At 55.6% G+C, this 70,157-nt stretch overlaps 1 protein-coding gene across 1 annotated transcript; it reads right to left on the bottom strand.

Moving 5' to 3' along the window:
• Positions 1–18,449: 18,449 nt before the first annotated feature.
• IGSF9B (immunoglobulin superfamily member 9B) lies at positions 18,450–61,346 on the bottom strand. The gene is made up of 20 exons (XM_069565012.1): positions 61,235–61,346; positions 52,162–52,359; positions 50,567–50,713; positions 45,220–45,371; positions 44,870–44,987; positions 43,713–43,854; positions 43,311–43,456; positions 41,082–41,224; positions 40,660–40,800; positions 40,461–40,577; positions 39,164–39,314; positions 38,355–38,466; positions 36,128–36,303; positions 34,943–35,169; positions 34,215–34,299; positions 31,931–32,092; positions 31,631–31,676; positions 29,428–31,077; positions 22,444–22,565; positions 18,450–19,131 (listed from the first exon to the last, which is right to left on the bottom strand). The coding sequence occupies exons 1-20, from the start codon at positions 61,296–61,298 to the stop codon at positions 18,923–18,925; spliced, it is 4,308 nt and encodes a 1,435-aa protein (XP_069421113.1). The 5' UTR covers positions 61,299–61,346; the 3' UTR covers positions 18,450–18,922.
• Between the last annotated feature and the right edge of the window lie 8,811 nt (positions 61,347–70,157).

Here is a 70,157-nt window from a genome sequence, read left to right as displayed (position 1 = left end):
CTCCAGGAGATCTCCCCAACCCAGAGATCAAACCCACATCTCCTACGCTGGCAGGAGGATTCTTCCCCTCTGAGCCACCAGGGAAGGCCAGGCTTATCTGTAGGTAGTTGTTATTTTAGTGCTACTTTCAACTGTATTTCTTTTTATTTATTTATTTGCGGCTGTGCTGGGTTTTTGTTGCTGCACAGGCTTTCTCTTGTTGCGGCAAGCAGAGGCTACTCTGGCTGCAGTGTGTAGGCTTCTCACTGCAGAACGCAGGCTCCAGAGTGTGCAGGCTTCAGTAGGAGCAGCACATGGCCTCAGTAGCTGTGGCTCCTGGGCTCTAAAGCACAGGCTCAATAGTGTGGCACAGGGGCTTAGCTGTCCCACAGCATGTGGGGTCTTCCCAGACCAGGGATCAAACCCAAGTCTCCTGCATTGACAGGTGGATTCTTCATCACTGAGCCACCAAGGAAGACCTCAACTGTATTTCTTATTTCAGTTCCATTCTATTTCAACTGCTCAGTCAGTAATAAACAAATGTTTTGTATTGTCCATGTATCCAGTAAGCTTTGAAATTTACTTATAATGATTATTTCTAAATTCTTTTGGATTTTCTACATATGCAATCACATCACAGGTGAATAATGATCATTTTTTCCCTTGCAATTATTAGAGTGTTTCTTATTCTTGCTCTTTTGTTCTAGATAGTATCTTCAGTTAAATGTTGAGTAGAAATGGTATAAACAATCTTTGCTTTGTTTCTAAACTTAGAGGAAGAGTGTTCAGTATTTCACTGTTAAATAAGTGCTAGATTTTGAGTAGCTTCCCTTAAATATAGTTTGTTCTATTTCTAGTTTGCTGGGAATTTTTGTCCAAAAAAGGTGTTGAATTTTACCACTTTTCCTCTGCATCTATTGAGATGATTGAAGGGCTTTCTTCTAGTCTGTTATTATAGTGAATTATATTGACTGGTTTTCACATATTAAGTGAAAGAAGTGAAAGTTGTTCAGTTGTGTCTGACTCTAGCCAGCCAGGCTCCTCTGTCTATGGAATTCTCCAGGCAAGAATACTGGAGTGGGTAGCTGTTCCCTTCTCCAAGGGGATCTTCCCAACCCAGGGATCGATCCCAGGTCTCCCACATTGCAGGCAGATTCTTCCCCATCTGAGCCACCAGGGAAGCCCAAGAATACCGGAGTAGGTAGCTGTTTCCTTCTCCAGGGGATCTTCCCAACCCAGGAATCGAACCAGGGTCTCCTGCATTGCTGGCGGATTCTTTATCAGCTGAGCTACCAGAGAAACCACTGAAATTATGTGACAAACCCACCTGTTCAGTGTTTATATAAATATATACACATTCATATAATATATATACATATATATATACACACACTCATATATATGTAGTCTCATTAGCTCTTTTGCATCTTTGATAATAAGGGATATTGGCTTGCAATTTTTTTTATTTCCTTGTCAGATGTTAGGCTGAACACATAAAATAATTTAGAAGTGTTGACTGTTTCTATCCTCTGAAAGAATAAATTTAAGATTTATATTATTTCTTCCTTATGTGTTTTGAGAAATTCATCTGTGAATCCATTTAGTTTTCTTTATTGGATATTTTTAAAGTAGAGCTAACTTCTTAAAATGCATAGAGAATTATTCAGATTTGAATTCTTCTGTGCAAGTTTAAATATTCTATTTATCAAGGAATGTACCCATTTTACTGAAGTAGTCAAAATTATTGGCATAGTGTTCACACCTTTTGATACCTTTCTAATGTTTGTAGAATTTGATGTGATTCTACTTATTTATTCCTGAGAATGCTAATATATGACTTTCATGGTTTTATCTTCATTCGTTTTTCTGGAAGTTTGTCAACATTATTCATCTTTTCACGTAACTATCCTTTGTCGATTGTCATGTGTGTGTCATACTCATGACACACACGTGACATTATCATTACCTTGATAACGTCTACCGTCATTCTTTCCTTCTATGTTCTTTGGATGTAGTTTGTTTTAATTTTTTCAGATGACATTATCACTGATTGTCAACTCTTTTCCTTTGCTCATATATACATTCAGAACTAAAAATTGTCCTCAGAACTTTGCTTTAGTTGACAGTAATGATAGTTTCAGTATCATCCAACCCAAAGCATTTTCTTACATCGCAGTTTCTTCTTTGACCTTACGTAGAACTGTATTTCTTAACTGAAAACCTTTTGGAGATATTCTAATTATTAATTTATAATTCAATTCTACTGTAGTCAGTAGAAAACTACTTGGGCTTTCTCTTTTGAAATGAACTGAGGTTGGTGTTCTCGCCCAGTGTCTAGTCTGTTTTGGCAGCATTTGAAAGAATAAGCACACAGCAGATGGTGGGTACAGAGGTCTACATATGTCAGTCAGGTCAAGTTGATTGAGCATGTTGTTCCCTGTAGGAATTTAGTAATACCTTTAGTAATTTTTCCTTATTTGTTACTGAAGAAAAAATGCTAAAACCCGAAACTATGATTGTGTATTTCTCTATTTTTCTTTTAGTTCTGTCAATTTCCCCTTCATAAATTTTGGAAAGTATGCTATTAAGTACATACAAATTTAACATTGGTGTGTTGTTGTTGTTCAGTCGCTAAGTTGCCTTTGCAACCCCATGGATTGTGGCATGCCAGGCTTCCCTGTCCCTCACCAACTCCTGGAGTTTGCCCAAGTTCATGTCCATTGAATTGGTGATGTCATCCAGCTATCTCATCTTCTGTTGCCCTCTTCTCCTTCTGCCTTCAATCTTTCCCAGCATCAAGGTCGTTTCAAATAAGTCACCTGTTCACATCAGGTGGGCAAAGTCAGCTGTTATTGATCAACATTAAATAGCCCTACTGAACAAAAACAATATTTCTTACCTTAAAATTGACTCCAATTTAATATGACTATAGCAGCTCTCTTTTTTGTTAGGACTTAACGTGGTATATATTTTTAAATTTTATTATTTCCCATCTCTTTATTTGTATAATATGCTCCTCTAAAGCATATACATCAAGGCTGTATATTGTCACCCTGCTTATTTAACTTATATGCAGAGTACATCATGAGAAACTCTGGGCTGGAAGAAGCACAAGCTGGAATCAAGATTGCCGGGAGAAATATCAATAACCTCAGATATGCAGATGACACTACCCTTATGGCAGAAAGTGAAGAGGAACTACAGAGCCCCTTGATGAAAGTGAAAGAGGAGAGTGAAAAAGTTGGCCTAAAGCTCAACATTCAGAAAACTAAGATCATGGTATCTAGTCCCATCACTTCATGGGAAATAGATGGGGAAACAGTGAAAACAGTGTCAGACTTTATTTTTTTGAGCTCCAAAGTCACTGCAGATGGTGATTGCAGCTATGAAATTAAAAGATGCTTACTCCTTGGAAGGAAAGTTATGACCAACCTAGATAGTATATTCAAAAGCAGAGATATTATTTTGCCAACAAAGGTCTGTCTAGTCAAGGCTATGGTTTTTCCAGTAGTCATGTATGGATGTGAGAGTTGGACTGTGAAGAAGGCTGAATGCCAAAGAATTGATGCTTTTGAACTGTGGTGTTGGAGAAGACTCTTGAGAGTCCCTTGGACTGCAAGGAAATCCAACCAGTCCATCCTAAAGGAGATCAGTCCTGGGTATGCATTGGAAGGACTGATGCTAAAGCTGAAACTCCAATACTTTGGCCACCTCATGTGAAGAGTTGACTCATTGGAAAAGGCCCTGATGCTGGGAGGGACTGAGGGCAGGAGGTGAAGGGGTCGACAGAGGATGAGATGGCTGGATGGCATCACCGACTCAATGGACATGAGTTTGAGTGAACTCTGGGAGTTGGTGATGGACAGGGAGGCCTGGCGTGCTGTGATTCATAGGGTTGCAAAGAGTCGGACACGACTGAGCGACTGAACTGAACTGAAACGGTATACAGTTCTGGGTTTTTATCCAGTCTGACAATGTTTGTCTATTAACTGGATTATTTGGTCCATTTTAAATCAATGTAATTACTAATATATTTTAGATAGTTAGATTAACATTTTTTTATTTACATAATCTGTTCTTTCCTATCCTGTCCTTGTTTTATGTTAGGTCACATACTTAAATTATTTCATTGTTCACTTAGAAGTTGACTGTTCCTTTCAGCGCTTTAAAGATATCTCCACTATCTTCTGTCTTCCATCGTCATGTGGGAAAGATTGTCATAAATCTTATTGTTGCTTCTTTGAAGATAATGATTTTTTTCCCCTGAACTTTTTAAGACTTTTCTCTGTATCTTTAGTTTTCAAGAAGCTACTGTGTGCCTGGTGTATTTTGCTTTGTATTTATCGTCCTGTGATTAACTGAGCATCTCGAATCTGTGTTCTGATGCTTTGACATCTGGAGCCTGGCTGACCCTGGAGGGACTGCCCCCCCCGAGGATCAACCACTTCCCAGAGAGAGCAGATAACTTGCCCACAAGTGCACTTTTCAAACTCAGGCCAACCGATCCAGGGTCTACACCCCACCACCTCCTTTATCAGGCTGTCACACTCGAGGCCATTATTCTCCACCCTAATCACCCAAGGGCCAGGCCCCAAACAGTTAGGCACCATCTGTTGGCCTTATTATTCACAAATGTCCTACAATTTAGGACACTAGGCTTCTCGAAAGTGTTGCCTATAGACTGTGTCTCTGATTGCTCACTCCCCCTGCCTCACCGTACTCCAGCCTGGAGTCTGTTCCATTGTTCCGTTGATGCTGCTCATACCAAGGTTACCAATAACCTCCTCGTCTGACGATGCCAAACAGGACAGGTGTTTTCTGAGTAGTCATTCATTCTTTCATTAAGTTTTTAGTAAGTTGCACTTTTGTGACAGGCACTCGGGTTCTGACAGTGAATAGGACAGACGGGGCCCAGACCCCGAGGAGTTTACACACTAGTGAGGCAGACACAACGTGAGCAAGTGAAACAGAGTGCTAAGTGCACATAACAGGTGATATTCCTGCTGCCTTCAGGTTGGCAACTCAGGCCGCAAACTGAGGACAAACAGGAGCTGCGTGCCTCTTCTTCTCAAGAGGACTGGCTACCGCCAGCACACCCTCCCAAGGGGCACCATGTCAGCCTGAGCACCACCGCCCAGGCCTCTGCAGCTGGGGAGGGTCCTGTGCAGAAGGCCTGCCCCAAGTCAGTGCCCAGGCACATCCTGCTCCTCTTTGTGCTGCTGCTGCAGCTGCTAAGTCGCGTCAGTTGTGTCCAACTCTGTGCGACCCCATAGACAGAAGCCCACCAGACCCCTCCATCCCTGGGATTCTCCAGGCAAGAACACTGGAGTGGGTTGCCATTTCCTTCTCCAACGCGTGAAAGTGAAGTTGCTCAGTCACGTCCGAATCTTTGAGACCCCATGGACTGTAGCCTACCATGCTCCTCCATCCATGGGATTTTTCCAGGCAAGAGTACCAAAGTAGGTTGCCATTGCCTTCTCCCCTCTCTGTGCAGGCGGGAGGAAAGGGCTGCCCCGCAGAGCAAGGGCTCCGAGATACCTGTCTTGGCAGGAGAGAGCGTCATCTCTCTTCCTGGAGTGGCCAGTAGCTGAACTTCAGAGCCTGTGACTCAACCTATACCCAAGAGGGGTCTCGGGGACCACGCAGCCCCTCTGACTCCTGACGTTTGAACCTGTGTGCCTCCCCCCACCCCCAACACCCACATTTCTGAAGGAGGGAACCTGGCAGGACCAGCTCCCTCAGGAAGGTTGAACAGTTTGCTGATATCCATCAGCTACTAATGGAGAGTAAACATTGTAAATGCTGGTGGTTTATGGGCTGGGGCTGCGATGTCAAGGAGAAAAATACAATGATAGTGATCTAGGATTTCAAAGCCCTAGAGAAAGGATCCTGCCCACCGTCCCCAGCTGACAAGAGACCAAACCATCTTGAAATCCTTCCTTGACACCATTTTTGTAGACCAAGGGTCCAAGGCCCCCCGACCAGAGGGACAGATATCCTGGGACAGGGTCATGGTCCATCTGAAAGGTAGACTGAGGGAAAAGTACCAGACAAGAACTCAAGACTGAGGCATCTTCTTTAAGGTCATTTCTTGCTGCCTTAAACCTTTGGGGGGAAAAGAGGGGTATGGAAAGAAGGGAGGGAGGGACTGAGGGATAGGAGAGGCAGTGGGCAGGGGGAGAGGGAAAGTGGGGAGGAAAGAAGGGACATTGGTTGATTCTACCAGGTCTCACAGCCCATTTCCGTCTGTAAAAAAGAGAAAACAAGCACCTTACTTAATCCCTAAGGTCACCATGGGTACCAAATGAAATGCACATGGAAGAATGTTCTAAAGTATGGAGCACTGGGTTAGCGTGAAGTTAGGGATAATTTTTAAATAGATGAAGGGCCTTTAAATAACAGTGTAATACAGAGAGGAGGCTCCTGACTGAAACTATTTATTTCTCCTCACTTTAATTTTTTTTAAACTCAGCTTTGCCACAGAGCTGACAGATCTAGCCAGAAAGGTTCATTTATGTCCATATCCTCAGCCACACAAAATCCAGGGGTCCCAGTTTACAGCCTGTTGTTGGGGAGTCTGAAGGGTTGGCACTCTTATTTGTGTGAAAACAGGAGACTACAAAACACTCCAAGGACCTGCTTTTAAGAATTAAGACCAGAGTGCATGAAACATCAAAAAATATATATGTATTTTCATTAGACTCAAAAAGGATCAAGGGAACAGGAAATGGAAACTAGGAGAATGGTGAGAGTTCACTGAGGCAAAGCAAGCCAGACAGATGCTGGGAGGCATGCTGCTGGCACAACAGCCCCACTACCTGGCTCTTAGGGCATTTTATATGGAGACTTTTATCATAGAAGATGTGTTTAAATTTATAGCGGGCCCTGTTTCTGTTTTTGTTGAGCTGGTGGTGCAGCTGCTTTCTCCACTTCAAGCCATGAGCGTACACAGAAATGCATGTTGGTATTTACACTCCGCCTGAAGACTAAAGGAAACTAAAAGCAAGCGTAGTCTGAGCTGGTACATGAGCAGAGTATTGCTGAGGCAGACCACAAGGAGGCAAGGCTGCACAGAAGCAGGGTGCAGTGCGGCACGACCAGGGAGGAAGGTGTGCTGGTCTCAGCAGTCAGGTCCCTTGGGTCCACCCGGACAACAGCCCCTTTGGGGTTCAGCACTGAGCTGCTGCTGCACCACTGACCCGTGTGTATGAAATGTCGCCACGGGCCTGCTTGTGAGGGCTAGGACCCACTTGGACAGATGGAGCCAAGCCCGAGAACTTGCCTTCATCACCTAACCAAAGAGTCAGCGTATCTTCTCCCAGCTCTAAGATTTCAGGTGCTGTGAAAAGTCCACAAGTTAAAGAATTTTGTAAGTGGCCCACTCACCTTTTGCTCAGGGGCTGACTTCTCTTCGTGAGGCCCCCAGCAGTGACTGAAATTGCAGCCAACACTGCCTCCTCACTCCACCTGCCCCCCACCCTGCCTAAGTTTCTTTCCCAAACTCCTACCATCTTATTCTATTAGGTCGGTACAAAAGTAATTGCAATTTCAGAGTGTGAATTTTACGTCATTATAACTAAGCTCAAACACATCTTCATTAATCAAAATAGGAACCATTACAATCAATACAATTGCCAACAAGAAATAAGTTTGTTTACTCCTATAGCATAAAAATCTGTGCTTTGGGATTCGACCAACTCTTAGAAAGCATTTTATGCATCCTGCTGGTTGTGGAAGCGTTTTCCCTGCAACAAGTTTTCAAGATGCTTGAAGAAGAGGTAGTCAGTTGGCGAGAGGTCAGTGAATACGGTAGATGAGGCAAAACCTCATAGCCCAATTCAACTTTTGAAGCGTTGGTTGTACGACATGTGGTCAGGCACTGTTGTGGAGAAGAACTGGGCCTTTTCTGTTAACCAATGCTGGCTGCAGGCACTGCAGTTACCGGTGCATCTCATCAATTTGCTGAGTATACTCACCAGATATAATAGATTTGTCGAGATTCAGAAAGCTACAGTGGATCAAACTGGCAACAGATCACCAAACGGTGACTGTGACCTTTTTTGGTAGAAGTTTGGCTTTGGGAAGTGCTTCGGAGCTTCCTTCGTACTACTGGTTGTCATATAAAACCCACTTTTTGGTGCATGTCACAATCCCATCGAGAAATGGTTGTTGCACAGAATAAGAGAAGAAGACACTTCAAAATGGCTATTTTTTAAAAAATTTCAGTCAGCTCATAAGGCACCCACTAATTGAGCTTTTCCACCTTTCCAATTTGCTTCAAATGCCAAACATCTGTAGAATAGTTGACGTTGAGCTCTTCAGCAACTTCTCATGCAGCTGTAAGAGGATCAGCTAAGTTGATGGCTCTCAGCTGGTTATTGTCAACTTCAGACTGCCGGCCACTACGCTCTTCATCTTTAAGGCTCTTGTCTCCTCTGAAAATGTCATAAACCACCACTATCTTTCATTAGCAGTTCCTAGGCCAAATGGGTTGTTGATGTTGCAAGTTGTTTCCACTGCCTTAAGACCCAGTGTGAACTCAAATAAGAAAATTGCTCATATTTGCTTTTTGTCTAACATCATTTCCATAGTATAAAACATGTATAAAATATAAACAGCAAGAAATAAGTCATTAGCAAAAAACATAAAGCGAGAAATGTGCATTAAAATGATGTATAATATAATCACATTTAAGAACGTATTCCAATATCAAACAGCAAATTTCAATAATGCAAAACTGCAATTACTTTTGCACCAACCTAATACATCATATTTTACAGGGTATGATTTCCTCAGCACTATCATTGCTTGCTGTCTGTCTCCTGGAAGGGCAGAGGCCTTGCCTGCTCGTTAGTGATAGATCCTGAGTGAGTGGAACGGTGATGCACATGACTGGCCCTCGGCACATCTGCTCAGTGAATAAAGAGAACTTCCTTCATCTCTAGCCTTAAATCCTTCCACAATCTTGTTCAGCCATAAGTAAAATCTGGGGTTGATCAGGGGGACCAAAAGCCAGAGGTGAGAGTAGATACCACCAGAAATGACCTCCTAAGTATAAATAAAAGTTAGAAAATGAACTAAAAAAGTTTATTTAGCAAATGTTTATTTCTATCAAAATACAAAACATTTCTGAAGCAGAGTAATGTTACATGAGAAGCAGTTAAACCCTAAACTTCTTGAATTTTCACTTGCAACACTCCCAGCATTCCTTCACCGGCTACACATCTCGTCTCCCTGTGTGCCCTCTCTTCTCCCATTGCTCGTTTGCCCATGTCTGTCTTTGCTTGTTTTGCTCTTTAACTCATGATATGAACATGCAGTGTTACTGGCGATGCATTGGTTAGTATCTGGCAAGCCTGGAAATGCCAGCAAGGGGAGCCCAGCATGGCAACCCAAGCCAAGGCTGGCCACACGTCCTCTCCTAACTGAGTCTGGGGTGACACTCAGCTTTCAACTGGCAGGAGCCTAAGGCCAAAAGTCACTGTCTGTGGTAGGCAGGGCAGGCTTTATTGCTTAGGCCACAGAGCAGGCATGGTCAAGGGGCACCTCTGGCTGGGTCTTTTGTGTGGATTGGGAAGAAGGGGTTGGGCAGCCTGAAGGTTGGCAGCTAGAACAGGCCAAGGCCCAGGACAGGTGGTCAGGGGACCCTGCAGGAGGAACCCCTTCTATAAGAAAGCAGCCAGAGCTGAGGGGAAGCAAGTTCCCGCCCCGTCCTGGCAGTCTGTGATTTGGTGGTTGGCGGTGCCTGCCTCTTGGACAGGCCCTTTATAAATGCTTAGACTTTGGAGATCTTGAGGAAAAAGCACCTGGTTGAGAGTGCAGCTATTTCCATAAACCTCCACTCCCTGACAGAGGGGATGGGGAAGGAGACAGGAAACGGGAGGAGGAAGTACCCTCCCCTCTCTTAACAACCAGCCCACTCCAGAGCCAGCCTGGGTCTCCCCTTCAGGCCCCCAGTTGGTGCATTCACTTTGGCATTGTGCACCTGAAGCACACCCACTCACAAATGTACACACACATACCCCAGTCCCCCCACACACACATACACACACACATACACACACACACACAAATGCCTGGTGTCTTCCCAGAGTCTACTCAGGATGCAGATGGTGTTCCATCTTCACCATTACCCTCGCTCCAAGGGGTCTCCTTGGCCCACAGGTTCCCAAGACCCAGCCCCAGGCTTGGCACATGCTGGCATTCCCAGGCTTTTGAGAAGAGGGTGACAGAACAGGGCACTCACCAGAGACAGGTGGTACAGAGTGTAGGATTATGTTCATATAAGGCTTTGGTACAGCACCGGTTAAATGTTCTTATCATTTGACTTCTAAGTTATCTCTTAGAAGAAAAAAAAAGCTTACTGAAAAAATAGTGTTTTTATTTACTTTTGAGTTACATACCTGAAGTTCAAAAAGTAAGCCTCTAGTTGCCATTCAGATTCACACTCAAAGGTGTTCTGTGTGCAGCTGTACAATTTGTTGATTTGTCTTTAATAGTTAACCAAAGTCAGCCAACCAGTACCATGAAGTCAGCTGCCCATGATTACGGACTTTACCCAGTGTATACATACAGGAGAGAGAAAGAACACAAAAGCCACCCCTACGTCTCCCACCCCAACCCCCTAGGGGAAAAATAGAGGACAAAATACAGCAAGATTTAAGGAACCAGTGGGACGAAGGAGGTTCAGTCCAGCTGGCCTCATCAAGAACAGCACCATAAAGCACCCTAGCGCAGTTACGTGGTAGTATCGACATTCAAGAAATGGAAACGAGGTTTGAAGGGTCTTCATGAGAAGACCTGGCATGGATGGGGGAAAACCCCCAAAGAAAGTTGAAGAAGGAAAAAGTGTGCCATGAGAGCAGGCACTCCCACCAGCACGCTGAGTCATACTCAAGATTCCTAGAAGAAATGAGGCGAGAGGCCCCTGGACATCCAGAGGTGCAGAGCAGTTGGGGTCTTGGGAGGTGGCCGTGGGACCCCTCCCAGCCCACCCTCTGTGTGTCTACAGCCCACTGGGTGAAAGAGGGGAAAGAAATCCACACACATTGCTTCCAGGTGTGCTATGGAAGAATCATACCCAGGGTGATAAAGTATCTCCTGGTGGAAGAGAAAAAGTCGGGGACGAGAGGAACCAGGCATCACTGACAGGAAGCTGCTATAGTCCCTTCAGGTCAGCGGCTGTGGAAAGAAGGAGCAACTGGTGGGAGCACCACCGCCGTCTTGTGCCCCTTCCTCTGGCCCCACAGATGGCAGTTCGAAAATGAAGTCTGAACGAGGTGTTAAGACCTTTGGAGATTGATGTATACAACTTGGCAAGGGGGGCTTTAAACTGCTGTTCTTCCCTAAACCAGCCATTCAGTCTGAAGTCCCAATGATCAAGACCACTGCACAGAGTGTCCCCCCAGGCCCTGGGCACAGAAGAGAACCCCACAGACCGACATCGGGGCCAAATCCTTAGGGACAGGCAATGTGCTGCGTGGGTTTCTCCTGCTCTCCCCGCTACTGCTTTGACGTTGCCCCAAGTAGCTCAGCACAAGCACCTGCATCAGACAGGAGATACAGGGCCAGAGGGCAGTGGGAACCCCACTTCCCCAAGCTACCGCTTGATGCCCATGGGGGAAGGATGCACCCACACTGACTTTGGGTGAGGAACACCCAGTGACTCTGTCCACCCCAAACCCTGGTTCCATGATGCAGCCGGAGGTAGCAGAACTAAAACAATCCACAGACACCCTCAGCACCCACCAAATGGGAAGAGCACCAGCGTTCGGTGAGCCTCCCACCATGCGGGCACCAAGGCGCAGGCACAGCCTACGGGGTGGCCTCAAAGACCTAGTCAGCACACTCGTCCCACCAACCTGTCCTGTTAACAGAGGTTCAAAGGCAGATGCTGTTCCTCTACATATAATCAGATCTCCATCATCCACTGGCCTCACGTGCCTTTGTGAAAGGCCGGCTCCGCAGAGAAATTGCAGGTCTTGGCTGGGCTACCTACCCTTTCCCACCTTCCCGAGGCTCAGGGTAGAGATAACTTTACAACCCCTCCAAGCTCTAACGTTTCAAGGTAGGGCTATGTCACTTGTCTTCCCTTTTCTTCCTGTAACTGATTTCAGTTAGAGGTAGAGGGGTGGGATGGGAAGGCTGAGGGCAGTGACTCCTTGGTGCGAAGGACCACACCTTGGGTTTCATGTAAAAAGCAGTTTCAGAGTAACCCCAGACCTAGTGCAGTACTGTGATGCAGAATACCAGAAGTGGGACAGGGTCTGTGGAGAAAGAGAGGATCACTCTGAGAGCCAAAAGAACGGTAATGAAAGCCCTCTTGTCGTGGAGGTTTGGGCAGGCTGGACAGGAAAGAGACTGTGTTGCCTTCTTGCCCGGCCTCCCTGAAAAGTCTTACAAGGAACGCCTGGCTGCATCCTCCCCTGGTCTCCTGAGAAGACTGCAGGAACAACTGGTCACCTGCCAAGCACGGACGTGGCCGCCGGACCCCATGCTAGAGCTCCCCCAGTGCAGACTAGACAGAGACCACCGTCCTCCAGCGTCCTTGGGAAACAGAAAGCGTCTTGAGCAGGTGCGCCAGGGGCTGAAGGACAGGCCTGAGTGAATGCCAGGGCCCCTTAAAGCTACACTGAGGCACGAGATGGGTCAGGGGTCAGACTCGAGCTGCACCCTCACCACCTCTTCTCATGGTACTCCAAAAAAAGCAAAAAAGCCCCACCCATGGCTGAGGCATGCGAGCTCCTCTAATGACCAAGTTCCATAAGAGAAAACCTCTTGGCCTATGCGACACCCTGCTTGGGGAGGAGGGGTCAGTATCGGCTCTTCAGTGGACGAGCGGGATGCGAGCAGAGAGTGCACCCACAGGTGTCTCCTGGCTGCCTGCACTATGCGGCCCTGCACCAGCTTCAAACACATGACCCTTGGCAAGCCAGAGAAAGCGCTAGCACCCAGGGACAACTGTTGAGCTGCGAGGTGTGAGATCCTTGCAGCATATGTGAGGTCTCGAGTTCTCAGAGAGGTATTCTTCAGGGCACACACTTTCCTGCTCAAATGCTAGTGAGTACCTGTTCCCCCAGAAGCTTCAGCTCTGGGTCAGACTCTACGATACTCTGCTCTGTTCTAGAAGTCCCTGGCCAGGTGCCAGAAGGAGGCTTTGTTCAAATTAAATTTTCATATGTACACATTTCCATCAGAAAGACCCAAGCGACTCTGAACAGATAATGTCTCAAAAAACAGATGAGGCATGGAGGAAGGATGGGGGGCGTGGAGAGAGGGCACCAAGGCATGAGCTAGAACCCAGGCCACCCCAGGTGGTCGTGCTCCAAACATGTCTAAGCACGAGTACAAAAATAAAGCAAACTATGACTGCATATAGATATATAGATATATAGACAAGCTAGCTAGCTAGACTTCATATATATGTGTGTGCCGAAGGCACAACCCCGCTCCTCTCCCCGGCTGCGGTCCGCTGCCCTCCCATCTCCCACTCCCCAAAGGCCCCAGCTCCCAACCACGACTATTGCATTTGGTCCCTGCACCCACCCACCCCCTTACATAAGCTCCCCTCTCTCCTTAAAATAGAACAAATCATATATATTTATATAATTTTATATACAATCTCCATAAAAAATACACTAAAGATGGCATATTACTAATTTCACCCTCCTACCAAATTAGGAGTTGCCTCGCAAAGAAAAGAATCAACCAAAAAGAGGGCCTGCTAGGCCTGAGGCTACTCAGGCAAGTTAGTGTGTCCCTACAAAGCTTTTGTACACACACACAGCACACTCAAATGCATACCACAAACATACCACACACACACACACCCCACACCACACACGCACCACACATACCACCCTCACAAATGCACACCACATACCACACACATAGGCACCATACATACAGAACATACCACCCACCCACCCACCCACACACACTCTTACTTCCTGAGCCCAGGAAAGGAACATGGACAAGATAGCCACCTGGGGCTGGAGGCCACAGAGCTAGTCCGGTGACTGCAGAGGGCCAGGTGAGACAGCCCCACCTCTCTGCTCCAGCCAGGACACTGTCTGCTCACGACAGACCCTTCAGGTTCTCAGCAGGTAACAGAGATTTCCGATGAGAGTGATAGACAGTTTCCCTTCAAAGAACTGCAAGATGGCTATAAGGACATCTGTCCCCATGCCAGAAACAAGATCTCTTAGATGCTGTAAGCCAAAAGGGGCAAAAAGCCTCTCAGCCCTCATCACCAACATGAGGAGTCAGCATCAGCCCCTTCCCTCTACACGTGTGGAAACCCCATACACCATCAGAAGCACACTCACAGGGCTTCTAAGGCGGAAAATGGAAACCACCCTCGACGAGCCCAACCCTTCTCCCATCTCAGATTCCCTTCCCTACCCAACCACCTCCCCGACGCAAACCATGCACGAGGTCAGGATCCCTGGAGCCACGAAGAAGTGGGATGGGAAGGAAACAAGGTAACTACTATGTATATGGGGAGGAAAGGAGAGCCTGATCCTAAAATAAACCCAGAGAAGCCAGGGCCAGGGAGAGACTGGTGGGACTGGTGGGGCACATTTCTTCAAGATTCAAGAGGCCCAGCAGCTGTTTGTATCACCATCAAGGCGGCTGGGACAGACAGACGGCAACGGACCAGGGCCAGGGGCTGAGAACTTGCAGCACTTCTCCCTACCACCCGGCCCAGCTCTCCCCACCAGCGATCTGCAGCAGACACTGTTTCCTCAGGCTGCTTCAGACCCACCAAGGAAGACTGGCCCTGTGATGTCATTAACGGCTGCTGTCTACCGAGGATTCAGCAGTCCAGATGCGCCTCTCGTCTGGAAGGGACAGGCGCCAGCAGGGCTGTCTGCACATCCACCTCACTCTTCCTCATCCTACACAGACACCCCCAGGGTATGGGACTGTCTAGGGATCAGACTCAACCTATTTATTCTTCCAGCTTAGAATGGGTCATGAACACACTTCTACCCTCTCAGTAACCCAACATGCAAAATAGTACATTTGCTCATAGAAGCACCGATGAGAGCCCCAGAAGTAAAGCACTGGACCAAGGTGGACTCACTGCTGGTAAGTGGGGTGGTGGTGGACACCCCAACCAAACTCCCAGTTGCTGAAAGCAACTCTTCTCAGAGGAGCAGTGCAGCCCCAGGGGGCTCCAAGCTCCAGCCTCCCTTTATTTGGAGGAGAAAGAGCTGATCAAGGATGCCCACTTCCTTGAGGGAGCCCTCAGGTGCCTACCTACCTCTGCCTCCCTGCTGCTCCCCAACAATCCCTGCCCCCCAAAGCTCCATCACATGCAAGCAAAGCAAGCCCCAGATTAGCCACTAGCTTTTCTTTCCCTATGTTTCTCTATATGGTAATAAAATGTACTTTATGTACAATTCCTCCCCAGCCCACCCCCAATCCCCTAAAAGGCTTTTTCTAACAAAACTGGAAGTAACAGCTCTAGCTGTGCACACTTGGGCCCTGAATTCTAATCCTGGAGAGTAACAAGGTCGCCCTGTTGCTCTCTGAAGTCTGCCTCCTCCCTGAAGCTATTTTGTCAAACTTAAAAAAAAAAAAAAAAAAAAAAGCCTAGGAAATTTCACATCTGATCCTACCAGGTTTCCTCTGCATGAAAAGGGCACAAAGAAACAGCTGAAATCAGTTTAACCCCAAATATTTTAGATACCAAATCAAAAAGAGATAGCACTGTAAAATAGTAATGGTGACTCCAGTCCACCCTTGCACTTGAGACACCCCCATGCACAGGATCACAGGTCATAGGCCTCCTCAAAGAGGGGGCAGACCCTGCCCACCCACCATTCCCCTTTCAGACCCATATCTCTGGGGAAAGTTGAGAGAGACAGGCTGAGGGCTTGTAGACAGAGATCACCAAGTGCTGGGCTGTGTCCATACTCAACCCCGCTGACGCCACCAGCAAATCGAGAAAAGGCCCCACCTTCTCCTTATTGCTTGCTTTCCCCCAAACAGCCTCAAGCTCCCTCTGGCTGCACTTCAGCCTTTCCCTGGTCTCCAAGTCACCTAACCTGAAATAGTGCAGCCTCCAGGCACGATGCAGGAGGAAGGGTAGGCTACTTTTAGGCAAGGTTACTGGATGGGCCGAGGGTCAGTCTGGAGGACACCTGATCTCCCACAGACTAGGGCCTGAAAGTCGGAGGAAGCTTCAGAGTCGTCCCTGCACTTGGTGACGGGCAGAGTGCAAAGGGCATCTGGTCCTTAGACATGGCTGCACCCCCATGCACATAAATTCACACCTGCACACGCCCAGCACTGGAGCGTGTGCCTGTAACAGCCCTGTCTCCACCTCATGGACAGAGTGGACTGTATTCTGCTGATTTCACAGTCCTTACAGTAAGTGCTGAACCAGCTCCCCGGGGTGCAGGAAGGCCCATGTCCACATACATTGTCACAAGAAGGAAGCCCTCTTGGGAGGAGTAATGAGTCCAAAGCTATTGAGAGATAGGTCGGCCTGGTGCCCTTCCCCAGTGCTGGGGACGCCCAGAACAGCTGACACCCAGCAGCCGGCAAAAAAGCACAACTCCAACCACTTGCTCTTCTGTGCTGAGGTACCAGGCCTGGCCGAGGGAAGGCAGGCAGGCAGGAGTCAGCACCGTTGTTACCACTGGCGACGGTACATGGCAGGGCCCTGAATACCATCCCTTCTGTCTCCTCTCCTGTTGTAATCTCAGGGCCTACAGTCCCAGCCCAGGGCTCAGATATGGCGGCCTAGCTCACCCTGAAGATACACAGCCCTGACATTGCACGCATGGCCCACCAGGACCTGCTCCACTCAAGAAACAGCCACCATGAGAGTCCAGACAAAGGCCACAACCGACCCCTGGGCCCGGTAGAGGTGCCCGCGAGCCCCCCGTCGGGCACAGCGGCAGAGGTAGTGCTGCCTCGGGGAGGAAGCAGAGTCGCTGCTTCGCTGGAGCCGCCACCTGGGTGGGGCTTGGACACGGTGCCCAGCGAAGTACATTGGCCAGAAAGGGCAGGTTCCACGGGGTCAGTGGTGGGCAGGAGACTAGGCACAGCCACGAACACTGCTCCTGACACTTCCTTCTCCATGATGGTCACGCTTGGAGGGAGCAGTTGTGTGACGTGTGAGGCAGAGCCCCAGGGGTGGACCGGGTCCCCACTCACCAGGCGTGAGAAGGAAGCACTGGGCTGAGGATTCACCCCTAGGATGGACGCTCCCACACTCAGGTTAGCCTGCCAAGGTCCCCAGAAGGAGAGCCAGAGAAGTGTCCAGTGCTGTGACGGGCCAATATCCAGGCAGGTAACTGGGGACAGGGGCTGTCCCCAAACCCACCAAGACAGCAGCACCAAGAAGGAGGTACTTGCAGGAGCCTGACTGCCACCGTGATTCTCGGGTGGCCAGAAGGGCAAACTCTGGCACAAGAGGAGGAGAAAGAGGCCAGATGCACCCTAGCCACACACAGGCCTTCTGCCAGCCGAGGGCAGTACCACACCGCACACGCGCGAGAGAGAGACCTCTCCTGTCGCCGTCAGACCACCTCGCAGAGGCTTCTGGGTGCTAAGAGTCTGAGTTAAGAAGAGAACTCAACAAAGAAAGGATGAAGCCCGGCTCCCACCTCCCACTCTTTCCACCTTCAACCCCAGGGCTCAGACAGTTCTATACATACAGCCCTGGGGGAAGGGGGGGCCCAGAGCACCCCCAGAACCCAGCATCCAGGCCCCCAGCTTTATCTGATCCCATCCTGTGGGAGTTCAGGTCTGGGGGGGGGGGGGCACATGGGGAGCATGGAGAGGAGTGTGGGCGGGCTCCCCACACGTGGCAATTAATCAATCTGGGGAATTAGCTCCCACAAAAGGAGAGGAGGAATCCAATCAGAGCTTTGGAACAGCGCTCTGGAGGGCATGGGATATAAATAGAGCCGCAGCGCTGGGTGCTCGGCACAGATGGCTCTGGAGCGGGAGGCCCCCGGCCACAGGGCTCCGGGCCCGGCTGGACCCAAGGGGCTAATGAGGAGCTCCAGTCTGGGCACAGGGCCACCTCCAGCCCCGCTGCTAAGCAGCTTCACTTCCGAGCCAGACCATGAAAGCAAGAGAGATGCCCGCCTGGCCGTCCACCAGCCACCCTTCTCCGCCCGGGACCAAGAAATAGAAGCGGTGTTTAGTTCCATGGTAACGGACTGTTGAGCCCCCGGAGCGGGCAGCGGGCAGCATGGCAAGCCCTCACTCTGCCCGGGAGGCGATGAGGTCAAGACAAACAGGGGACCCAGCTGAGAAGGCATGAATCCCATTTCAGGGGGACTCATTCCCGAGATAGACACCAGGGCCCCCGCCAGCTCCCGCTGGTCCTCCTTGCCCAGCCCACACGCCAGCTGCCCTCTCCCTCCTTCTGACCACAGAAGTGAGCATTTGCTCCCACGTACATATATATACATAGAGAAACCCACAAACTACACACATACACATTTGCATCTATAGCTATATATATGTGGAGTCTGGAAGACGGCGGAGTCCAGCCCTCTTTCAGGACTCGAGAAACAACAGAAGCAGGGCACAGTGCGAGCCACTGCTTCCTCTCTCACTCCACTGATATCTGAGGAGGTGGAGAAATCCACCTAGTGAAGCGGGGAAAGGGGGGGAGGAGGCATGTCTCCCCCTGTCCCCAGTTCACTGCCCAAACTCCACCCACAGCCACGCTGGCCAGCGAGCCCTCTCTCCTCTCTCCCGGACACGAGGCCAGCAGGTCGGGAGGCGAAGGAGAGGCCCACTCAGGCCAGAGGGAGAACAAGTGCAGCCAGGGTCTGAACAGCCCTGGAAGCCAACAGCCGGGCCACCGCTCCCCTGGCAGGGGAGGACGAAGCCCCGCACACCCATTGCCCCATGCCAGCCCTTGCCCCTCAGCCAGCAGCCTCGCTCAGGGGACACTTAAGTGGCAGCATCACAGCAGAGTGGCGTGGCCAGGGTCGTCGTGCTCCACGCTACTGAGTATTGCCTTCTGGTCTTCCGGGAGCTGGCGGTGGCACAAGTCCGACAGACGGGCGAAGGGGTCAGGCCGGGAATGTCTCTTCTTCCTCCGGAGGCAGACAGCTTCATCGGGCCACAGGACCTGAGAGTTTGGAAGGTGCTGAGCCTGGGAGGCAGAACCATCTAGGAAGGGGAGCAGGTGCACACAGGACAGGAAAGGAGGAAAGTATGGTAAGAATGAGAAGCCAGTGGTGCACCCCCACTGCCCCCTGCAGGGCATGCTGCCTGGCCCCCAGGGCCACATGCTGGAGCCACCCACCTGCCCAGAGATCAGAGCAGAAAGTGCAACATGGAAGTCAGCGCCCCGGCCACCCCAAGTGCTGCTCTAGTGAGAGCCGGAAAGCAGGGTGGGCATGGCTGCACCTCCTGCAGACCCAGATCTAGTCAAGCAACATCTCTCATCTTATATTTAATGTTGAATATATTCAGTACCTTTTATTTAATTTTTTTCTTCTATTTTTTTAAAGAAATATTTACCCATCTTTCTCAGTGCCTCCTGGGTACCAGGCCAGCATTCTAGGCACGGGGCTGGGACTCAGCACACTTTCCCCCCACCCAGTGCCGCAAGCAGGGATGGATGTCTCAAAAGATTTTACTTGTCCACATCACAGTCAGGTCTGGCCCACCCTGGACTGCCGGGCCATCCCTCTGCTGCATGGTGCTTCTGGGGACACAGAGGTGAAGCCCTCTCGTTCTAGAAGATTATACTTCAACGTGGGGATGGGGAGGAAGAGATAATAGAGATTTAAAAACTACAACCGTAAACCTTTCAGATGCTGCAAGTACTACCAAGAAAGGTAGCACAGAACCCTGAGACAGAAAATCTGGGGCGCTGCTTCTGCCCTGAAGGAGCAACACCGAGGCGAGCCTCGCATTATGAACCTTCCACAGGCCTAGGGGAGAAGTGTTCCCACAGTGTGACGGCCCCAAGCAAGGGGCGAACGCGACACGAACTGGAGCCCAAAGGAGGGCCGCCACACTAACGCAGAGGGAGCGGAGGCGGTGAGGCAGGAGGGCAGGCAGAAGCCTGTTCTGGTTGCAGGGGGACCTTCCGGAGGTTTTAGCCAGAAGTGAGTGTGTGTACGTGTGCTGCACATGTGTGCACACGGACTCTCTAAAACCACTCTGGCCACTGTGTGTTGAATACACTGTAGGAGCCGGGACGGAGGCTGGAGGACCAGATAGGAGGCTGCTGTTCTGGTCCAGGGGAGAGACAGGAATGACTCAGAACTTAACTTTAGCATCTGAGACAGAGAAAAGTGGCCAGATATAGTGTGTGTTTTAAAAGTTGAGTCAACAGGGGACTTCCCTGTTGTTAACACTTGGTCTTCCAGTGCAGGGGGGTGCAGGTTCAATCCCTGGCCGCGGAGCTAAGATCCGACATGGCTTGTGGGCAAAAAAAACCCCCAAAACATAGAAACAATGTCACAAATTCCATAAAGACTCGAAAAATGATCCATATCCAAAAAAAAAATCTTTAAAAAACAAAGTGGAGTCAACAGAGCTCACCAGATGGACCAGATGTGAGAAGAGGAGGGGAATCAAGGAGCCTGAGCGACCAGGCGAGGAGGAGAGCCTTTTATGAGACTGGGCAAGACGCAGACATGGAAGATTATCCATAACTATTTGAGACAGAACACCCAGAGGCATGGGCAGCAGGCACCCAGAAATATGAGACCAGCTCACAGACAAGGGCTGGGCTAAAGACAGAGCTTTGTGGAGTTGTGAACACGTGACAGCGGACAGGACCACTTACACAAAAAAAGAGAACATAGGCAGCTCATGGGACTTTTTTTTTTTTTTGGCCAAAAAACAGATGATAGATATATATTATAGATAGATAGATAGATAGATAGATAGATAGATAGAATGGGCTTAAATGGGTTGAAAATTCAGCTTTGGACTCTTCTCTTCCAAAACCTAAAAAAATTTGTCTTCTTTCTCTAAACTTCAGTATCCTCAGCTATAAACTAATAGGATAATTGTACCACCCAAAGGCCGAGTGAGAACTGAGAACTTGCTGCATCCCAAGCGCAAGGGCCTCAGTGTCTCATTCTCCCATATGGAAGGCTCTCTGTGGTAGATAAGACAGACCAGCAAAGAAGCCGTGCAGTGGTCTTCTCAGACAGCCTGTCACAGCACTCCAGAAACCACTGGCAGAATGAGAGCATGTGATAAATAGTAAGGAGTTTTCTAAGTCTGAAATAAGGCTGAACTATTTTTGCAGTATCTTAGAAGCTATGTACAACTGCTGGGTAAACAGCATCCATTTCAGCAGAGATGTCCTTTCTATGAAATAAGGCAGTTTCATTCTAACTCATGGAGAGAAGTCTGCCCTGCCCTCAGACACTGAGTCCATGCCACAGGGACCCCTTAACACCGAGTTCAGTTCAGTTGCTCAGTCATGTCCGACTCTTTGTGACCCCATGGACTGTAACACGCCAGGCCTCCCTGTCCATCACCAACTCCCGGAGTTTACTCAAACTTATGTTCATTGAGTAGCAGATGCTATCTAACCATCTCATCCTCTGTTGTCCCCTTCTCCTCCCGCCTTCAATCTTTCCCAGCATCAGGGTCTTTTCAAATGAGTCAGTTCTTCGCATCAGGTGGCCACAGTATTGGAGTTTAAGCTTCAGCATCAGTCCTTCCAATGAATATTCAGGACTGACTTCCTTTAAGATTAACACTGAGTAGGACCCCAGAATTCCCATGTCCATCCAGAGGCCTGATAAGGAGGAAACACATAAGGAAACAGGGATATGTCCAAGGCATATGGCAGACTGAGGGGAAAAGTACTATTTATATTGTTAAAAAAAATACACTAGGACTTCCCTGGTGGTACAGTGGATAGGAATCCACTTGCCAGTGCAAGGAACACAGGTTCGATCTCTGGCCCAGGAAGATCCCACATGCCCTGGGGCAACTGAGCCCACGTGCCACAACTACTGAGCCCGCATGCTTCAACCACTAAAGCCCGTGAGCCCAGGGCATGTGCTCCACAACAAGAGAAGCCACCACAGCGAGAAGCCCGCACACCACAACAAAGAGCAGCCCCTGCTCACCACAGCTAGAGAGCCCACGCAAAGCAACAAAACCCCAGGGCAGCCAAAAATAAACATTTTTTAAAATACACTAAAACAATGCTGTGTATTTTCTAAAGGTGTACACACAAAAGGGTTCTGAACACACATGCCCCCAGGAAGGATGGTCCCTAGGTTGGATGAAACAAGATTGGGAGGACAATCAGATTTTAACCTTATTTTTCTCCTTTTTTGACATGAAAACTCTATTTGTACATCACTTGGCAATTAGCACTAGAGAGAAGCAAAGAAGAAGACACACTAGAGGAGCTGACTCTGCAGAGAACCCAGAGCTGGGATCTGTAAAGACAGGTCGGGGTGTGAAGGGAGGGATGGCACGCCGCTCCGCATTTACCGGATCGTTTCTTTGACTTCGAGGAGCCCTTGGATGACTTTTTGGGCTTCTTTATCCGTTGGTACTTCAGAGCCTCCAGCCTCTCAGGTGCAGCAGCATTCCCGGGTGCAGGCGGATGTGTCCTGGAAGGGACAATTGGAGAGGCACAGGTAAGCTCGCAGACGAGGGAGCTTTGGAGGAGGAGCTGGAGAAAGCCAAGCAGCTGTCCCGGAGAAGACACCTGCCTCCCTGCTGCTCCTGGAAGAAAGAGTCCCAGTGGAGAGCTCCTGCAGCGGGAGGCCCATCTGCCGGGCCACCAGAGACCTGGGAGAGGGAGAGAGACAGGCTTTAATGGTGAACCCGTCATGCGGCCCTAAGCTGGGGAAGGCAGCGTGGAGAAGAAAGCAGCTTCCGTGTCTTAAGTTCTTGGACCATCACAGTCAAGACCTTTAAGTAAAAAGTACAAGGGCAGATTAAAGGGGTTGGGGGGAGAGCAACCCCACCCCTGACTGTTCCCCCCGCCCCCCAGGAAAGATAGGCCCAGCCAGACAGGGCCCTAGTGTCCCGTGAGATCAGCCGCTCCTTTGCCAAGAGTCAGGCAGAACCCTGCAGCCAGCAGCAGCCACCCACATTTCGGCAGCAGACGGGGCTCAGACTTCATGGTCACGTGAGAGAATAGACGAGCGCAGAAGTGGATTACGACAGTCAGTGCCCAATCGGGCAGTCTGGCAAAGCCCGGGATACCTGCAGTGAGTGTCTCCACAGTTTAAGATACAGAGAAACCAAGGTTGTTGGGAGAGGAGACCTGTGTCGGAGTCCCCTCCTGCCCCAGCTGAGGAGTGGAGGTAGCAGCTCACTTAACAGAGTGCCTGTGCAATTAGGTCAAAGGCAACACCCAGAGCCCGTGCCGCCAAGATGACAGAGAGCTCAAAGAGAGCCGAGAGGATGGGCTGCGACGATCTACACGCACTGGAGAGAAGAGTTCAAGAGTCAGAAGAAAATCTAGAAGACTGTTGCCATTTCTTCTCAGAGGAAGCCAAACTTGGAGCGTGAGGAGTAAAGGGGGAAAGAGAGACATGGGTCGCTCTTTCTTTCCGGCCTGTGATGCTCTCAGCACGCCATCAGGGAATCAGGGCCACCCCAAAACCCTGCGGGCTAGCAGGGAGTCACTCTTCCCATCTCCCTCCCCACACCTCTCTCTTCCATCTCCATTCCAATCAGTGCTTGGTAAATCCTGATTGAAGGAAGAAGGATAGCCAAACCTGTGAGGGGAAAAGAAGTCCCCAGTAGTGAGCAAGCAATCTAAGGTTAAAAAAAAAAAAAAAAAAGAGGGGCAGGAAGACCACAGCCACATCTCCCCAACCTCGGGGATCTTTGTAGGGACAAGGAAGAAAACACAGAGGCTAACTGTAGACGAGCCTCTGGTTCCTGGGGCTTCTTGATCCAGCTGACAGTAAAGCAACCTGCATCTTCTCTGATGGATGCCATCCTTCCATAGCCTGTCCACATTTACAGTGCGGGGAAGCTCCTCCCAAGTCCAGGCCAGAGACAGCATCTCAATTTTCATCAGCCCCCTCGAAACACAGAGCTAAGAGCCCCCCTACATGCACACACGGCCTCAGAGAGAAGTAGGCCAGCTCACCATCAGAGGTCTGGTCTTCACCCCGAGACCCAGCTGCCAGCTCCCCCTTCCTTCCTCTTTCACAGACACTGCCGTCTACCCCTGGAGGCCCTATATGGCAGCAGCTGGAAGGAATTCTGGAAGCAGACCAAGAATGGAGATGGCCAGGCCACGAGGGAGCGTGACTCCCCAGAGCCAATGCAGCAGCTTCACCCCGCTCAACCTGGACTAAGGCTTCCTGGTGCTGCCTGGAAGGAAAGAGACATGAACGCATGGCTCGGGTCATCCGCTTGCTGGTGCTGGCCGGCCTTTTCCAGGGGCAGACAAGTGAGCGGCACACCATCCGAGGAGGCATATGACAAGCCAGCAGGCCAGGGGCCAGTGTGCAAACAGCACAGTGCAGGGTGACCCACTGGGCATGAGAGAAACAGGTACAGGCTGCCCCCCAAAACTGCAAGGGATTCTCCCAGGCAGCTAAGGCTTCCAGGGTCAGTATCATTATTGCTCTCATCATACAGAACTGGTTCACCACTCACCATGCCAGGTGCTGATCTATGTCCTCTGCAGTAACTCCCCTGAACCCTGACAGCATCCCTAAGGGGCAAACATGAGACCGACCCCATTTTTCAGATGGAGAAACTGAAATTAAAGCGCTTATGCCATTTGTCTCATAATCCAGTTGTCAACGCGACACAGCCAAGACTCTCAACGTGCCGTAAGCTGTGTGCGCAGCTTCTGCCTGATGGAAACAGGCACAAGCCCCACAGGAGGAGGACACTGCTCTCACCCCGCAGCGCCCCCTGCCCTGGACGCCCACGCTGCCACCGTCTTGGACATTCACCCCGTCGGTGGCAGAGCCAGAGAAGACAGCCTGGGGAGGGAAGCTGGCTCAGGTGTGCACTCAGCAAGGATTCCCAAAAGGAAGAAATAAGCCACTGGGAGGTGGACGCAGGGGGAGCCAATTTTTCTTGTGAAGCAACCAAGCTCCAGCCCTTCCAGGACACCTGCTGTCCACCTGTTCCTGCATTTGGCTCGGTGTTCAGACTCTGATGCACACAGGAGAAGCCCCGAGGCACTGGGCTGCTTGCCAGTACGGGGGCAGAGATAAAAAGGCAGGGTCTGGAAGGACGGGGGTGTGGGGAGGAGGACACAGTGGGCCTTCATATTCAGTTAATTAGGCAGAAAAGTTACACGAAGCATCCCAGCAGGCTGGAAGCCAACTGCCCGCTTCTCTGGAAAGGGGGACCCTGTCCCCTGTCCAGGCTAAGCCCCTGGGGGACTTCTGGGCAATGCACTTTGATGCCAAGGAGCTCAGACAGGGAGGTGAAGCCAGAACTCTCTTTCCATTCAGCCCCAGTCCTTCCAGAACACACAGAGTCATCAAACTTGGACCCCTCTCTCAGAAAGTATGAGCATTACTAGAAGGTGAGGCCTCAAAGCCTGGCATCCCCAGTGAACTCCAAGTCTATGTCCCACAGTGTTTCTCTATGGTTCAGACCTTCCAAAGATGGCCTGAAATATACCTTAACACTCTTTGCCTCTTACTCATTATAAAATTCATGCAAAACCCAAATTAGTCACAGTCCCAGAGACCTCTCAGCTGCTTTCGCTGTGCCCACCTGCAGCAGTGGAGGGAAGACACAGCCCAGCTCAGAAAGGCAAGCCGCAGCGCAGGATGGCTGAAACCCTCCTGGCAACAGCAAAGCAGAAGGGAAAGAGTGTGGCCTTCCTCTCCTGAGTGCACACTCTGCCTGTATGGGACTGGGGAGGAGACCAAGCAAACCCACTCCCATCCACGGGGTGGCCAGGACGTGGGTGAACCCGCCTTCCATCGTAGCACAGCCACCAGGACTCTGCGGAGGGGCGCCCTCCTGCTACGCCCACCGACGGCCCCTCCAGTGGGCCAAGTGTGTGGCCTCCCAACTCAGGACAGGCTTTTACCAACGGGGCCGCCTTCCCCGGGTTCACCCAGTACAAGGGTCCCCAACACACTCCAATATGCCTGCCTCATGGAGGCCACGGTCAGCATGAACAGGAAAGGGAACCTGAGAGAATGGGAGGCCCAGGCAGCTGCTGGTGTTCAGACAGGGAGCTGAGAGCCCCGGCCACTAACAGGCCGAGTCCTCCCAGAAACCACTCGCCACTGCCCGCCCTGAGAAGGGAGCTGGAGGAGGAGGAAAAGGAGAGGAGGAGCGGCCCAGGACGGCTGTGGGCTGGGAGCAGGGAGGGGGGACAGAGCGAGAACGCACGTAGACGAGACGAGTCACACCTTCTCCAACAGACCCAGGGGGACACAAGCAAAGAGGGCAAGACGGCAGAGTCCATGGGGGAGCCCGGCGCCTGCGGGGGCCCCCCGGCCTCTGCCCAAGCTCCTGACAGGCAGCGCAGCGAGGGCCTGACTCTCGAGGCCGAGGAGCTGGCAGGGCCAGGCAGAAACCCAGCTCCCGCGTCACGCCCCTCGATTCTGGGTTTGTCACAACAGTGAGGGGACACTCAGCCTGCAGGTCTAGGACACCAGGGAGGGGTCACAGGGGAGAACAGGGCCCAGGCACTTTTCAAGAATGAAGGGGGAGGGCTGGACCTGGAGTCATCAACTCCTTGGGGGGGGTCAAACTGGGGTCAGGGAGGAGAGAGGGAAGGTGGAGGGCCAGCCTGTCACTGTCACTCAGCTGGCCGCTTGCAACTGCTGTCCCTGGGCTCCCAGAGCGTGGCATCAGCCAGCTTCACAGGACCCGGACCTCGGGCTGCGGACACCTTCCCAGCTGCAGACCATGAGGAGCTGGCAAACAGGCTCTGGTTTATGGGAGGCCACTCCCATGACTCGAGGAGACAGGCAGCCCCCCGCCTCCCTTGCCCCCTGCTATCTCCAGGTGGGGAGGAGACGAGGCTTCCTCCTGGAAGCCAGAAACACCCAGGGAGGCTCTGCTGCTGTCCGAGTGCCTGGTGCCCTCACTGGCTAGTCCCCAGAAGCATCCATGGCAAAAAGCAGCATCTTCTTAGCCACCATGAGAGTGATGGGGTTAAGCTGACCACAGAAGCCTCTTTAAGAGGCTCGGTACCCTTCTGCTGTCAAGTTGCTGAGATCCCCACCTGGAAGAGGAGGCACCCACAGAGGAGCAGAGGGAGGAAAAGTGGTATTTGGTCAGCCTCTTGCCAATCCCCTGCCCGGGGCTGGTTCTCTCCTCTAGGGGGCTCCTCCCAGAAGCTCCCAGAGCTATGGCCCAGAGAGGGCAGGAGTGGCTGCTGCAGGGGCCTTGAGAGCAGCGAGCCTCCGGGCGAGGTCTGCGCCTCAGTCCTGTGATGGCCAAGAACAGGCTGCCATGAGGGCTCAGGAGTGGTGACCTTCGCTGCCCAGGGCCCTCACAGGACGACACGGGGCCTGGACCAGAGAAAGACCCAGCTGGAGGAAAGGAGCAGGCCACTGCCCAGCCCCAAGCTACGGGGAGGACCGGCTATCAGTAGGATCCCCAGAGGACAGGGAGGGAACAGGGCAGGTCAAGGGGCCAGGGAGGGAGGGGGCCTCTGTGCTGGAGGCTGCTGGGAAAACCGGGCAGAAGAGAGCAAGGTGCTCACAGATACCCCAGGGCCCAGACAGGTTTCCCAAGTGCAGAGATGCAAAGCGCTCTAGGCATTCTAGGCCCTCAGGTGCATGCAGGTGCCAGGGCTTCTGTGGGAAGCTCTGGACAGCAGGATGCGGGTGTCTGGATGCAGAAACCAGGGGGGGCTCTGGGCGGGGCTCGGAAGCTGCAGCTAGGCGGTGGCCCGGCGGGCTGTGGCAACAGCATGATGTGGGGAGCCCAGGAAGCCGCAGGGAATCAGAGCGGAGGCTGCCGCCCCACAGAGGACCAGGGGGCTATGGTTTGGATTCCCCCGTAAAGGAAGCGATGGCCCTGCCGAAGCCCGTCCGCCGGTCCGCCCCCCACCGCCCGCCCAGCCGGAGCTCCCTTACCTATTGAGCTGAAGAGAGGCTTGTCTCGACAACACTGCCCAGATAGCTGAGATCAATCAGAAACAAAGCGGTTATCAACACGGGCGCCGGGACCACCCACGCACACCCAGAGGGGAGGGGAGGAGCACGGGGATCAGAGAACCGACAAGCGAGGAGGCCAGAGAATGGGGTGAGGGGCAGGAAGGAGAGAGACAGAGACCCAGACGGCACGATGGGACGAAGCAGATGAGGGCTGCACAAAGCACAGACGACAGGGCACGGCCCCCAGCATCTCCTGCAGACAGCGCACGGCTCTCCTCCACCTCCCAAGCCTCCTCCCCCACCTGAGCCGAGGGGTGGGCGGTGAGGCTTGTGCTTCCAGGTACCAGAGTCGGGAGTGAAGGGGGCAGGGCGCCGGGCTTCCTCCTCTCGACCACCTCCCGTCTGCCTACCATCAGGCCAGCCTCTGCTCTGGACTCTTCCCCTGCACAGGCGGCCACACCAAAGAAGAAGACCAAAGGACGGAACCAGAGGGGGCGGGGGCAGGAGATATGGGGTCTACAGACGGTGCAGGCTCTTCTCAGCAAGTCGGGCCAACCCAAAGAAGATGGAGGAAGAGAGACAGACAGAGAAGGACGGACTTAGGGAGGAGAAAGGGGTAGGGAGGGAGAAGGACCCGAGAGAAAGAGCACGGGCAGGCATCCAGGCTCAATGGTACCTGGCACACCAGCTGCTACCGTTTACAGTGGGCTCCCCCAGGCCGGCTGATCGCAGGGGCTTGTCTGTCTGTCTGTATGTCTGCAGTTTCCTGCGAGGCACACAGGTTGGGGTGGGGTGTGTGGCTTGGGCTCAGGGTTCACAGGCCTGAGATGTTGCTTTCAGCCTCCAGGAGGACACAGCCTCTAGAGATGCTGGGGTGGGTGGTGGGGGGTTTGGGGGAGGGGGGGCAGTGGTGCGGCGCTCACTAGGCAGCAGAGGGCAGGAAGTTGGGGACAAGAGCCTGGAGGCCCAGGGAAGCCAGGCCCCAGGGTCCTGCTTTCAAGGAGGAGGGGTCAAGGAAGAAAAGGAGGCTGGACATGAGCTCTCCGGGCAAACCCTGGAACCACCCAAAATCAGGCTCCCCGGGAAGCACTGGGTGACCACTCAAGGGACGCACATACCCTCCCCCCATCCATGTCCTCTCCCCTGGCCGCCGCCCCAGGCGGGGGTCTCCTGAGAGCTCTGGGCAGGGTGGAGAAGATCCTTCATGCTCCTGGCCAGGTACCTGGGCAGGTAAGCCGCACCCCCACCCCAGTGACCACACCCTGGCGATGCCAAGACCAGCACTCCTCTCCTGAAGGATCTGCAGCATGTCCAGACAAGCCCTGTCATTCGGTGGATGGAGGGGCAGGGGGTGGGGGGGGAGGGGCGGAAGATGATTGGGTGCAGTGGGCACGAGAGACCAGCTCACACTCACCCTGAACTCGGTAAGGGCGGAGCGGGGGGCTCCGGTCTGAGCAGCTCCTCCCCCAACCTTCGAGGGGAAGGCGTCTGTCCAAACACATCCAAGCTGTCCGCCGGCCCCGTGGGGCCCGGCGGAGGGGAGGGGTAGGCTGTGGCCAGAGTGGTGAAGCCCACGGTGGGCCGGAAGCTGGGGCTGCCACTGCGGCTGCTCTGGGACGGGGAGCCTGTGGACGGCGTGGACTTTCGCGAGAAGCTGACGGCGGCCGGTGGCTGCAGCGTGATCTCTGACATCTCGGTCTGCTGCAGGAGGCCAGGGCGGGGCCGGGCCCGCGCAGCCAGCTCAGGGGAGCCGGTGCGGGAACCGATGGGGCTTTGGGTCAGAGGCGAGAGCCGGGAGGGCTGTAGCACCACTTGATGTAAACTGGGCTCAGTGCGCCTGGCCTGCCGGGGACTGGGCCGGGGCCGGGGCTGGGGCTCGTACCACCGGGTGTCCAGGCCCAGCGCACTGGGGCCGCCGTGCGCCCCCGGCTCGGCCGGCTCGGGGTAAGGCAGCACGGGTATGCCCATGCCTTGGCTGGTGTGTCTCAGCTGCCCTTGGCTCACGAGAGGCTGCACAGGCCTGTCCTGCCACTTGGCGGTGGGGGGCACTGGGGCGGGGCCTCTGCCTGGCGATTTGCCGGCCCAGCCCTTGGGCGCCTCCAAAGACAGGATGCCTGGGTAGGCTGCAGGCACCTGCAGGGAGGCGGGTGGCAGTCCTCGGGGGAGGCCGGCCGCGGGCTGCAGGCTCTCAGCCACTTCACAAGGGTGCAGCTGGTGGGGGAACATCATGGCCGGGGTCTCCAGACCCCCGAAGGGGAACTCCGGCCGGCCCCAGGGCTCCGGGGAGCGCCCACCGGTGGGCGTCTGAGTCAAGGGCAGTGTGCTGTTGGAAGCATTCTCTCCATTCTCCTCGGGGATGGTGGGGTGGCCGAAAGGCCCCTCGGCGTGCAGGGGCGGCGAGGACATGACGGAGCTCAGGGGGCTGCCCACCTCCGGCATGTAGAAGGGAGGCGGCTCCACCTCCCCCGGGCTGCTGCTGCTGAGGTACCCGTAATACTGGCCGTGCTGGAAGGGCCGGGGGGCGGGCGGTCGGGCTTGACCGGTGGCCTGCAGCCGGCTCTCCAGGCCGCCGGGGCCCTCCAGGCCACGGGGCTGGAACCGAGGGCTGTATGCTGGTGGTGGCAGGTAGGACTCCTGGCTGGACGACAGAGGGGTCAGCTGGGACTTGAGGGCAGCCACAGACGTGGGCACCAGCGGGTCCTCATTCTCCTCGTCCGACTGGCGGAACTCGGGGTACATGTCGGTCTCCTCAGCGAAGGGGAAGCCCTCGATGCGCCGGGCCTTGGCAGAGGGCTCCACCTCAGAGGGGTCCATCACGAAGCGGCCGTCAGGGCCCCTGCTGATGAGCTCAATGGGCGTGGTGGCCTCCGCCTCGGCCTCCGCCTTGGCCACACTGTACTTCTTGCTGCTGATGGCCCTCTTGGTCTTCTTGTACAAGGACAGCTCCTTCTCGCGTGAGGGGCTCAGCATTCTCTTGGCCGCCGGCTGGCCCTGGTCATCGGAGGATTCGGACGGGGCACGGAGCGTGCGAATACTCTCAGGGCTGACCTTGCCAGAGGACAAGCTGGGGACAGGGAGAGAGCAGGCGGCATGAGGGGGGCTCAGAGGACATGACTTCTTTCTGTTCTTCCCGCCAAGTACCTGAATCACCTGGGAAGGTGACAGTGAGGAGGAATGGCAGCGGGGCCATGTGTTCTGGCATGAGATACTCTGCCTGGCTCTCAACTGCCTAGGTGGGCGCTGTCCATTTTCCAAACGGACACCCTGTTCCTACGCTTATTCCGTCTGCTCCTACTGTTTGCCACCTCTCTCTAGTTACACCTGCAACTTGACTCCTAGATTGCTCAAGAAATGCAAGCTCTTTTTACTATTAACTTAACCAAAACATATTAAGAAGATACATCTGTTACGATGGGGGGAAAAAATCAAAGAAATACATTCTAAAGCCAAAGAGAAACAGTTCATCTGCTCTCCTGAGTTGTCTGTGCTACAGCTTCCTCTGCCAGTGCGGACAACTTGAAGCTGCCATGCAGATCAATTAAGGTGACACAGCTGAGTGAGCCCTCCACCCTCCACCCCGGACAGCTATGCCCTCTCCTCCTGGGGAGGCCACTTACGGAGACTCCAGGCTCTTCCTGCAGTGTGTGATGGAGAGTGGAGGGTCTGGAGGGAGAAAGGATGGAGCTGGCTGAGGCTGATGCCACAAAGCCCACCCCAGCTGTCAGCAGGGCCCAGGGCAAAGCCCTGCAGGGAAGCGGCCCCCAGGCATCAGAGACCGCTCCATCCAGGATCCTGCACCCCCACCAGGCCCACCTCCACCCTCATTCTGGTCCCAGCCACCTCTCCCACCATCAAGGCAAGTCCCGCTGGTAGCTCTGCCCATGAGGTCCAGTTTCTGTTTTCAAGCCGACACCCACCTTTCTTGCGCTTGAGCTTCCGCTTGCGCTGCTTGTTGACGAAGCAGGCGGCCAGGGTGCTAAACAGGATGGCTGCGGCCAGGAAGCAGATGGTGGCCACAATGCCAGCCAGTACCGGTCGGGCCAGCCCCTCATCGGTCAGGTCCGGCTGCGGGAAGATGTCTGGGGGGTGGGGGTGGGGGGTGGAGCACAGGTGAGACTCTTCCCTCCCCCAGGACCCCAGGTGCCTCTCCGCCTGCACAGGATCCACATGTCTAAGGCTCTGCCCTAACACTGAAGAGGCGGCCTGGTGGGAAGAGGCGGAACGGCACTGGGGAGCTGAGGAGTCGCCACCTACATCTCCTCCCCGTGGGGCAGCCTCTCCAGGTGATGACCAGGCCATCACTCACCTGATGACCTCACCAGGTGCCCTCTCCAAGCAGCATGCTCCACCCGGAAGCCATGCCCGGTTGACCAGACGCTGTGGGAGCCTAAGTATCACATGGCCACAGGGACTCCCACCAGCCTCTCTACAGGACCAGGGCCCAAGACGGTGACTGCAGCACTGTGGGGCTGTCACTCGAGAATGCAGGCTCCCGTTCTACCATGACGGTGCAGGCGGGCAACCCCTGCAGGGGGTCAGCTCGCCCTGACCATCACAGGCACATGCTAGTGTGGACAGGGCCATCAGACAACACCCTGTCCTATTGGCAGAAGGGCTCAGATTCACAGAGCTTGTGAGAGACAGCGGGATTGGATGGGTCCCCAGGACCACACATCACCCAACAGCTTGTTAGGAAGTGCCGCCCCACAGGCTCATCAAAGGGAAGCCCACATATCTTTGATACATTTGGCCAGAACCCACTCCCATGTCGATAAGGACATGGATGAAAACAACCCAGATCATGCTGAGTAGAAAATGAAGGCTCAGCCTTTGCAACCAGGAGGCTGAAAGACAGTGAATGCTGAGGTAGTTAGAGGACGTTCACCAGGGACCCTCGCAACTACTGGGAACCAGACATAAAGCCATTGAGCAGAACAGTTCACAAGAGGTGCCCCCAAACCCTCAAATCCTCTACCCCGGCCTGGGCTGCAGCTCTCTCCTCTAGATGGATGCCAAGACAGAAGTGTGCTGGGCTACAGCAGGCACCTCCGAGGAGAAAAAAACAAGACCAGGTTTCCTAGGGGATCAGTGGTTAAGAAGCCACCTGCCAGTGCAGGGCACACGAGTTCAATGCCTGGTCAGGGAAGATTCCACATGCTGCAGAGCAACTGAACCCGTGCACCACAACCACTGAGCCTGAGCTCTAGGGCCCAGGAGCCGCAACTACTGAGCCCATGCGCTGCAACTGCTGAAGTCTGCATGCCCTAGAGCCCACACTCCACAACAGGAGAAGTTACAGCAGTGAGAAGCCCACACCACACAAACAGAGAGTAGCCCTGGCTTGCCACAAGCAGAAAATGTCCATGCAGCAATACAGACCCAGCACAGCCGAAAACAAAAATAAATAAACTAAAAAAAAAAAGAAACTAGCCCCACAGTGCCCAACACACAAGACAGAAGTGTGCTGGGCCCGCCGGAAGGCTCGCTTCCCTGCCCACCCCACCGTACCAGCATCTCCAGGAATCCCAAGCGTGAGCTTGTCGGGGCCCCCTCCTGCCCCCTGCCTCCAGGGGGCCCTGCGAGCACTGCCCAAGGACGTGTGCCCCAACTTGATCGCTAAGCAAAAGCCTCTTCCCAAACCAAGGGAACCACTTCTGGGGGAGGGATCTGCTACTTGGCAAGGACTGTAACTGGAGAAACACGCGTAGAATTGGGCCCAGAGCCAAGAGAAAGGAAGATAAATGGAGACAGTGCTCGGGAGTTGGCTTTATTTAGCCTGAAAAAAATCTAGGGAGAGGAAGGAGCGGAGGAAAACAACACCAAACAGCAATTTTCCAAATGAAACACCCTAATTATGAAGCTGCCTTACCGAGAGGCATCGGTAAGCACCGCTGACCCGTTTCTGTCTCTTTGCTCCAATTTGCAGCCCCCACGTCACCCCACAAGTGGATAACACCAGAGGAACAGAAATTTGACAGCAAAAGGACTGAAGTTCCTTTTGACTATTCTAACGAGAAGGTTAGCTGGATTTCCTTCTGTGGCTACCGCAAAGAAATGGTCATGAATTCGGCTCTTCAGGTGGAGAAACCCTACCCAGCTGAAGGTCATGAAACAAAGAGTCAGCTGGCGCCCCCTCCTCTATTCCAGCTCAGCCTCTCCCCATACAAGCTGGTGAGCCGATGCTGCCCCGACCCCAAGTACCTGTGCTGGAGACACCGGCAATGTTGCTGGGCTCGCTGATCAGATCCTGCATGACGGCCAGGACCCGGAACTCGTACCACGTGTCCTACAGCCCCAGAGGTGACACCCCGTCAGCCGCGCAACCTGTGACAGCCACCAGTACCCCTCCCAGCTGACCACCCCCCAACCAACTCTGCAACTTGGGGTATCTGCCAACTTCCATGGGATAAATACTCGGACTGTGATAGATTCCAAGCTATACATGTGAGGTCACTGAAAGCAGAGCTAGAAAGAGATGCAATGTGGGCTCTTGGGACCAATCCCAGTTCTAGAGCATCCAGGGAAGGGAGAAAGGAAGACAGGATAGATAGCAGGCACATGTGCGATAAGCGGCTGCCTCTCTCCAGCTAGAGAGACGCCAAGGTATAAGGGGAGGCAGCTGGGAAAAAAATACCGTGTTCTCCAGGGACTCAGAATTGCTGAAGGAGGGCTCCCACCCTGGGCTGCCCATGTCGGACTCCAGCCCGCCTCGCGCTCCCTGGCTTTTGGCGGCATGTGGAGACCCCTCAGGGCTGGCCCTGAACTTGCAGACCTTGGCTGCCGTAACCCCAAAATCCCAAACCCTGGCAGCAGCCCTGGGAAAGCAGGAGTGCGAGTGTGGCAGTACGCAGCCAGCCCGCCGACACCTGAGCTCCCAGTGATTCTAGAAGCAATTCACGGTCACTTCCAGCAAACGCCAGGCTCCACACCTGTGATAGGTCCCTGGCAAAGAAGTCCCCTTCGGTGCCAGGAATGCCATCGTCCAGCGTCTCCCAGCGCTCTCCGATGCGGAACTCCAGGACATAGCGATCGATGGGGAAGCTGTGGTTGGCAGGTGGGAGCCAGGACAGGAGCACGCCCTGCTGGGTCCGGTTGGCTGTGAGGCACCTCGGTGGGGTAACCAGCACCAGGGGTTCTGGAGTTGTGACAGGGAATGCTGCAGGGTGGGGGGAAGATGATGAGGGGGTTGCTGAGGCTGCTGCACCCCCTTGACCCACGCATTCCTGCAGCACAGGGACCCCAAGGCGGTGAGGGTCACATCCCCTGGGAGCAGGCATCAATTTAAGGACCAGAGTCACATGAAGAGCCCTCCTGATTCAAAGGAAGGAGGCCTGGCAGCGGGCCTGAGCTTTCTGATTCTGTCTCCAGAGCACAGCCAACAATACCGAGGGATGAGGGACAGCATCATGTCCCTCACAGGAAAAACATCAGGAACCACCGGGAAGTAAGGTGGTATCTTTAAAAAGATACTTTTGTTCCCTTCCGAAGGAGGAGGAACACCTTCCCTCAGCACTGCCCTGTCCATACAGTCCCCTCTGGCCCAGGTGGAAAGCTGGCCTCCATGGGGGGGCGCTCTGGGGCAGGATGAGCCCGCCTCCACAGCTGCCCCCTTGGTGGCAATAAAGGACCCCGGGCAACACTGGCATGGAGCTGCCCGGTCACAGCTGCCCTCGTTGGCCGCAGAGAGGGGACAAACACAACGGCAACCAGGAGGACACAGCCCCTCCTGGGCCCCTGGGTCAGGAAGGAGGAGACAGGCCCACGCCTGCCACCAAATGAGGCTGGGGGCCAAAGGAAGGAGCCAGCAGAGAACAGGAGGAGAAAGGACCTCCAAACCCCCTATGAGGCCACAGGAAAATGGAAACAGGTCGTGAGCCATGAAGGATGAAACCAAAGCTTTCCCACCCACCTGAAGACACATGAGGCTGCCCCATAGCGCCCAAAGTGCTCAGCCAGGGCACTGCGGTCCAGACCAACCCCGAGATGGTGGGACAGACCCCTGCTGCTACATCAGTGATGGTCATATAAGGCATTTAGCAAGGTGCCTGCATATAGCGGGCAAGAAACCTCTGCTCCATCCCAGCTCCTGCAGGAGCGCCCCGGCCCGGCCTCACCTAAAGTGTTCACAGTGACCACCTCACTGAAGGCGCTGGTGCCCAGTTTGTTCTGGGCCAGGACACTGAACTGGTACGCTGTCTCGGGCTCCAGGGCTTCCACCAGCAGCCAGCTGGGTCCCGGAGGCACAGGCAGGGACAGCCAGTCATGGGGCCCAAACTGTGCCCGCTTCATCCTGCCCAAAAGGGAGAGAGGATTGGGGACAAGAAGACGGGGTGGGTTACACTGGAGACAGGAGAGGGCACACAAGTGCTGGAGGTGCGGGGCACCCTGGCCTCCCCAGGTTTGAGGTCAGGAACAGGCTGCGACCCCTCAGCTATGGCTGGCCCTGTCCCCATGAGGCCAGGTCCCTAGCCACTGCTGGTGCCTCATCTGTGAAAAGGGACCCTTGGCATTGTTGACGCTCAAGAAACTAGTCAAATTATCAGTTGCATTCTGAGAGAACCTCAGAGTTCTCTCAGAGAACTCTGGGCAGAGTCTTAAGAGTGGCCCTGCCCTGAGAGCGAGGACACTGAGAACAAGGCAGGTGCTAACGTGGGAGAATAGCTATGAGCACCAGCGGGACCTGAGGGGAGGCCGGGTGCCCAGCTACCTGGCTGCTCTGGGATGGTCAAAGCGGGCCTGCCTGTGTGACCCAGAGGGCTTGCTCTGTTCAAGCAGGCTGGTGTCACTGAGGAGGAGCTGAGCACAGGACAAAAACAAAGAGCGCTTCCCCACAATGGGGACAGGATTCTAAAGCCTTCCAGGTTAGAAGTCACCAAGGACGGCTGCACTGTGGGTGCAGAATGCTGGAATTCGGTGAGAGGGTCAACCCCTGCTCTGCGGCCTGCTGCACTCCCCACCAGCCACGAAGCCAGTGTCCAGGCGCACTGTCCAGTGCCACCACGGGGAGGGGATGGCTTCCCGTTGGACTGGCCGGGCAGCTCGAGGATCCCCGAGGAGGCCAGGTCCCTACACACCGACGGCTCACAGTTGCCTCTGCCCAGGAATCAGAGCCAGGGCAGCAGAAAGCACGGCAAAGAGAAGCCAGCATCAAAGGTCAAGATGGGAGAGCTGGAGGCAGGCAGAGAAAAGGGGGGAAGGAGCCCCCCAGCCCGAGACTGCCCCTCCCACCCGGCACCCCAGCAGGCAAGCAGGGTGACACAGCGAAGCAGAGCCACAGGCAGCGAGGGGACCAGCCCATGCCCAGACCTTCTGCTCAGGCCTCCCCGAAGGTGGCCACATGCCCTGCCCTGGCCACACAGCCCCCTGGCAGTACCTAGCCTGCCCCATAGAGGTGGGACCGGGTTCGCTTCAACTCTGAGGCCCCCCAAGCTCACCACCTAGATCCGGTTTGTGTCCAGAACTCAGAAAGCCCAGGTACTCAGAGTCTAGGAAACAGGCCAGGTCCCTCTCAACCTCCCTTGTGCTGCAAGTCCACGGAGGGCTCTGCCTGCGTCTCTAAGAGTCCCCAACTATGTCTCCTCCTCTCCAGGCCTGGTGAGCCTGGGGCAACACACACCCTGAGAAGACAGGTCTGGAGAGGAGGAGCTGAGGCTCACCCTCCCCGATCAACAATGTCGCCCCTGATGCAGGTGGCCGGCTCTGGGCTCGGGAAAACCCTAGGTGAGTGTGGACCTCAACCGAGGGCTCTCCTCCCAGTTTTTCCACACCTCCTGTCCTCAGCCTGACTCACACGTCACTGAGATGCTGGTCAACCCCAAGGTTTCGGCAAAGATCTCCAATCACTGCATCTCACCAAACGAATGTACAGCCAGGCACAAAGGCAATGGACACACAGTCCCAGAGAGAAAATGCACGTGTGCAGACGAGGGCAGGACGGTGAGTGCCGCTTCACACTGGTTTCTGGAACCATGGGGGAAGGGTCAGGGTAAAGCTAATCCTAGGCTTGCAGCTGGGCTGTCTTAGGATGCCCAAGATCAGGAGTCTCTTCCAGACTCCAGAGGACAGAGGAACCTAGAGGAGCGAGCCAAGGACATGGAAGGGCCGCAAGATCAGCTAAGAACACTCAGCACAGGATGGTGGGCCATTCGGGCCCTGACATCATCCCAGACGCCCCGCCCACAGAAGCCTCGTCACCAGGCAGCACACACCCACCATCCAGAGGAAGGTCAAGCGGGCAGAGATCCACACCCTCCTCATAACCTGCCCCCCAGCCCCGGGGACTGATGGGGGAGGGATAAGCAGAGAGCGAGGCGTGCAGGGGTGACTCACAGAGGTCCGTACCAAACAGAGAATGTCTGCTCAAATCCTCCGTCGTAGCCTGGCTCCCAGGACACATTGGCAGTTGTCATGGAGACCTGGACCCGGACACTGCCCGGGGCATGGGGGCTGGTGCCTGGAGACCAAGCAGACACCTCAGGCACAGGGAAAGTGAACCCGCGTGACCAGGGCTGTGACCCCGGGTGCCCCGCAAGCACAGTGGCCCCAGGGGAGCAGTGGGGGCCACAAAGCTCTGAGGAGCTGGGTCCAGCCCAGGGCCCTGGGGCTGGAGGAGGAAACCTGTCCTGCCAGGGAGGCTGGTTCCTCCAGTAGGAGATGGCCTGAACATCAGGGATACGGGCTGGGGGTGGGGAGTCAGCCCCTGGTCATCAGGACTGTGCTTGTCTGAAGAACCCAGAAGTGCACCTGATGGAGGTCAGCAAAGCCAAAAGCCCGTCCCACACGACTCTGGCAACCCACACACCATCGTGAGAGCAGCCCAGTCCAGCAGGCCCTCAACACCTCCAGCAGGAGTTTGAATCCAGGGCCCACCACTCAGTGTGGTGATGCCAGGCAAGGTGTCCCACCCAGGCTGGCCTTGGTCTCTGTGAGTGAGCCTGGGAGGAATATCAGCTTCCACTTTGCACCACTAGGTACTGAGCTTAAAGCCAGTGGCAAATGTTTCAGTGGCTGTTGTTGGGACAGTGGCTGTCTGGCCCAGAGGGGCAGGCATAATGTCCAGGCTGGGGTCCTAGGGACAATGTCTCCAACAGTGGAAGAGCCCCAGGGAACGGGATGCCTGCGCCAGGCCCCATCCAACCCCGAGCCCGTACCGATGACGGTCAGGTGGGTGCTGGCAGTGATGCTGGTGACCACGTTGGTGGCGACGCACTCCCACTCCCCATGGTCCTCCTTGCTCAGGGCGCGGAACTGCAGGCTCCCGCTGGGCAGGACGTTGTGCTTGCTTCTGCTGGGCTTCCCTACCTTGGCCAAACATGGGGGCGGGAGTGGGCGGCCAGGACAGAAGAGAAGCCACCGACACTCAGGGCTCCAGAAGGGGGTCAGCACTGGGCTTCAGCCCACAGCCCTCCTCTGCCCCTTGGGAACAGAGCAATCCCGGCCGTGCCCCCACTGCGCTCCTGCAGCCCCGGAGCCCAGGGGTACCTTTCTCCAGGTGATGATGAGGAAAGGGCCCCCACCGCGCTCCCCATGAGCCCGGGAGCCCAGGGGTACCCTTCTCCAGGTGATGACGGGGAAAGGGCCCCCACCGCACCCCCTGCAAGCCCCGGAGCCCAGGGGTACCTTTCTCCAGGTGATAATGAGGAAAGGGCCCCCACCACACTCCCCATGAGCCCTGGAGCCTAGGGGTACCTTTCTCCAGGTGATGATGAGCAAAGGGCCCCCACCGTACCCCCTGCGAGCCCTGGAGCCCAGGGGTACCTTTCTCCAGGTGATGATGAGGAAAGGGCCCCCACAGTACCCCTTGCGAGCCCTGGAGCCCAGGGGTACCTTTCTCCAGGTGATGACGAGGAAAGGGCCCCCACCACACTCCCCATGAGCCCTGGAGCCTAGGGGTACCTTTCTCCAGGTGATGATGGGGAAAGGGCCCCCACTATACCCCCTATGAGCCCGGGAGCCCAGGGGTACCTTTCTCCAGGTGATGACGAGGAAAGGGCCCCCACTGTATCCTCTACGAGCCCTGGAGCCCAGGGCTACCTTTCTACAGGTGATGACGGGGAAAGGGCCCCCACCGTACCCCCTGGGAGCCCTGGAACCCAGGGATACCTTTCTCCAGGTGATGATGGGGAAAGGGCCCCCACCGTACCCCCTGCGAGCCCTGGAGCCCAGGGGTACCTTTCTTCAGGTGATGATGAGGAAAGGGCCCCCACCGTGCTCCCCACGAGCCCTGGAGCCTAAGGGTATCTTTCTCCAGGTGATGATGGGGAAAGGGCTCCCACCGTGCTCCCCATGAGCCCTGGAGCCCAGGGGTACCTTTCTCTAGGTGATGATGGGGAAAGGGCCCCCAAAGCACCCCCTGCAAGCCCCGGAGCCCAAGGGTACCTTTCTCTAGGTGATGACGAGGAAAGGGCCCCCACCACACTCCCCACGAGCCCTGGAGCCCAGGAGTACCTTTCTCCAGGTGATGACGGGGAAGGGGTCCCCAGCCGCGGCACAGGGGATGAGCAGCTCCCGGCCAGCCTCCTGCCTGTACTCCCAGCCCGGTAGCACCGTGAAGTACGGGGGGTCCTAAGAGGACAGGCCAGGCCGTGACATCAGGCATTTCAGGAGCCCGCCTGCCCACACGGAGGCACCCGCAGCCCGGTCTCACCTTCAGGACAAGCCTCGCGGGGGCAGACTGGCCCATGGTCCCCAGGGTGTTGTAAGGCACACAGGTGTAAGTGCCAAGAGCCTCCTCTGTGGCCTCCTCAATCCGGATGGAGCCGTCCTCCATCAGAGTCCAGCCCAGGTTCTGCGGGGCACAGACAGTGGAGTGGAGCTGTGGTCAGTGCTGACGTCCAGTCCAGCCCCACTGGCCAGACCTGAGCTGCCCCTCTGTGGGCACGTATGTGGGGTGGGGCATCTCGGGTCTGGGAGGATGGCCAGACCTGCTGGATTTGGCCCCATGGGAAGCAGCTCTTTGCTCTCCCAGAACTCTGAGGGGAGTGGAAGGGTCCTGCCGGGAACCAGATCCCTGGAGGCAGCATCTCAAAGCCAGGGGCCTCCCGAGACCCACACGCGGCCCTCCAGCACCTTCTCAACCTGCAGGGGGCGGCCGTCCTTGTTCCACTTGACCACAGTGGCCGGCGGCTCTGCGTCCACGGGGCAGCGGATGTAGCCGTGAATCCCCACAGGCACGTAGATCACAGGGGGCATATTGAGGACTCGGGCTGGGTCTGCAGGAGCGGGAGTTGGGGCAAGCAGGGGTGAGAAGGCTCAGCAGGGGCCGAGCCACCCCACAGCCCAGGGCCCAGCACTCTGTGCAGCACCAGGTGCGAGCCCAGTGGGGCCACGACACAACACGGCCCACCCCCAGGGCTGACCACCCAGAGGCCAGCACGGCTGTCCCGTTTGTCCAGTCCTGCATCCTTAAGAACCCCCGTCTGAATGCACCGAGGCACTGCCGCTCCTGCCCACCTGCAATTCCCCCCGAACACCTCTGTCTGCAGACTTGGTGGCCAGCAGGGACCCTCAGCACCCCAGCCCCTAGACTCCCAACCTTAAAGCCAGTGTCTGGCCACTCATAAGACCAGTAAGATGATAGCATCCCTCTCAAGTAGGCGGGACCCCAGGCCTTTCCTCTCCCCACACCCTCGGGACAAGGCTGCTTCTGTGCGCTCCCTCCCGCCTCGGTCTCCCGTGTGTGTAGCTGGGGTGCAGAGTTGGCCATGGAGCCTCTAGAAGGTTCTCAGGCGACAAGAGCAGCAGCCCTGCAATGTGGGTGAGTCATCACCCAGGGGCCACGCAGGAGAACAATCCAGAACTCCCCAGGAGGCGGTGGGGATGAATGGGCGGTTCTGTCAGCGTCTGGAGCCCTTCGCCGAAGAGCATTACATAAATACCAGGCCGAGGTGTATATTTAGACATAGCTTCCTACTTTTGTATGGTGGAGGCTTTTTTTTCTCCCCCTCCAAGGTTTTCAAAGGGTTTATGAATGGGAAATACTCTGAACACTGCTTTTTAGTAGAAATAAAGATCCTTGTCTCACCCACCTGAAAATCTCATTCCTTCCCCCCGCCCCGGATTCTCTTTGAAGGCAGGAAGGAGGTAAGAAAGGACAAGTGGGAGTAGGTGATGCGCTGGAAGGAGACGGGAAACCACGCTTCCCTGGCAGGCACGGCCGCAGCTGGAGGACAGGAGTCCTCGTCCAGGCAGGTCAGGGTCCTCCAGGACCACTCCTACCAGCTCTGTGACTCTGTCTCTGCCCCTCTGTGCCCCATGACACAGCAGACGGGATCTGCCCCACCAGGAGTCTGCAAAGGAGCCTCTTCCTCCGGCAGGTGTGGGTGGGACAGACCTGATGCCCCAGTCACACAGCTGTCCTGGGGCCTCACAGCTCTCAAGAACCTGGGACTCACAGGACAGCAGCTGAGAGTGATCCTCTGCTGTGGAAACTGGAGAGGAGGCCTCTGACCCCACCAGCAGCAACACTGCACGAGGGCATGAGGCCAGGACTCAGGCAGCCCCCCACCAGGCCTCTGCTCTGCTAGCCTCCTGGGTCACCAGCTGTTCTGCTCACATCCTCAGCGCAGACACCACCTCCAGGCCCTCTCCAGACAGTCACACTCTCGCCTGCCTGCCCCTCCATGCTGTGGGGGAGCCTGGTTCTCCCACACGAGCCATCAAGTGATGGAGCGCCTGTCATCTACCACATCAAGAGGGGCCCGTGTTGCCTGAGTGAGAGCCATCAACCAATCAGGAGGGAGGGACAAGCCCTCATCATACATCCTCTCCCCACCACAACCAGCAAGCTGAACGATGCTGCACAGAAGCCTCGGCTGCTCTGGGTCTCAGGCAGCCCCGAGAGCCGCAGAAGGAAGGCCCAGAGGGGCCTGGTGCTGGCAGGAGTGGATGAGCCACTGGGAGAGGGCCTGTGCCCCTCGCCGACACAGCGGGGGAGCAGAGAGCTGGCAGGACAGTCGCCCCACCAGGTGTGAGCCACACACCCTCAGATAGTGAGAAAAAGCACCTCACTCCAGGTGCAGACAGAGGAGCTGGCTGGCACCAGCACGAGGACAGTGTCCAGAAGGCCAGCCTGGCCCTGAGCCCAGCCAGGGTGAGGCCGGCGGGATGGATCAGTGGACAGGGACAACTGCATGGCCAGAAGAAGGACCCAGAGCGGGCTCCATTCACCTGCACTAACTAACCAGCCCCGGGCGGGCCTCCTCCAGGGCTGACCCCCTCCCTCGCCCCGGCCCCTCCTCTGCCCACCTTCCCCGAGGCAGCCCTCCCGTCCCCAGCACGGCCAGTGCGCCCACTCACACTGCACAGTGAGGTACGCCGAGGCCGAGGGCGAGCGCCCCAGGCTGTTGCTGGGCACGCAGGTGTACCTCCCCGCGTCCTCCGGCTTCACCCGGAAGATGATCAGGGTCCCATCGATGAGGATCCGCACCCGCAGCTTCAGGTCACTGCAGGGACACAGGACACATGGAGGAGAGGGTCTTCCATGCGATGCCAGGGCAGTGTGCCCATGAGTCCTCCCCATGGCTGATGCGTGGGATAGGCGCCCCCCACACTGACACTGGTCTCAGCGCACAGAGCACAGGAAGGGGACCCCAGCCCACCCTCCCATCCCAACCAGCTCCCTGAGCCCAAAGGCAGTCTCTGCTGGGAAGCCTCACCCCCAGGAGGCCTGGCTGGGCTCTGGGCAGGGCACGCACTCACTTCTGGAAGTAGACGTTCTCATCCTGCCAGTACCAGGTGTAGGTGAGGTTGCCGGGGTAGGCCTCCGCCCGGCAGGTGAGCAGTGCATCCTGGGAGATGTTGACAGTGATGTTCTCAGGAGGGGAGACGATGAAGGGAGGCCCTGGGGGACAGGGACAAATGTGACCTCTCCTGGGGGGAAGGGACCACAGCACCAGCTGCCAGGGGGCTCTGCCCCCTCAGAAGGGGGCGCCACTAGCCCCAGGAGGGACCAGGCCGGCAGTGGTCCAGAAGCAAGCAGCACAACTGAGCAGTTGTCATGGAGACGCATCCAGCTGCTGCCTATGCTCAGGTTCTTACTCACCCTGCAGGTCCCAAGGATGCAAGGGGCCCAGAGTTGTGGCCACGCACAGCCCGTGGCAGACACCCACCCACACACAGCCCCTCTGCCAACCTGGCCCCCTGAATAGCCAACTAACCCCTCCATAGATACACACACACGGCATGGAGAAAGGCCACTCTCTCGACCCACAGAAGGAACCGTCCTGCCTCTAGAGGAGTAAGAGGCTGACCACAGGTGGAGGGGCATCAGGAGAGGAGGGAGGAGAAGCAGAGGACACGGCTGCAGTTCCAGCAGCCCTGGTGCTGACTTTCCAGACACCCTGTGGATGTCACCCGCTCTCGCCCAAGTCAGGAGGCCGGGTGCAGCCACTCCCTGGCTCCCTCCAGCAGAGATGAGGGAAGTGGAGCAGATGGACAGAGGCCACCCCTTCTGGGGGGCTCAGGGCCCCAGGCAGAGCATCGCAGGTGCTGACCCCACAGATGCCAGCCCTGACAAATGCCCTCCATGTTATTTAAGCCTCTGGGGTTGGACTCAATTCAAACCTTTACTTATTAAGGCAGTCACCAGAGGATGGAGTCTGGTGGGGGAGGGAGCAGTCCTCCCCCGGGGAAGGTGGAGACACCGCAGGACACCACCTGGACATTCAGAGAAACCAGAAACCCAGTCGGCATGGTGCCTCCTGCCACCCCATGGGAGGGCCACTGAGGGTCACCAAGGGAGGCCACAATATGGGGATGAGACCCCACCCAGTTCCCCGCTATCCCCAGCTAAGCCACCCACACCCTGGGAAGACCCCCAGCTCAGTGGGACCAGGACTTCCTTCAGGAGGCCTCACCTTGGACGAGCAGGTGGGTGGTGTGCACTGCCTCCCCCTGGATGCTGTACGCGCGGCAGGTGTAGGCGCCTCTGTCCTCCCGACTGACCGACGTCACCGTCAGGCTGCCCTCACTCACCTGGAGCCAAGCAGATGGACTCAGCTCCCAACCTGGGCCCCACTGATGCCTTCTCAGGTGGAGGGGGCCTCGGGGCCTGTGCACTGGGGAACCTCCAAGGTCACAGGTACCGCCCAGTCACCCTGCCACCTCCAGCCCCACCTGCGCCTCCGCAATGGTGAATTGGTGGCAGGACAGGAGGCGGGGGGCAGCCAGGAGGGGGTGCGGCGGCCCGAGACAGACCGAGACTCACCTGGTACTTGTTGCTAGCACCTAGGAGTGTCCCCTCCTTCAGCCAAGTGACAATGGGCTTGGGATTCCCAAAAGCTGTGCAGGTCATGGTGACGCTACCACCCTCCTTGGCCTCAATGTACTGAGGGGGTGTTTCTGTAAAGGTAGGAGGAGCTGCAAGAGACCCAAGGCACAGGGGGCTGATTAGCTGGCTGTCCCACACACGGCACCCTGCTCCGGGGCCCGTCCCACAAGTCCAGGGCACTCCTGGAGGCAGGGGGTAAGCAGGAGACAGGCTCTGTCCACCTGCCTTCTGGAAGGGAGACCTGGAACTCAACAGTCTGGCTGGATCCCAATTCCAAACTTTCTCTGTTGTATCCGCCTAATTCCAAATAAAGGACTGTTTGTCCAGCACCACAGGGTGCCTCAGAGGCGCCAGGGACATGGGGATAAATGAGGCACCCATATACCTGCAGCCATTCACACCTCAACCATCCAGAGACCCGTCTTTCTGAAACTCCAGCCTAGCCAGGCCCATGGTTGCAGGCCATATACCATCTGAGCCCCATCAGGCCTAAAGTGGATCACAAACCAGGTGACGTGGGATCACCTAGACCCTGAAGAAACAATCCTACATCTTCTCCCAGCCCAGCCATGGCCACTCCCTCCCAAATTGCTCCCCCAGCACCCACTTAGGAGTCCTGACTAAAATCCCACCCTGTTGAAACAATCAGCTTTTAACATACCCCATCTCATCTGTCAAAGCTGCTTTTAGAAGCCACCTGATCATCCTCAACCCTCTGGACAATCACCTGGGGTCTTCTGGCCCAGCCTGAGGGTCCACAACACTGGGCTGGGCCGGGACTTCTGACCTTGTCTCAAGGCTCCAAGCTCATGTCCAAAAGCTACTCACCCTGTAGCCCTGGGCTCAGCTATTCTGGGCTCTACCTAAAACCCTGTCCTCCGCACTGATGGGAGGAATGATCCAGGTAGAGTCTGTGAGAGGAGCTGGTAAAACATAAAGCTACTGAATGGTGGTCATCTTGCCATACTGTCATCGCTGTATGACAGCGGTAGCTGTATGACAGGAGGTAGCCTTGCCCCAGGCCCAAGCAATGTTAGGGGACATAGCTGTCCACCAGCCACCATACATCCCTCAAATCGACTCCAACACTCCAGCCTTCCTGTCTTTCTATAAGTGCCAAGAAATTCCATCCCTGGGACTGTTGCACCTGCCATCCCCCCTTCCTGGGCCATACTCACATCTCACCCTTCTGGTGCTTCTACATCTCTGCTAAAATGCCACCTCTGCCTCACCTGGTCAGCCGATCGAGGAAGGCACTTGCTGCAGTCCTGTCCCCTGAGACAGTTTAAAGCACTTACGACCAAGTCTCCTGAGAACAGAGATCTCCGTAAATCCCAGTATGTGCTCAGCTTTTAGCACAGCTCAGGTATGGAAGTGAGAGTTGCACCATAAAGAAAGCTGAGAGCCGAGGAATCAATGCTTTTGAACTCTGGTGCTGGAAATGACTCTTGAGAATCCCTTGGACTGCAAGATCCAACCAGTCCATCCTAAAGGAAATCAGTCCTGAATGTTCATTGGAAGGACTGATGCTGAAGCTGAAGCTCCAATACTTTGGCCACCTGATGCAAAGAGCTGACTCATTGGAAAAGACCCTGATGCTGGGAAAGATTGAAGGCAGGAGGAGGGGACAACAGAGGATAAGATGGTTGGATGGCATCACTGACTTGATGGACATGGGCAAGCTCCGGGAGCTAGTGATGGACAGGGAAGTCTGGCAAGCTGCAGTCCATGGGGTCACAAAGAATCAGACATGACTGAGCAACTGAACAGAACAAAAGTGGCAAGTTACAGAGTCTCAACAAATGGCTGAATGAACGGATGAATGCCATGAAATAGCTGCATGCCTGCAAGCGCACGTGCACACATACCAACACAAACGCAAACATAAAACTGAAGACAAGACGACGGTGAGATGACCTTCTTCAACAATCTCCCCAATGCTCCGCTTGGTGTGGCCACAAAGGTGGCCACGAGTGAAGGCCGGGTGACCGGGGAAGCGGTCTTCATCACGCACAACAAACATCTTTGAGAAAGTCAATCCTGCTGCTGCTGCTGCTAAGTCACTTCAGTCGTGTCTGACTCTGTGCGACCCCACAGATGGCAGCCCAGCAGGCTCCCCTGTCCCTGGGATTCTCCAGGCAAGAACACTGGAGTGGGTTGCCATTTCCTTCTCCAATCCTAACCCGACATTAAACACACCAAAAGTGATGGTAAAACACTTTCTGTGTTAGTTGCACAGTCATGTCCAACTCTTTGTGACCCCATGGACTACAGCCTGCCAGGCTCCTCTGTCCATGGAATTCTTCACAAGAATGATGGAGTGGGGAGTCATTCCCTTCTCCAGGGGATCTTCCCGACCCAGGAAACGAACCTGGATCTCCTGCACTGCAGGCAGCTTCTTTAGCATCTGAGCCACCAGGGAAGCCCCAAAACACATTCTAAGCCCTTGCAAAGGGAACCTGGCTTCCGAGCCCCATACTGCCTCCTACCCTGGCCCGTGAGCCCATCCTAGCAGAGTCCTGCTGCCAAGCCTGCTCTTGAACTACAGCTCACACAGCCTCGGCCTCTATTACCTCTGTGTCATGCTTAAGGAAAAGATAATACAATAAATTATGTCCTGAAGTGACAAATTAATTACTAATTAGATAATTACTTTATTATTTAGGTGCTAATCAGGAAAGCACTTTGAACAATTTCAAGTTTTCAGGAAAATAATGGTTGACTCCCGACTATTTACTGGATTAGGTGTGAGCCTGCCAGCTGCATTTCCAGCTTAATTCTTCTTTTTTCACACATGCCCTATAATTAATCATGCAGGTTAGAAATAGGCTGGCCTCTCCTCCGAGCAGTTCACTGACAGAAAGCAAGGCCTGACTCGGCCTTTTCTAGTATTTCACATGCAATGAGGAAATAATTGGATTTGCTTCCTCCCAACTGGCCTTGAAGAAAACACAGAAGGAGAAGGAGACAACTTGTGATTCTAATTCTTCATTTTCCCAGGGTGATCCCGGTCAGAAATGCCTGACAGGAAACATTCTAGGTTGGAAGAAATGCAATGTTTGTGCTCCAGACTCTTTCCTTCAATAAGGGGAGTATTTACTCTAGAAGAAACCTCAGAATGCAGGAGGAGGGAGGGAGGAAGAGAGGGTGAGGTCGCTCACCTTGGGAGCAGGGCCCTGGTAGGGAAAGCATTCCACGATGAGCTGAGCTCCGGTGCTAAAGCCTGGCCCTTCATTCCAACAACCAACCAGGCTCCTGAATGTGGTAGCTCTGCTTCCTCTGGGCCTCCGGGCATGCTGTTCCCTCTGCCCTGAAACACCCTGCCAGCCTGACCCCCCGACCCCCCTCACCTGGTCAACTCCTCTTCCCCAAAGGGTCTCTGCCCAGGGCTCATTTCCTCAGAGAAGTCCCTGTCCCTCATGCTCCCAAAGCTGTACTGCAGTCACCTGTGGACCTGACTGTCCCCTGACGATCCTTCAGAGCTCGGTCTGCACACCCCCAGAGCCTGCCGAGTGGACATTCAGGAACACATGTTGATCACGGGTCAATTCCCAACGGCTCTTTGACCACCCAGGCCACCTCTGCCAGCCCGAGGCCCTTCCTGGGCTGCCCGACTTGGTCTTTCTCTCCCATGAGGGGGAGGGTGACCCGTATCCTGCACAGCATGACCCCCGCACAGCCGACGTTCCAAACGCGGCACCAGGCGTCTTTAATCTTCACTACAGCCCTGCACACAGGCACAGTTCTTGGAAACAGAATAGTGAAGCTCCCCGAGGGGAGGTGGGTGTCCTGGCTCAGACAGCGAACGAGGTGGCCTCACAACACAAGCCCAGTGTCGTCGGGCCGCGTTCCCTGCTGGTCCTCCCGCCTCCACTTCCTGGACAGGACCCAGCGGCGACGGGAGGCAGGCAGGGCTGTGACGGCATCAGCCCGCCTCGGGAGACAGCACAAGAAAGCAGGCAGCGTGGGGGCTCTTGGCTCCGCGCTCCATCAGTGGTGCCATCAGCGGTAGGCTTACCTTCCTAATTACACTTTGCTTGGACTAATATTAAGCTGAGTTTTCATTCCCAGCACAGACAACAGCTGGCATTGAAAGGAAGTTGACTCAAAAGCTCACCGGTAGTGGGGACACCCCACTCAAGGTTTAAAATAAGCCCACCGTTGGTCTCTGGGGACTGACCTACAGGAGTCAGTTGCGTGCAGTGAGTCAGCAGCCTGGACCACTGCCCCAAGGCCACCACTCCTAGGTCTGTTTGGTCCCAGAGGCCAGTCTCAGGCTAAAACACTATTTTCCCAGGGCCCTCGATGGGTTTTCAGGGCAGAAGGTGCACAACCTGACGCAACCTCATGAGACAAGGCCAGTGGAAACTGGGAGCTCACAAGCCAGGACACTGACAGTTCCTCTCTGCTGAGCGTGCAATTCAGGGTCACAGACATCACACCCACAAGGACCTAAGCTGTGCCTGGGCATCCAAAGCACATGTGCCGTTGAAGCCTCGACAACCAGCTTAATATGCATGGCACGTGGCGGCTGAATACACTATGTCACAAACTGAATCAAGAGTAAAATAAAGCAAAGCAAAAACCCTGCTCCCCTCCACCATGGGGATCACTTCCCCTTCCATTTTCTCTGGGTTCCAGTGTCCCCAGCTCCTTAGGAATTTCCCCTCCCAAGGAAGGGCTCCCAGGGGCACAGGGATCCCTCGGTCCCAGGAAAGACCCTGGCCCTGTGAGAGACCATCACCCTTCACCCTAGGAAGTAAGTACCCACTAGCATCGGAAGGGTTACCCTCCAGGCCGGGACCAGCAGGATTGCCACCCGGCCCTGGGTTTGTCCTGCTGCTGCCCATCAGTTGCAGCTCAGTGGCTGGCTGACACTCCACGGTTACTCAGGCAAATGGACTAAAGGAAGGCTCTAACAGGGGATCCCTGAAGAGGGTCTTCCTGCAGCTGCCCTAGAATCCACCCTGCAGATGCTCAACCCTCCCGGATTCCAGAACCCAGTTCCCACCCCCACCCATGGTGACCGCCGTCTGCCAGGAGCTGCCCAGCCTCTGGGACTCCAGGACGACCAAGGGGCCAAGGGTGCAGCTGGTATCTGACCAGTGGGCCGGGCCAGGGTCTCCAGGAAGGCTGAGGAACTTGGCGTGCAGCTGCACCAGGGTCTCCAGGGCAGGCTACAGTCAGGGGCTAAGTCCCAGGGGCGTGGGAAGAAGGCTCAAGCACACGCAGGACACACACCAAACACGCTCGCATGCAGGCACACAACCCACACAGCGCGCACCGTGGATGGTGAGATGCACCCAGCTGCCGTTGTGGAAGGTGTCGTACTGCTGGTCGAGCAGGAGCACCTTGCACTCGTACCAGCCCTGGTCTTCGGCACGCACCTGCTCCAGCCGCAGGGATGCCTTGTCATGGAGGCTCGCACGGCCTGTGGAGAGGGAACAAGAGGGTCAGGGCAGGGCGCTGCCCCCTGCAGCCCCAGCCCCACAGGGACAGCCTCCCTCGACCCCAGCCCAGGGCAGGCAGGCCCAGCACAGGGCAGACCCAAAAGCCCTGCTCTCTCTGCCCACCAGCTGCACCAAGAAGGCTTCAGTTTCCTGCACCGTCCCATTCTCTAGGGGTGGAAGAGAGGAAGGAGCTCTGGTGAGGTGGGATAGGAGAGGATGAGTGGGCCTGGGGACCTCCGGCCAGGCTGAGCAACATCCTGTCCCAGGGGTCCCCGTGGCTGCCACGCCCAGCACCCTGTCTGTTGTGGCTTCCCTACAGCGGCCAGGGGAGAGGCCACCAGGGACAGGATGCTGACATCCCCTGCCAGTCCTGCCTCTGGGGCCAGAGAGCAGAGAGCACTGGTCCAGACAGAACCCAGCCCTGAGCTTGGCTAGAGTGGGGGTCGGCATGGGGGGTTGTGCGTAGCCTGAGAATGCAGAGCAGCTGGCAGATAGAGCACTGATCCATTCTGAGCCACCCTCCCTAACTCAGACCCCTTCCCCAGAGTGCCCTCCGGGTCCTCCCTCCACCTGGCCCACTCCTCGCCCCAATGTCACGACCTCCTCTGCTTTCCTCCTTGTGTTTTTGACACTGGCAATCTGCCTACAAATCAGACAGTCCCAACCAACCAGGGCCGGAGAGAGACAGACACAGGAAGACAGAGAGGGGCAGAGAGAGAGAGAGAGAAATAGAAGCTGACAAAAATGCAAGGCAGACCTCAGAGCCCAGAGGTAAAGATAAAACCCATGTCCTGCCAGCTTCCTCTCTTCCTTTAAACCCCAGCGCACACACACCCACACACACACCCGAGCACACACTCACACTGCCCCGTGCCCTCCTCCCTGGTGGGCAGGCCCTGGCAGTGACTCAGTGAGGCCCAACTGGCAGGAGTCATTGCAGGACAAGACACAGGGGGCCAGGAGGAGGCAGAGCGGGTGCCCAGACGCTCCCTCCACCCGGGACGAGAGGCCCCAACTTCAGAGCCAGAGGGAGGGAGTGGGCGAAGCCAGACAGAGCAAACCCCGTGGCTGCCTGCCGAGGCTCTGACTCAGCTGCTTCTACTGAGCCGCCCTCCAGCCAGCCTCCTCTCCCACGCGGCGGGCTCTGGGCCTCCCTTCTCCTCTGGCCTCCAGATCCGCAGGAGCCCCTGCGGATCAGTAAGGCTGTTCAGGAAATCCTGTGTCTGCCCCACCTCCTTGTCCCTCTCCTCTCGCCACTTAATTAAAACCTACCAGAGTGCAAAGGATGGGAGGACAGAGGCAGCGACTGGAAAACAGAGATAAGAGGCCCATCGGAAAGGACGAGAGGTTACAAGACACACGCAAGAGGGACAGGGCGGGGGCCCCCCCGGAGCCAGGCAGGAAGCTAGGGCAATGGGGCAGCCCTTACCTGCATATTCAGGGTCCACATGAGGCGGGTAGTAGCCGAACTTGATGAAGATGGGGATGGGCACCCCGAACTTGAACCACTCCACGACATAGGGCGGGGGCTGCCCCGTTACCGGGTGGACCACGTCGCATCGCAGGACCACGCTCTCGCCAGCCCTCGCGGTCACGAACTCGGGCTCCTCTCGCAGGCCGTGGGCACCTAGCAGGACAGCCACGTTGGGACGCGGGAAAGGAGAGGCCAGGAGATCCTGCCCGGCTGTCCCAGAAACCACCTCTGCCCTCCCAACCCTGAAGAGCACAGCCCAACCATGCCTTTTCCCACTGACACGCCTACCAGCTCTGAGGAGGGTGGCCATTGGGAAGGTGGAAGGGCCTCGGCCCCTCTGTGGACACCAAGGTCCGGGCAGGTACTGCAGCCAAGGGTGAATGGGGACCTCTTCTTGCACCAGGATGCTTCCTGCTAGAGCACAGCGGGAAGACTCGGAGACGGCATCCTCCCACGCCCCACCCCCAGCTCAGCCTGATGTTCACAGCACCAAACAAGAGCGTTCCACACAGAAGTGGGGAATCCCCAACAAGCTGAGCAGAGGCTGCTCCTGGCATCGCCAGAGGGAAAACCCCACCGGCCTGAGCTGGCCTCTCTGCCCCTCCTCCCTCTGCCCGCCCGCCAGGCCTGCCGCAGAGGAGGGAGTGGGAGGGGCCTCCATCCCTCCCGTGTACAAGCCCCAAGTCTATCAGCAGGAGAAGCCCCAGACACCACCATTCGGACCGCAAGATGCTGGGGACACAGGAGGGGTACCCTGGGGCCACTAACCTCAGCCAGCTAAGGGGATCACCCCTACCTGGCAGAGAAAAAAGCATGTGGCTGGATAAGGCACTGACATCCTCCAGAAAGGGACTGGAAGGGATGGGCGGGAGGTGAGACAGGGAGAGGCCCAAACCCCCCAGCCCCAGCCCCAGCCCCAGCGAGAACAGGTTAACCCAGTCTCCACCCCAGGCCTGCGGCCCCACCTCCAGCCTGACTCGGGCTGCCACACCAAAAGTCACCTTGTCCACCTTTGTTCCCAGTGAAAGAGCCCGCTGGGAGGCCCCTCCCCCCGCCTTCCCGCCCAGCACCCACGCAACCCACCAGACCCCGCCCCTCCCCTCCAGAGCTGGCTGGGCCCCTCCAGGCAGCACCACGGACAGCGGCTGCTCCACTGAGGCTCTGGCCTGACTGTGAGCACACATCTGACCCCTGCGGGCTCCTGCCAGGCGCCTCTGTCTGGCTCTCCTTTGTGTCTCGGTGTATCTGGCTCTTTCTATGTATCTTTCTGTTTGGTTCTGTCTCTCTCTCTCTCCAGTGTCTCTCCTGTGTCCATCTCTCTCTGGTTCCTCCTCCATGTCTGTCTCTCTGTGTCTCTGTCTCTCTAGCTCCCACCCACATGAGTGATGGTGTCTACCTGCTCCCCTCCTTTGTGTGACTCTATCAGCGTGTGTTGGGGGGGGGGGGGTACATGTGGGGTTCCATTCACCTATGCTGGGTAAGGGGTTTTGCTTTTCTGCTGCCTGGCCCCTGCGTGCTTGTGTGCTCTGCCTCTCCAGGTCCATGACTCTCCTTCTCTCCCTCCCGCTCCAGCTCCCTCTCCTCCTCCCGCAAATTGCGGAAGAAGGAGGAGGCAACCCTTCTGGAAGCTGATTGGCTACTGGTGACATCACTGTTTTCTAGAGAAAGAGCTAAGATCACAGAGTATTTTTGGAGCAGAGCACAGTGTTGCCCTCACCTGCCTGAGGCCCCAGCAGGTTTCCCAACCCTCCCAGACCTGCTTTAGGCAAAGGCTGAATTCCAGCCCCTCAGGGAAAGTAAAGCAGGTTCCTTCCAGCCCCCACCCCACCCCCTGGGGGCACCAGGCAGGGACTGGGCCTGCCTCACAGCACCCTGGCACAAAGGCTGACCCTGGGCCCTGGAGGGGTGGGCAAACAACAGACGTGTGCACACAGGTGCATGTGTGTACACATGTACATGTACATGTGAGTGTGTAGACTTCGGAGAAAAGAAGAGGAAACACAGGAGCCAGGGCAAGAGGAGGGCGTGCCTCCCAGGGGCGGCCACCTGGGGCAGGGGGCAGGGTTGCTTGCCCTCCTCTCATAGAAGAGGTTCTGGAGGCTCTGGGAGGCAAGACCTTGACTGCTTTGTTCTCCGCACAGCAACTGGGCAACGAGGCGGCCTCTTCCACACCCATCCAGGCTCAGGGCTGCGCACCCCACCTGAGACCCAGCCAGACCTGGGCCCCACCCCACAGCTCTTCCCACATTCCTCCACCAGAGACAGCAGCTGGAGGAAGACATGGTGAGACCAGCAGCACAGACACAGTGAGCAAAGCCAAAATAGACGGGCTTCCAGGATGAAGGCAGTGGAGTGGGAGGCCCTGTCCCAGCCCCCGCACTCAGGCCAGTCTTCCTGGCTTTCAGAATCCTAAAATATTTATCAGCTTTCCTCATCTCAACACACACACACACACACACACACACACACACTGCGTGTGCTCTCACTCCATCACCCACGAGTACTTCCCCCTCAGCCTGAGCCTTTCTGAGCCAAAGCATGTCTAATAAAACACTTTCTCCAGAAAAGCTTGCTGCAAAAAAAAAAAAAAGTAAACAGGCTGGCAGCAGAGATGGAAGAGGGGTTTGATGGAGGAGAGAAATGCCTTCAAACCCAGGACACAACCCAAGTAAAGAGCAAACGAGATTCCAGGGGCAAGAATGGAGACAGACGGTCAGGGTGTGAACAGACAGGCAGAGACAGAGAGAGAGGTCAAGGGCACCCAGGATTCTGCCAGGGACACAGAGACACAGGCCTTGAGAGGATGGAGAATCAGGAGAGTCAGGAGGGGACAGAGCCAGGCCCCAGGAGCAGCAGGGAGGAGGAAGGAGGGGGGAGGGGAAAGCAGGGATGGATGGTGCCCAAAGTGGGAGGGCTGCAGGAGGGGAGGCCCCAGACCCCTCCCCACCACAGAGGCCTGTAGCAGCCTCAAGGGGACTCTGGCACCCGCAGGGTGAGCACCGCAGGGAGCAGGAGGTGTCCTGGATTCCACACACTCTTTTCAGAGATGGCAGGACCCAGCTGTACCCGGAGGAGCAGAGCAAATCTGCACTTTGGGGTTTTGCCCGGTGCTCCCCGGTAGGGAGAGCGGACACAGGAGGAGGAGGTGCCCCGCGGTCTGGCTAACCTTTCCGAAAGCCCACAGGGTGCAGACCTCCTGCTCTCTGGGCCAGGTGGTGCCCAGCAGGTCGCCGGGTCCAGGGCTGCCACTGGATCCCTGTGAGCACAGGACCACGGAGCCCTCCACAGCCTGGCACAGCCCCCACCCCCACTCCCAAGCTGGAGCTCTTCCAGGGGCGGGGCTACGAGAGGAGAGGCAGCAGGACTGCAAAATCTGGTGGCAGCAGCCAAGGTCTGGGAACCAGGCAGGGAGGGCCAGCTGCCAGGCAAACCAGCTTCCTCTAGGTCACTACTACATACCAGGTCTTTGTGGGACCCCAACACCCACCTGACAAATGTACCACCATCTCTGTCTCACTGGTGAGCAGACTGGGGGGTCCCCTGGCTGGGCCAGTGGCCTGGGGGCAGGGATGGGGGGGCGGGGGCGGGGGGCAATTAGGTAGGGGCAGGTTCCAGCTGTCCTGTCTCCCCTTTGCCCCAACTTGCTCCCCGCCACAGGCTAGGTACCAAAACACAAGGCCCCTCCCACACTGACCCAAGAAGCAGCTCCCTCCACTCTGTTCCCTGATTTGGAGGCCAGCCCCTCCACAGCGCACTCAGGACAGGTCCTCACAGCCAGACCCTGCAGTCCTGAACCCGAGACGTCCAGTGGGGCAGACCTGGGTTAGTAGGCAGCTGTGGATGCAGGGCTGAGCCCACTCTGCCTGGGACCCAGGAGCTCCGGCCCCGTCTAGCTGCGACACAGGGAGGCCTCCCCACCTTGGTGAGTGAGTACACGTCCCCAGGGAGGCTCCCCCCTTCCCCCGCCCCCTCGGGCACCAGACTCCCAAACCACAGGCCTGTTGTCTAATAATACCAGCGACAGCCACCGCCACCTCCATCTGCCAGCCTAAAAATAATCCCTGCTGAGTCCAAAACAGGCACAGCCCCCAATAGTCCCCCAGTCGCTCCTCTGTGACAAGCCAGGGGGTTCCAGGAGATCCCAGGAAGCTTGAATCAGGCTCCCCTGGGACGTCCTTTCCCCCTACCCGGGAGATGCAGACCCAGAGGCTTGCATGAGGAAAGCAGAGGAGAGACTCCATACACATGTAGCCAAGTGTGTGATGGCAAAACAGCCATGTCCACATAAGACTGCACCCTGGGTGTCCTTTGCAGAAGGTGGGTGGGCCAGAGGTCACTGGGACATTCTGCCTCCAGCCAGGACCCCCACACCCTACCTAGGAGGTCCTTGGAGAAGTCCCCACTTTTTAAGGTCTCCCTGTAGCTATTCTTCTGCCCCCACTCCCCATCAACCTCTGAGGATAGAAGTCAGAGATCAGGTGAGCCCAAACTGGCTCTCCGTCATCTAACAAGGCACTGGGGAAGGGACAGGACACCCTTCCTCTGTGGGTGCCTCTCCTCCCTAACTCTCTGGTCCAGGCAGCCCAGGAGGCAGCAGCTATTAGCCACCTTAATTTGCTCTCAGCTAGATTGTATTTCCAAGAGCCTGTTCCCCAGGAGCCACTGGCAGGAAGCAGTCAGTAATCCAACCTCCGCTCTGCTCCTGCAGCAGCTCCTCCGCAAAGAGGCCCAGCCACACCCACCCTGCCCACCGCTGGCGCGGGCCTGGCCCAAGTGCCCCCAAGCTGAGCCAGGGAGGGCCTCAGGTGAGGTGCCAGGTGGACGCAAGTAAGCAGGGGATCGAAGCCCGAATCTACTCACAATGAAGCGTCAGCACTCCCTACTCGGAAGCCGGAAAACCAGGACAGCAGCTCCTGCATGTTACCTGGACAGGGTATTACCTGCCACGGCCCAGCTGGCCAGGGGCCTGGACCAGGAGGGAGTTCTGGGGTGAGGGCGGGCAGAGGGCACCACCCAGTCACCGCCCTTTCAGAAGGACAGGCAGGCTGGCTGGGACCTTGCTCGTAGCCTGGCCCACAAGGAACTGTTCTCCAAAACTCTTCCGGAGGCCCTGACTCTGCTCACCAGTCTCCTGCTTAATCACGCAAGAGAGAACAGAAAAGCAGGAAGATTCCTAAGAAAAATAGGTCAGCTGCCTCAGGCAGGCTGAGCTGGCTCCCTTGGGCAGTGCCCCGGCAGGACCAGGCTACAAGCTGCCTCTGCACCCAGCTCCCACCCCCCAGGGACCAAGTCCTTTCTCCATTCGGGAGTCTGGCCAAGGTCAGAGCCACCTCTTAGCAAGTCAGACCCGTCTTCTGCGTCCCCTGGCTCTGCCTGTGTGTCCCCCACTGAGGCTTTCTCTCAGAGCTCAGTCTCCCTTCAGCCCAGCCCCAGGGCCGAGCCTCCAACTTTGGGAGCTTCTGGGCTGTCCATACTCAGGTGTGGAGCAGAGGGTGGGAAAAGCCGGGCGTCTGCTCCAAGTCTAGCCTCACTGCCACCCACGGCCATCAGCAATCAGACAGGAAGGATGCCCCAGCTCGCGCCTGGAGACTCTGGGTCTCCTGTCTGCTACATTCATGTGCATACGCATACACACAGTTGCGCACACAGGCAGGCACACACACACAGATGTGTGCAGGCACTTCTAGCAGCTACCACCAATGATGGCTCTTTCCACAGTTCGCATTCACTCTCTCACACAAACTGCTTCACCCATCACCGGGCACAGACAGGAGAGAGCTGCCCTGGGACCCTGGCCTAGCCCAAGGAGGCAAAGGACTGGAGGGGGTTGGGGAGCGGGGGAGGGAGTATGGCTCTCTCTATGGGCCAGGTCCACTCCCACCCCCTCAGTGCAGCAAGGCCCTGACAGCTAGGCCTAAGGCAGAGAGATCTGAGGATGGAGAGCACAGGGCTCAGAGCCAGGAGAGGCGAGCCAGAGAGAGGCTGGAGTTCAGCATCTCCCAGCCAGGCAGCCTCTACTCCTTTGCGTAACTGGATCCTAGCTTTCTGTCTCAGAACCTCAAACCTGAAGCCACCACCAGCCCTGGGACTGGCAGCTCCAGGTCAGCACACAAGACGAGCTTGGGGCCAGCAGCTGAAAGCTGACTCTTCCCACACATCCCCTCCTCAGCTTCTCCCAAACGCATGCTGCCAGACACACCCCTGCCTGCCTCCAGCCGCGGGTGCTGGGGACACAAACACGCATGCCACGTCCTGAGCCAAGTCCCGCTCAGCTGAGAGGCTGCCTGTGGGGGTATCTCTAGCAGATTCCAGACCTAAATGCCCTCCCTTGTGCCTTCACCACCAAAGGGAGGGAGGGAAGGCCAGGCTGAGAGCAGAGGGCATTAGTACAGCTACCAGCACTGTCCGGGTTAGAACCCGCTTTATCTGGGGACAGCAGTAAGCCAGGCACAGAATCTGTGGTCCACAAGAAGAGGCAGCCTTGGCGATAGAGGCCGGGGTCCTCCGCACCAGTCTGCTCAGAGAAGGCCTCGGACGCAGACTCCACTCACCACCTTCCAGGCTCTCTGCACACCCTCCCCAGCCTCCACACTGCCCCCAGACACACAGGATTCAAACCCACCCCTCTCTCTGTCCCAAGCCTTTCACTCCTCTGCTGGAGCAACCCCTGCTCAGCCAGACCCTAAGACCAGCATCTCGAAGTCCCTCCCGTCAAGAATCTCCTGGAAGTCACCTCTGCCAGTTAGAGAACAGCTGAGCTCTCACAGCAGCATCTGAAACGCTGGCCTGTCAGCCCATCTCCCATTCCTGGAGGCCATAGAGATGATGCCTCCTGGGTATCCTGCAGCTTCTCCACCAGGTTCCAGCCACTGACACAACTCCAGTTCAGCAGATCTTTCAAAGCATTTCTGAGCAGCCCTCCACATCTCCCTGGGCAAGGTCAGCGGGGAAGGCAAACTTGGTTCTGGACAGAGGCAACTGTCTGAACTCTCCCTGAGGACATTCCCAGCTCCCAGTGCCCTGAACCATTCAGGGGAAAGAAATGGAACCAAGATGATCATCAGTTACTTACTCATGACTTAGCAACTAAACCACCACTACCACAGAACACTCAGCCAGCCCCTCATTTCTTCATGGCACTAATGTTCACAAATACCCCCACAAGCTCGTACTGTTGACCCCCAATAAGGCAAGTGACAATCAGAGAAGCGAAGCAATGTCTCCAAGGTCACAGGCCAGCAAGTAGCAGTGCTGGAACTTGAGTCCAGACCCTTTACCACCACACACAAGAGCCCCTAGGCTAAAAAGACACCCCCCTCCCCAAAACCCACATTAATGGCAGGCCGGGGTTCATGTCCAGCCACCCCCAGCAGAAGGACCTCTCCATTCCCAGAAAGAAGTCAGAAGCTCCAGAACCAATAACCTTCAATGCTGGGAAGTCCTTCCTTCTGTCTGGCCCTTCTGTGTGCTGCTGTAATATAAGCACACATTTCCCTTGATTCTGTGCTGAAACTTGCAAAAAGTCCATCCTCCTCCCTGGACTTCTCAGGTTGGGATCCTATTTCAGAGCCTCCCTTCGACGTCTCTCTTTTATTCAAACATCCCGATACATCCTTTTGTGAGACAGTCCCATAGCAGGAATATACCACAAACTGAAGGGGAGGAGATGCTGGCATCAGAAGAGTACAAGGCAATAGAGAAGGGGCGAGCACTGAGGCTGGAGACAAGCTCTCAAGGGCAGCTCACCTCACACATCCCCACCCCACCCCACCCCACGAGCTTCTGGTCTGTTTCCCCACCTGACAATCCTGAGTTTTAAAACCACCCGGGGTCACACACCATATAATAAAATCACTCTTCTCTTGGCCTTCCTCTGCCTCTGTTTTCACACCTCCGCAAACACCAGCGAGATCGATCCCATTCCAGAAACTTTCCCAAATCACTCCCCCTCCCCCTAAACAGCCCCAGACAAGGTGAGCAAAGGGTCCTCCTGCGCGAGCGCTGCCGGGCGCTGGTTCTTCCGCTGCGGGTCCTCCTACTGCTTGCTGTCCACCGGACGGTTCTCCCCGGAAGCCATCCTGGCCGGCCCTGGGGACCTGCCGGCAGCTGGGTCGTGTCTGCGCGCTGAACGTCGCGCGCTCAGAGTCCGGGCACCTCCAGCTTCCATAGCAGGGCGGAGAGCCGAGGTGCCACACACAGGCGTGCGGGCCGCTCTGCGGTCTCCAGAGCAAGAGCCCGCGTGCTCACGCGCGCATCACCCAGCTCACTGGCTTCCCTCTACCCGCTTCCCAGCTCAGACCGGAAACACAGAAAGAGGAAAACCTCCCTCCGCCCCGAGACGCGGCAGTGGAGACCCCCTCCCGTTGCTCTCGCCCACAGCAGCTGTGGCCAGCTGTAGCCGGCTGCGGCGCGCTCCCGGGGAACTTTTGCCCGGCCCAGGCCGGGCTCAGGTGCAGCAGAGCCGGACGCGGGCAGAGCCAGCCGAAGTCAGCCGCTCCTCAGAGCAAGCGAGAGACCCCGCGCGGAACCAGCTCTTCTCTCGCGGCGCTCCGTGCGCCCCGCCCTGCGAGGGGATCCGATCTCCGGCTGCCACGACGTGTGGTCCGGAGGGACTCGAGCCCAAGCCGAGCCCGCACCGGCTCCCCTGCGGACCGGTGGCACTGCGCGGGGTCCAGCGTGCCGCAGCCAACCGAGGACCCGAAAACTCCCTGGCGGCAGAGTTGAGAAAGCCGCCGCCTCCCCAGCGCTCGAGGCGGCGGCTGCGCCCGCGAAGGGCACCGGGCGCGGCATTCGCGGCAAAGCCCTGGTGCCAAGGGTGGCGGCGTGGACCCTAGCCCGAGGCGTTCTCTCCGGAGCGCCGGCAGCCCGGGTTCAGGCCCTTCCCGCCGACCGCGGATACGCACCGCCCCCCCCCCCCCAGCTCCCCGCGGTGCCCGGAGCGCGCTCGCCGGGAGGGCGCGGGCTCAGCAGGAGGACGGAGCCAAGATCCGCGGGAGGCGCAAGGGAGGGACGCTGCACTTCAACTCACCTTGAGCCGCAAGACCTCGGGCGCTGATCACACTTGCTATCAAAGTGGCCACATACCAAATCATAGTACTACCGCGCGCCAGCCAGGAGCCTCATCCTATCGCAAAGTGCCCCGCGCCGCCTACGCCCCGCGCCGGTGCTCTCGCGGCTCCTGCGGCTCCTGCAGCCCGGGCGGCCCGCTCCCCATCACTCCGCGGATCCCCTCGGCTCGGCGCGCAGCCTCCCGCCCGGCGCAGCGGCACCTGCACTGGAGCCCGGGCGGAGCGCAGCCAGCGCCGCGGAGAAGCCCGGCCGCACCGCCCCGGGCCCGCCCCCGCTGCCCTCCCATTGGGCGCGGCCAGAGAGCCCCGGGCCCGATTGGCCAGTATGCATGCCCGTCGCGTCGAGGGGGGCGAGCCCATTCAAGGTGCGTTGACGTGTGGCAAGCCCAGAGCCGCAGAATCATGCGCATTGCTGGGGAGAAGGCGCTGCCGCGTCTCCGCTCGGCTCTGCTCCCTGCTCCCACTGCATGGCAAGTTTCTGGGGGAAGGAATGTGGCCGCCAGGCCGGCCAACGGGACCCTGGAGTCTCTGCTACACTGTAGGTCTGAGGGGTCGGTGCCCCCGCCCATCCAGGGAACCCAGCATCCGGTTTCCATCCAGCAAAAAGGCGTCCCGGGAGGACGGTGCTGATTCAGTGATGGGGAAACCCGGGAACAGCAGCCTGGGGAAGCTGAGAACGTCCTTCACTGGAGATCTTTTCAAAGGGGTCACGCGCTACCGCCACCTCCCCTCCTCCCTTCCACACTCGGCCACTGTTTCCTCTCCAGCGCACTCCCTGCCACCCAAACTTGAGATTACGTTAAGTTCCATCCAGCCTGAAGGCAGGGGGATGACTAAAATGACCTCTAAAAGTGGCTAAGATTTGGGGTGAGTCATTGGCTCAGCTGCAGGAGTGTCACGGGCCCCCCTCAGGAACACACGTGTGCACACTGCCACCCCCAGTGCGGGTCATAGTTGCTCATCGCCAGGAAGTCTCCACTTTGAGCAATGAAAGTGTTCCTTCTTCTTCTAAAAAGACTGCCTCCTCAAGCACAAGATTCCTCCCCCGTCCCCACCTGCCTGGGAGCCTGGCCCCATCTCAGCAGGAAGAAGCCAAGATGGATTTCGGGAGCGTAGGGATCTGGGACAAGGGACCCAGGGAAGGGGAAGGTGGTCTTCTTATCTTTATAGAAGAGGATAAGGAGGAACCTAGAAGGTGTTCATATTCCTCAACCTCCCCCCTCCCCCCATTATAGTTGTATTTGCAGAAGAAATAAACCAGCGTCATGGAAACATCTACAAACAGTCCCCTCACACCAGGGATCTGAGGCTGCAGTGAAGATGACCTTTCACAGAGTGAGAGCAGGGGTGAGAGGGGCTCAGTTCCCCAGGATGGGCAGCAAAGCGGGCTCAGGAAGGTCACCCTCGTCGCCATCACAAAGCACTTGTCAGCCACAAAGCACTGGCTCTAGCATATGAAGCTCAAAGGGGAAAAAAAATGAGGGAAACTTGCTTGTAAGAAACACACACATACACACACACATTCCACACATGGGGTGTGGCCTGAACATGGGAGGAACACCCTTCCCTGAAAGGTGGTGAGCCTCTTAGCTCACCACCAGCCAGGACATGGAAAGCTGGAAGGCCCCTTCCTGGCACAGCAGCAAATACACTGGGCAGTCTAGCACGTGGATGTAACCTGGAGAACCAGAACGCTTAAATGACCCCCTGCCCTGTCCAGGCACTCTAGTTATGAGATATAACTCTGCTCGTGCAGAGATGCTTCTCCCTGAGCCCTCACTTGAGGGTCTCTTTCTCTGCCAAGATGCCTTTCTTGGGGATGTGAAGTGAGTTGGAAGCTAATTCCCAGCCAGCATGCCCAAGAACTAGAGCTCCACCCTCAACGTATTCATGAACCCACGGTCCTAGGGCTTTGAGCCTCGCTAGGATCCACTTGGAGAACTGGCAATAACAGGATTCTCTTTTCAGAACCTCTAAGCATCTATCTGGCCTGAAGAGAAATGCTGGACCCCCAGGGCTGCCCATGTCCCTAGCCCTTTATAGATATTAACATGGCCGAGTGGGAAATGTTCTTCTAGGGACCTGAAAGGTAGGGAAGGGGGTAAAGCCACTATCACCATCTTCTTGATTGTTTTTTCTTGGCCATTGACTTTTTCCCACTTTGCATGGTAGTTTCTCGGAGAAGGCGATGGCACCCCACTCCAGTACTCTTGCCTGGAGAATCCCAGGGACAGGGGAGCCTGGCGGGCTGCTGTCTATGGGGTCACACAGAGTCAGACACAACTGAAGTGACTTAGCAGCAGCATGGTAGTTTCTACTAGGAAACTAAAATTGTCAAACTGAAAGGAAAAAGTAACACAAAGAGCTTAAGAGCATGAGTTGAGTTGGGAAGGGGTTCAAAAGAACCATCTAAAAAGAAGACTAATTTCTTCTGGATAAATCCATTGGAAATGCAGTGGAAGAAGGGGGTGAGGGCAGAGAGGAAAGGGAGGAGAGCTGAGATTCAAAAGGAAAAGGTTAGCTTCATCATCAGATGTGTCTCAGATTTGGTTTCAGATCAGCTCAAAAGAGATACAGAGTATCGGATCACAGTGAGGAATGAGACTAAAGAAGTCTTTCCCTCTTGCCACACAGCTTATCTCCAGACCCAGGAAGGATGGGACACATCCAGTAATAGTCTCAAGGCGAGTGTGGACCCCAGCATCCAAGAGGGACATGAGGGAGGGTGTGAGCCACTCCCAGGATGTACACCACTCTCAGCGTACCTGGTTAGTTATCAGCATCTCTGATAATACAGATGTGTGATAATACCTTACATCAAGTAGGGGAATAGATGTCATCTCTCCCACATTTTGGAAATGCAGTATGCTAGTCTTGTGGGTTTCTCCATGTAAAACCAGCTAGCCACCTATCCACACCTTCCCCTGGGCCCCTGGAGGATAAGTGTCTGCAAAAGCTTCAAGTCTAGGAGAAGAGGAGGCAGGGACTCCTTCTTCACGTTCGTGGAGCTGTAGGACTCAAAACCAGGAGTTCACTCACCCTGCTTGCTCAGTGGTTCCAGACCCCTTGGTGGAATCCTAGTGAGGATGTTCATCGGAGCAGGTGCACAGTTAAGTACCCGAGAGGGTGTTCATATCTCTATAGTCGGGGAACCATATCAATTTTCTTGCTATACAAAAACCACCCCAGGGCTTCCCTGGTGGTCCAGTAGTTAAGAATCCACCTACCAATGCAAGGGACACAGGTTCAATACCTGCTCTGGGAAGGTCTCACATGCCACCAGGCAACTAAGCCCTGCCCCACGACTGCTGAGCCTATGCTGTGCAACATGAGAAGCCACTGCAATGAGAAGCCCGTGCATCACAACTTGAGAGTGGCCCCCACTCACTGCAACTGGAGAGAGTCTGCAAAAGCAGTGAAGACCCAAAACAGCCAAGAATAAATAAATAAGTGTTTGTTTGTTTTTTAATTCCAGAATGTAATGACTTATGATAGCTCAGTTGGTAAAGAATCCGCCTACAATTCAGGAAACCTGGTTCAATTCCTGGTTCGGGAAGATCCGCTGGAGAAGGGATAGGCTACCCACTCCAGTATTCTTGGGCTTCCGTTGTGTCTCAGCTGGTAAAGAATCCGCCCACAATGCGGGAGACCTGGGTTCGATACGTGGGTTGGGAAGATCCCCTGGAGAAGGGAAAGGCTAGCCACTGCAATATCCTCGCCTGGAGAATTCCATGGACTGTATAGTCCATGGGGTAACAAAGAGTTGGACATGACTGAGCAACTTACACTCACTCACTCAAAACAAGAGTCATGTATTTGCTCACACATCTGCAGTTTGGGCAGGGCATGGTGGGGACATCTGACCAACCAGGCGAGGGAAACTGTGCTTTGTAGATGCTTACTCATATGATCAGCAAGTGATGCTGGCTGGCAGCCAGGGCTTGCAGGCAAAGAAGTGCAGTTCCCCTCCAGATGAGCTTCCCCGTGGGTGCTTGGGCTTCCTCACAGCATGGTGGGTGGGTTCCCAGAGCTGGCATTCCAGAAGAACCAGGCAGAAGATGTACTTCCTTTATGTCCTTGCCCTGGAAGAAGCATAGCATCTCTTCCACTAGCGTCCAAACCTTGCTCTGATTCCAGGGCAGAGAATGTAGATCTATCTCTCAATAGGAGTGGTGTCCATGGCTTCTGGGCTGGGAGGTCGTGTTGTATCCTCCGAGGGATGATACAATTTGCTGTGAAAACAGTCTCCAAAGTGTAGCCAAAAATTACTCTAGAGGGAATCCCCAGAAAGAAAGGGTTTGTAGACAGACAGCATCTAGATCTTAGAATTTTCTCACTTGAATGCAAGCTGCCACACCAGTTCCAGGCACAGAGGGACAGAAGGCTAGACCGTTTGTGAAGCAAATTCTTTCACCTTGTTTTCTCTCAGTATGCCAGAGACCAGTCAGCATGTTTAAAAGAACTTGGAAGGAGAGAAGAAAATAAACAAAGGAAATTGGATTTCCGAAGTATAAATATCTCATCTTAAGATCTGATGCAGGAGGAGTGGGGGTGGGGGAAGCTTTGCAGGAACCTAAACATTCTCATCATAAGAATTTTCCATCTCTGTTCAAAACACTCACAGTTCTTCGTAGGCACCTGCAGCCTCCGGCCGCACGTTGTTTTTCTGGACTTGAATAGCTACTCTAGCAGTCCACTTTGTCCTCTCCGAAAATAAATTCCTGGAGACTTTCCTTATTAAAACTCAAACTTCATTGTGATTCAAATTTCCCAGAATAGCCAGTGTTCCCCTACTCAGTTACAATTTCCCTGAAGGCCATGTCTTGGTTTGATGCAGGTGCTGACTAGCCAGAGTCAGATCCAGTCCTTCCTGGCTTAAGACAGCTCTTCCAGCCGCATGGGATCATGTTATGATGTCTCGTCCAGATAGGTCCCCAGGCATGGGAGAGTGTCCACCAGGACCCCACCCATGACAGAGTGTGACACTGCTGCACTGTGTTCACGGTGGGATCCAGGAGATGGGGAGCACCCCCCTCCCCAACCTGCCATGTATCTGCAGAGCAGACTTCTCACACGCTAAGCCTCAAGTCCGAGTCCTTAAAGATGTGTTTATAGCATCTTTCATAGAAATTACGTGATAAATCAGTTCTTAGAATTTTAGCCAAACCGTATCCTTTTCTTCTCTGGCTGAAAAGCGATGAAGTTCTTGCCTTCGGAAGAAAGCAGATCCATAATTTAGGATGATTTTATCTGAAAATTAGATGATGATCCTCTCAGCCTTAACAACCCCACTCCACTTCCTTATGGTTTCCTGGCCAGTTCTGTGAACAATCTCAAGGAAGACATGTTTCGTGTTCTTGTGGCTTAATCTAAGAGTGCCAAAGAGAGGCTCTCTTCTTTGCATCAGATATGTCTTACAGAGCTCAGGAACCCTAATGACAGCCCACCCTGTGGTGTGTCCACAGAAATACACGGCTGTCACTCTTCAGAAACCCCTCACCTTGCTAAGGGCAGTGATTCACAGGACTCCACCTGAGTCTGCCCTCACCTGCCCAGAGCTGAAGGTGGACAACTGTGGTCCCCACTTACTGCTCTGGCTTCCAGGCATCTAAAGGAGCCACCCAGCTCTGGCCCGGGCAAGCTGGAGGTCTGAGTGATCATCTCTTCATCTACAGAGGGCCTAGTGAAGGTATTAAGTAGAAGGGATGAGGGTCTGCAGGAGAGGAATCTGAGAGCTGCACGTGCTACCTCTCTGTCCCTGGTTCTGTGCCCCGGCTGCCTTACGGCCGAGGGAGACTGCGCATGGCCTCATCCCGTGACTGCTGACGACCAGGGCTTCTAGTGCGGTGTGGGGGCTTCTGTAGAGGCATGTGCAGTCGTGGAGGGAAGCTCCAGGCATCGCTGGAAATGGCAAAAGGCTAATGTCAGCAGAGGATCAGGAATTTATGGGGAATCCAGCAAAGAACAAGTCACAAAAGCACACAGAAGATGGACAGATCCGGGGGCTGGGCTCCAGACCATCGGAAGAAGGAATGCTGCAATGGACAGGCAGCCTTGCAGCTGGCTTATAGTCAGCACTGTGCCAGGCACCCAGGAGAAGGGCAAGGGAGTCACAAGCACCATTCCTGTCTCCCAGGAGTGTGGCATCGTCGAAAGGATGAGGTCGAGCACTCGAGCAACACTGAATACTCTGTCAGCAGTAGCCTGGGGAAAGGCTGTGGCCCAGGCCTGAACCTCCAGGAGGTGGGGATGGTGGAGACTGTGAGAGCTGAGTAGAGGGCACGAGGAAAGAGTTTAACCTTCAGTGAAGGAACTGAGGAGGCAGAATGGGGAACGGGCGCTGTTGCCTAGGGGCCCCGAGGGCAGAGCAGGTCTGCCTTGCTCCCTTCTCGGCGTGCCATGGTGCCTGCCAGGCAGCAGCGTTCAGTGGGCACGCGTGAGGATGGAGTATGGAGGGATGAAGGGAGGGAGGAGGCAGGGGCAGCAGAGACTCCGTGGGGGAACTGAGGGACCAGTAGGCCAGGACAGGTAAAAAGGTGGAGGCAGTTAGAAGAAAGGAGAGGAAGGTAGTGGTGAGAAGCAGGCTGAAGAGAAGCATCTCACTAGGTTTCCGAGGGGCAAATGGGCTTTTGGAGATGGAGGAGGGGGATGTGCTTCTGCTTTGGACCCGCAGATGGATGGCCGGGGGTGGGTGAGCAGCCACAGCTGGAAGGCTCCAGCGAGTCTATTTCTGGCACACATTCGACCCCCAGACCTCTCTCTCAGGCCCCTCCATGCTGGGTTCTCAGCCCCCACACAAAAGGGCCTTGTGCGGGAGAGCGAGGGCTGCCCGGCGCATCTTCATCCCACACCCCCACCCTTTCCCGGAGCCTTGGCAGGAGTGTGGCTCTGCAGGTGCAGGAAGCAGGAAGAGGAGCTGCGGACCAGATGGAACCAGAGGTCAGGGTGCAAACGGCAGCCCCACCTCCCGATCCCGGGGCTTCCCTGCTCCCGGTGCCTCCTCCCTGAGTCTGCCCTCAGGCTCCCAGCCTCACCCCTGCCCCTTTATCCCTGCACCCTCCTCCGTTCACAAGCCCTCACTTCCCAGTTTTCTCTCCTTCTCTCCCTCTCTGTTCCTCCCCTGGTTGGGTTTCCGAGTCTTATGGGGAGCCTGGAGACAGACCCGGATTTATTCTTGGAAAAAGCATCCATGACAGAGGGTACCACAGCAACAAGTTGCCATGGTGCTTGGACACAAGGTAAATACGGTGTAAAGAAAGAGTTGCTGGACTCAGAGTAGGGAGACCTGAGTCCCCTCCCTGCTTGTCTCATCAACCAGGCATCCTTAAGAAAGTTGTATGGCTTCCCTCAGCCTCACTGGGGATTCCATGAATGTCCAACCATGTAATTGGCAGCTGGCATTCACAGATGTGTACTGAGCACCTATTGTGGTGCAGGAAGAGCAAGGCAGATACATCCTTGCTGTCACAGAAAGTAGAGCTAACAGCCTGTAGGACTGTTCAGAGCATCAGGAGAGCTAAGGGATCAATGCAGTGGCCTGTCTGTGCACAGGTGTACCGGAAGCCACTGTGGGAGGCAGTTTGCCGTGGTGCCAGTTTAAATGAGACGATGGAGCTGAACCTGTGACCTTGCTTACAGCCTAGTGTCTATTTCTAGGTGGTTAGAAGCGAGGATACAATGTGATACACTGGAGATTCATCTGCACAGTGATAGGACTGCCCACCCAGGAAGGCCCAGCTCTAGGGAGATTCTGGCGCTTGTGCTCAGAAGGATGTGTTCCTGGGGGTGGGTAAGGAGAAAGACATAGACAGTGATGGGCACTGTTGGGGAAAAGAGGAGAATTCATCCAGAGCCCCGACTTCTGGGGCTTCAAAGGCTAAGCTCCCTCCCCACTCCCTTTCTAGGAAACCCACTTGGAAGACCCCATGGCCTCCGTGGTGGTAGTGGGGGGTCACAGGCTGCCAGGGATGTCCAGGGCTGGAGGGCTTATGGGAAGAGACCAATTAAGGCACTGCAAGAGCCCCGGGGGCCCTAGGACAATGAGCCCATAGAAGGAGGGATGTGCAGAGGGGGGCACAGGGGCAGGCTGCGTGCCGGCTGCTCTCCTGGCAGCGTCCCAAGGTTAATTGAGGAGCACCAAGAAGGCTCTGCTCCATTCCAGCACGAGGGAGGCTGGTCTGAAAAGAGCATTTGCTGCAGGGAGAAAGGGCCTTTCTGTGCCCTGGGCTGCTGTCCTTTGTGGAGGTTCTTTGAGGCATGAACCCTGCCAAAAGGCACAGGGCGGGGGCTGAGTGCACAGGCTGCCATCTCAGCAGCAAATGGTTGGCCCTGGGTGGACGAGAAGGGGGTCAGCGGGTGGTACCACTGCTTTCAGGCCTCTGAGATGTTAGGCTAGGAGGTCTCTTCCAGTGGAATTCCAGCATCTGACTGTCCCCCATGGATGACAGGTATTTACAGTGGGGCATGGAGGGGTGGGGTGGGGAAGGAAGCAACTGGAATTCAGCCAGCACCTTCAGAGGGCAGGGACAGGGTTCACCACCCAGGAGGAATGTGGGCATGTCCCAGGGCCCTGGCGAGGTGGAAGGCATGAGCACACCAAAGCTGTCAGCTGTACCATGTGGCATGTTCCTGTCACTGGAGCCACATCTCTCCACAAACACACACAGTGCACATACCTCCCAGGGACTCACACACGAAAGTCACACACATGATACAGAACACACCTGTGCCCTCGTCCACAGGCAGGATCTCTTCCGACAACCACACACACATCATGTCCACCTGTGTCCATGCCTGCAGAGTCCACATCCTCCTGGGCTGCCATGCGGCAGGTGGTGCCACAGCCTCTTGCCCCGCCAAGGGTCCGAGGTGCACCGACCTTCT

The sequence above is a fragment of the Ovis canadensis genome, chromosome 21, assembly GCF_042477335.2.
Source record: "Ovis canadensis isolate MfBH-ARS-UI-01 breed Bighorn chromosome 21, ARS-UI_OviCan_v2, whole genome shotgun sequence".
Classification (NCBI taxonomy): domain Eukaryota; kingdom Metazoa; phylum Chordata; class Mammalia; order Artiodactyla; family Bovidae; genus Ovis; species Ovis canadensis.
Note: the sequence above shows the minus strand (reverse complement) of the source record. Positions and strands in the feature narration are given on the sequence as shown.

What these genes read in the sequence shown, in the direction of transcription:
- IGSF9B (XM_069565012.1), bottom strand. Translation starts at nt 61,298, where the DNA reads ATGATTTGGTATGTGGCCACTTTGATAGCAAGTGTGATCAGCGCCCGA. An exon ending in CCGCGAGGCTTGTCCTGAAG is followed by an intron (nt 40,578 to 40,659) that starts GTGAGACCGGGC and finishes CTGTCCTCTTAG; the next exon opens with GACCCCCCGTACTTCACGGT. An exon ending in GAAGCTCAAGCGCAAGAAAG is followed by an intron (nt 31,677 to 31,930) that starts GTGGGTGTCGGC and finishes TTCTCCCTCCAG; the next exon opens with ACCCTCCACTCTCCATCACA.